General features: G+C 49.6%; 1 protein-coding gene across 1 annotated transcript; it reads left to right on the forward strand.

Annotated features, from left to right (window-relative positions):
* Positions 1–21,761: 21,761 nt before the first annotated feature.
* On the forward strand, positions 21,762–59,993 carry Castor2 (cytosolic arginine sensor for mTORC1 subunit 2). Its single transcript, XM_059249488.1, has 9 exons — positions 21,762–21,897; positions 48,031–48,101; positions 55,023–55,216; positions 55,421–55,553; positions 55,965–56,088; positions 57,388–57,498; positions 57,891–57,973; positions 58,594–58,688; positions 58,794–59,993. Exons 1-9 carry the CDS (start codon positions 21,785–21,787, stop codon positions 58,857–58,859), a joined length of 990 nt encoding a protein of 329 aa, XP_059105471.1. The 5' UTR covers positions 21,762–21,784; the 3' UTR covers positions 58,860–59,993.
* Positions 59,994–60,948: the final 955 nt, after the last annotated feature.

The raw sequence follows: 60,948 nt of genomic DNA on the forward strand, positions 1-60,948 counted from the left end.
ACTGTAAGTCAAAGATGGCTTTTCTATATCTAACCCACCAAAGATGGTTGCTTAGCAACACAATAGGATGTAAAGCATCAATTGTTTTCCCTTGTGATTGTGTGACTGGCTGGGAACGGGGGCTCCTTGACATCACAGGAACATCATTCTGCAAATTGCCAGTGCAGACAAACCATCAAAATTCAGAATCTGAAATGTGCTTCTGTTATGGTTTTTCTCCCCGTCCGGCTTATGTGTCTGAACACTTGGTCCCCAGCTGGTGGCACTCTTTGGGATGGTTGTGGAACCTTTGGATCAGGAGGTAGGGCTGGATGAAGTAGGTCACTAGGGGTGAGCATTTGAAGGCTATCACCTGGCTTAACTTCTGGCCTGATTGCTCTGCCACCTGATCTACTGAGATGTGAACAAGCCACATTGCAAATGCCAGACAACCTGGACCAAGCCTATGCAGGCATCATGCCTTCCCTGCTCCGGAGCTTTGAATGAGAAATGCACCCCACAGGCGCATGTATTTGAACACGTGGTCCCCAGTAGGTGGCGCTGTTTGAGGTTATGGAAATTTTAGGAGGTGGACCCTCACTGGAGGGTTTACAGCCTCGCCCCATTTCTTTTTCTCCCTCTCTTTTCTTGTGTGTAGATGAAAATGTCATCAGCCAATCTTCCTGTCCCCGCCCCCGCCCCCACCCCTCCCCTCTTGCCCTCCCATCCCCCGTCCCCCCCCCTCACCTTCCCCAACATGATGGACTCTATCCCTCAGGAACTGTAAGCCAAAATAAGCCCTCTCTTCCTTAAGTTGCTTTTGGTCATGGTATTTTATCACAGCAATTAAAAAAGTAACTAATACACTTTTCCTGGTGAACCAAATATGCTGAAGACATGAGCCAGCACAAGCCTCTCCTCTTTTATGCTCCTTCTGTCCAGAATGGGGCCACAGCAATATAAAAGTAACTGTGCAAGTGTCTACTGAATGCACATAAGTGTTTTACCATTGTAAGGTTAAAAAAAAAAATCTAAGTCAAACCATCATCAGAAAGGATCTATCTGTGTGTCTAAATATTTTATTGACATAGCCCAAAATATCACAGAGTGGGCACTTTATAAACAAGTTTTTACAATACTAGAGATTTTACCCAGAGCATTGCACATGCTAGGCAACCACTCTCCAGTGAGCCATACCTACAGGTCTCTAGCTCCTCACTGGGGGATTCTAGGCAGGGGCTCTCCCACTGAGCCACACTCCAGCCCCTCACTGGGAGATTCTAGGCAGGTGCTCTACCACTGAGCCACACCCCAGCCTCTCACTGGGGGATTCTAGGCAGGTGCTCTACCACAAAGTACTCTCTACTGAGCCATGCCTACAAGTCTCCAGTCCCTCACTGAAGGATTCTAAACAAAACTGTATGCATGTGCATGTGTTTCTCTCTCTCTCTCTCTCTCTCTCTCTCTCTCTCTCTCTCTCTCTCTCTCTGTGTGTGTGTGTGTGTGTGTGAGAGAGTGTGTGTGTGTGTGTGCATGCACACACACACCAGAGGACATCCTTAAGTGTCATCCTCACTTCTTATTAAGTACCCTCTCAGTCCTTCCAAATACTTATTGTTTATCTGGGGCCACTTTCAGTTCTGTAATCCAGGAAGACCTGGAATCCCATTCAACATAACACAAACCATCAGCGTTCAGCTGCAAGATATCAGGCATCGCACTGTGGCATGTGGCCCGGACCTCACTGTGGAGTCCAGTCCTCAAAGTCTCCATATAGCCTAGGCTAGTCTCAAACTTGCTATGTAGTCCAAGCTAGCCTGGAACTCAGGCTCCTCCTTCTACAGCCCCTCAAATGCTAGGTTTACAGACCTGTCCACTTTACCCAGCATTACCTGGACCGTTTTCAATCCTCATTTTTTTTAATTTTTTTTTATTGAAAAAAAAATCATACAATATATTTTGATGCGATTTTATCCCTTCCCCACCAGACCAACTACTTTTTAATTGAATGTAAGTCCCATTCCATGAGATAGAACCCATTCCTGACACTGTTCAAGACCCTGAGACTCGCCAGGTTATGGGTCTAGGGGGAACCTAATACTATGATTCTGCTAAAGGAATATAGCAATAAAATGACTCCTAATGACATTCTGCTATACCCATAGATCAATGCCTTGCTCAACCCACATCAGAGAAGCTGCTTCTTGCAGTAGATGGGAATTAACCCAGAGACCCAAAGCTACATAATGTGCAGGGTATGAGACTTTGAAGCACCCAGTCCTAAATGGGATGTCTTTTTTTTTTTAAGACAGGGTTTCTCTGTGTTGTTTTGGTACCCATCCTGGATCTCACTCTGTTGACCAGGCTGGCCTCGAACTCACAGAGATCTGCCTGGCTCTGCCTCCCGAGTGCTGGGATTAAAGGCTGCACCACCACTGCCCAGCTAAATGGGATGTCTTTATCAAACCCCTTCCCTCCAGGCTCAGGGATCTATGTGGAAGAGGAAGCAGAAAGATTGTAAGAGCCAGAGGTGAGAGATGACTCCAAGACAGGATGGATGCCTATATGAACTCAGGGACAGGTTTAGTACACACAGACCTGCACAGGTTCAAGTCAGATGGGGTCCCAGCACTGAGAGGGAAAAGTGGGCACGGGGTGCCACCCCTAACCAAGAAGTTATCTGCAATTGATACCCACTGGCAAAGGGAAAATAGGTTTTCTCTCTCATCCTAATTCACATTGCCTGAAGCCACACAGCCTACGGTCCCCCCTCACATCAGCAATAAGAAACGAATGCACCTACTAACCTAGCCAGCAAGCTCCCCTGCCCAGGAACAGAGTCCAAGATGTGACCATGGAGCTGGAGTCCATGTAGCCCTGACTGCTAAGGGCTGACCGAGCCAGCTCGGGCTTAGAAAGGACACTATTCCAGCTGGCCAGCTCCCAGCTCTTACCAGGAAGCCTGAGTCTGAGACCAAAGGAAACAAGAGAAGGAGAGGAAGCTTTATCCAGCAGGCAGGAGATGGTGGTAGACTGCAGCCTGCCAGTCTCTGTGCCTCTGAGTCCCTGCCCGCTCTCCCTTCCTCTCCATGGAGCCGGTTTCTTAGATACCTACTCCACTCTCTTCTTCCTTCTCTTCCCTTCTCCTCCCTCCCCTCTCTTCCCCTCCTTTTTCCTCTCCTCCTTTTCTCCCTCCCCTCCCTTCTTTTCCCCTATCCTCCACAGGGCTGGCTTCTTGAAGGCCTCATGAACTCCCTCGTCCCTAGGGTACCCTGCTCTGTGGACCAAGTGATAAATATGCCTTCTGTCAAGGCACAGCCATCAGGCCTATCCCATCCACCTTCCAATTAGGCCTGCCAGAGCCTGCCATTGACCTGACCCCTTTCCCAGCTGAAGGTTCAGATTATTCACACAGAGGTCAAAGACCTTGACCCTGCCGGTGCTCTCCCCCAAAGATGATGGAGTAAGACCACTGACCCAGCACCTGAGGCCCAGAAGCACGGTCTCCCCTCATCAAGACTGCGTCCTTCAGAAAGTGATGCACACAGACCACTGTGCATTCATCAGCCTTGTGTACCTCGTTTCAGAGCCACAGCTGACAGCCATGGTGAGCGGTGTGACCCTGCTCTGGTGTTTTTCTCTTCCTGAATCCAATCAAACAGGTTTTTCTTCCTCCAGTACATAATATCACGGGTCCATAAAGCTAAAATGAACTACCTGTCTGTCCATCTATATCTACCATCTATCTATTCATAGACTGTCATCTGTCAACTATCTATATACCCATCACCTATCAATCATCCATTATCTACCATCAAGTAATCACCTATTGTAATAAGTCTTTCTCTGTCTTGACAGCCAGCTCCCAAATAACGACACAGACACTTATCATTAATGATGAAAACTCAGCCTTAGTTTAGGCTTGTCCCACTAGCTCCTATAACTTAAGTTAACCCACTTATACTAATCTACATTCTATCACGTGACTCATTACCTCATCTCTCCATACCACTCATGCTGCTTCCTCCACATCTGGCTGGTGACCCCTCCTTCCTCTTCCCAGAGTTCTCTCTCTGCCCACAAGTCCCACCTGTACCTCCTGCCTAGCTACTGGCCATTTAGCTTTTTGTTACACCAATCATAACAATATATTTTCACACAGTGTACAAATATCCCACAACAACCATGCATCATTCATTAATCATCAATCTATTATCAATTATTTACCTACATAACATCTATCATCTATCTATCTCCTATCCATTATCAATTTACCCATCACCTACCACTTATCTATCATCTGCCTACAATCTAATAATAATCTATCTACCACCTATCAATCATCTATAAGTCAAGCAATCATCTATCTATAATCCACCTATCATCTATCATCTATTAATCCATATCAATCATCTATAATCCATCTATCATCTATTTATAATCCTTCATCTATATCAATTAGCTATCTATCATCTACATATCAATTATTTATAATATAGCAATCTTCTACCTATCTATATCATCTAAACATCTATATTTCTGAGAGAGAGAGAGAGAGAGAGAGAGAGAGAGAGAGAGAGAGACTCACTTTGCTACCCCATCCTATGCTGGATCTCACCATGTAGCCCAAGCTGGCCTCAATCTCATAGCAATCCTCCTGCCTCAGCTTCCCAGTGGTTGGGATTACAGGCAGGCACTACCATGCCAGGATTCTGATGCCTTCTTTCCCAGCAACAATGAGCCACAGAATATTAATGGCTTGTCCTATATGTTTGTTTCCTACAGCACCTCTTCCCAGACCCTGTTAGCTATAGAGCAAGAGACCAATACAGTAGATATAGATGTGAACTCTATGGTCTGGATATCTGTACATCAAGATTTATATTTTGATACTTAGTCACTGGTGCAATATATTAAGAAATAAGCCGGGCGGTGGTGGCGCACGCCTTTAATCCCAGCACTTGGGAGGCAGAGCCAGGCGGATCTCTGTGAGTTCGAGGCCAGCCTGGACTACCAAGTGAGTTCCAGGAAAGGCGCAAAGCTACACAGGGAAACCCTGTCTCAAAAACCAAAAAAAAAAAAAAAAAAAAAAAAGAAATAGGGCTTTGGGGAGATAATGAAGTGTCCTCATGCATGGAATTAGTGCTCTTATAAAAGAAGACTGGAACATTAAGATGGCTCAACAAATAAAGGACTCCATGACAGAGGAAGATAACCCTCCCCCACAAGCTGTCCCCTGACTTCCACATAGGCAGCCACACACCTACAAAATAAATCAATGAACGTAATGTCCCGGTTAGGGTTTCTATTGCTGTGAAAAGACTCCATGACCATGGCAACTCTCATAAAGGAAGGCATTTAGTTGGGGCTTGCCCACAGGTTCAGAGGTTTAGTCCATTATCATCATGGGGGGAAGCGTGGTAGCATGCTGGCAGAGATGGTGTTGGAGGTCTACATGTGGACCGGCAGGCAGCAGGAAGAGAGAATGACACTGGGCTTGGCTTGAGCACTTGAAATCTTGAATCCCTCCCCCAGTGACACACTTCCTCCAGCAAGGCCACACCTACTCCAAAAAGGCCACACCTCCTAATTGAGCCACTTCCTGTGAATCCATTGGGACCATTTTCATTCAAACCACCACACGTAATAAATAAATACATGAGACCGTGGGAAGCTTGGCCACCTCTTCCACTATTGGTGTTATCTATAAGGAATGAGCAGGCCCCGTCCAAACACTCACTCTGCTGAAGACTCAACCTTGGACCTTCAGTCCAGAACTGTGAGCAGTCAAGTTGCTTTAGCTGGGTACAGTGGCACACTCCTGTCCCTTCTCAGGGATCAAATTCAGGTCATCAGGCTTGATGACAAGCACCTTTTATTGTTTTATTTTAAGCTACATTTATTTATTTGTTTGTTTGTTTATTCATTTATCATGTGTGTGCGCCAGCATGCCATGGTATGTGTGTGGAGATCAGAGGACAACTTGTGGGAGTCATTCTTCTCCCTATACTATGTGGGTCCCAGGAATTAAACTCAGGCTTGGCAGCAAACACCTTTACCCACTAAGCCATTTCATTGGCTTATTTTATTTTATCTTATTTTGAGACAGAAACTCACTCCATAGTCTAGTCTGGCCTGGAACTCATGATTCTTCTGCCTCACCTAACCTGTGTTCTGGGATTCCAGGTGTCTGCCACAATGCCTGAATTATTGTTCCTGGTTTAGAGGTGGTCACATGGAAGCTGGAGAAGTAGGGCCTGGTCAACCTCCACACATGCATTATGGCAAGCGTGTGGCCACACATACACTAGATAGGTAGGTAGACAGATAGATGGATAGATAGGTAGACAGGCAGACAAACAGACAGACAGACAGACTGACTGACTGACTGACTGACTGACTGACTGATTGATTGGTTGAAATTAAACAAAGAAGAGGAGATCTGACCAACATTACATGCACCCTGTCCTGCCCCTGTGAGATCATAGAACTACATGTACAAAGGACATCTGACTCCTGGGGACAGCCATCCGGAAAGACAACACCTCTGCCTCCATCTGCTGCATCTCTTATTCTCTACCCAGATGCCTGCATCCCTCTACCAACACCTTCGAGCCAGTTACTCAGACGCTAGGCACAGGCCAGACCACTGGGGAACTCCCGAGGTTCAGGGACCCCGATATGCCTACGAGCTGAGAATTAGACACCATCTGCCTGGAAAGAAAACACTGTCGCCTGTCTCTACCTCCCCAAGCCAACTGGGAACAGACTGCAGTGACAGCTGATGGGATCTGAGCACAAGGACATTAAGAAGAATCAACAAACATCGCTTCACCCAGGCTTCAGGGTATTTTGCTTCTTAAAAGTCAATACTTGGGCTGGCAAGATGGCTCAGTGGGTAGAGACACTTGCCACCAAATCTGACAGCCTGAATTTGCTCTCTAAAACCCACATAGTGGACAGAGAGATCTGACTCTTGCAAGTTGTCCTCTGACATCCAATGTGTGCACTGTGACATGTGTACATGCACGTACGTACGTACGCGCATACGTGCACGCACACACACACACGTAATAGAAAATAAATATAATAAAATAAATAAAATAAATTTTAAAATAAAATTGACAGGAAGAAGAAGAATTACACACTGATTTGCAAATGTGTATGATGCGGTAGTTGGAACGAGGAATGTCCCATAGTTCAGCTGTAGGAACACTTGGTCCCCAGGTGGTGGCGCTATTTGATGAGGTACCGCAAAAGCCTCACTTGGGGATGTTCACTGCCACCTGGCGGTGACCTTGAGGCTTTACAGCCTCACCCCACTTGCAGTTTGCTCTCTCCGCGTCCGTCCCGTTTGCAGTTGAAGATGTGATCTCTCCGCTCCTGCTGTGGTGCCTGCCTCCGGCTGCCATGCCTTCCCACTAGGATGGGCTCTTGTCCCTCTGGAACGGTAAGCCAAAAAATAAATCTCTGCTTTAGATTGCCTTTGGCACATTCGAGCGGCCTACAAGACAAGAGCTGAGCATTCCAACGATGGCCATCTGCATGCTGGAGAGACTGAGGACCCGGTAGCTGCTTGCTCTCTTGATATCAGAGCATCCAACTACATAGGCGAAAGCTGATGGAAGTCCAGGGAGAAACAGCTTAAGTCGCATTACAGTTAAAATTCCTCAGCCTATCTCTGTCGGTAATTGATAGGTGAGGCGAGCAGAAATCAAGTGAGTTATAGTTAAAGATGTGTTATTTTGTTTTTAACTGTGATACACGCCTGTGTCTGTGCGAGAGTGGGAACCTGTTAGTTCAGGTGCCTGCAGTGGCCAGAAGAGGGCGCCAGATCCCCTGGAACTGGAGTGGTTGTGAACCTCTTGATGTGGGTGCTGGGAACTGAAGTCAATAGTGCATGCTCTTAACTCCTGAACTCTCTCTCCAGCCCCAGGCGCAACATAGTTAAGTTGAGCCAATGTGGTGTCTTTGGCATGTAATCCCAGCACTCAGGAGGCTGAGACAGCCATCCTGATGTAAGTTTGAGGCCAGTCTGAGTTCCATAGGGAGTTCAAGGCTAGCCTGGACCACAGTTTGAGACTTGTCTTTTTTTTTTTTTTTTAAAGGCTGGATATGTAGTGAATTGATCATTTGCCTAGGATACCCCAGTAAAAGACTGGGGGGTGGGGGTGGCTCCATTAGAAGAGCAAATGCTTGCCATATGTAAGGCTGAGTTCAATCCCCAACACCACTAAGAAAATGAAATAAATATAAAAGGGTACTATGCCCCACTCTACACCCGTAAATGTGATAGTTAAATGGAGCGAATCAGTTCCCTGAAACCCAGTCTACCCAAAACTCACAGAAGAAACAGAGACTCCTCATGCGTATCTGTCTATGAAAGGCATTGAATCAACAACTAATAATGTTCTAAAACAGAAAGCACCAGGCCCAGATGGGTTCACAAACATTTAAGAAGGAAACGATGCCAACTCACGACAATCTCTTCCAAAAACAGGAGCAGGGAGAATACTGTCTGAGTGGTTTTATGAGACCAGCGCTATCCTAACAGCAAAGCCCAAGAAAACACAAGAAAAGGAAAATACAGCCCAGCCTTCTTCATGAACATGAACACAGAGGTAAAACAACCCTCAACAAAGTGTCCGCGAATCGTGGGGCCAGTGAGAGGCTCAGCAGATAGAGGTGCTTGCCGGGCAAGCCGGGCAGCCTGAAGTCCCAACAAGCAAAGTTGGGAGGAGAATTGAGTCCACAAAGCTCTTCTTTGACCTCTTCACACATGCATGTGTGCAAACACACAACAACAAATATGTGTGTGTGTGTGTGTGTGCAAGTCAAATCCAGCAATCTATACAAATAATTAGACAGAGGCTGGAGAGATGGTTCAGCAGCTAAGATACAGGGACAGGAATTGAGATTCCAGTGTCCATTATAACAAGCCTAACAAGTCTCTCATACACACGCCTGTGACCCCAGCTCTGAGGGGGGCTGGAGACAGGAGAATTGATGGGGTTTGCAGGCCTCCAGTCCAGCTGAAAAAGATGTGAGCTTAGGGATTAGAAAGAAACCCTGCCTCAAGGGAATAGATGGAGAGTGACAGAGGGGAACATCTGACGCCCCCTACTGGACTCCATGCAAGTTCACATATATGTGTGTTGGGTTCTTTACAAAGTGTAACACTGGTCTCGTGGAAGGATTTAGTTCTCACGGGATGGGATTAGTTCTTACAAGGACAGGCTGTTCTAATAGAACTAGCCTGGACCCTCTGTGGTTTCTGTCTCTCTCAAGGGCTAGCTACCGTAGTAGCAGGGTTCCTTGCCAGAGGCCATGTTGCTTGAAATTTCTTTTTTTAAGCTTTATTTATCTATTATGTATACAATGTTCTGTCTGCATGTACACATGCACGCCAGAAGAGGGCACCAGATCTCATTACAAGTGGTTGTGAGCCTTCATGTGATTGCTGGGAATTGAACTTAGGACCTCTGGAAGAGCAGTCAATGTTCTTAACCTCTGAGCCATCTCTCCAGCCCCGTGTTGTTTGAACTTTCGAGCCACTAGAATCTTAAACCAAATAAACCCCTTGTCTTCATACATTTTCCAGCAATGGGTATTTTGTTAGAATAATAGGAAATGGATCAGCACTGGGGATCACGGAGTAGTCAAGGTAACAGGACAATCTTGAGATCCTAAAATGGCAAGTTCTGAGCCCAGCTTGGACCTCCTCAAAGCCTATCCATTTTTGGCTAATTTCCAAGCGTCTTGGTCTGTCTGTCTGACTGTCTATTTATTTGTTTTGAGACGGAGTCTCACATAGCCTCAAAATCACACGTAGACCAGAATAATCTTGAACTCCTTGCCTCTACCTCCTGAGTGCTGGGATTACAGATGTGCACCACCACGCCCAGGTTTATGGGGTGCTGGGGATGGAACCCAGGGCTTTATGTATGCAGGAAAGCACTCTACCAACCCCTAGACTATCTCTGAAGTCTTTTCTTGGATGGTTTTTTGAGAGCCTGGAGCCCTTGATGGCACAGCTGGAGAACAAACCGCTTATCTGGCTGCCGTGGGCTCCCATATCCCTGCTGGTGGGGACACCCTGCTCTGCCTAGAATAGCGACTCCAGCGGTGTGCGCCCTGTATTGCCCCCCACAACAGAGGAACGGCTGGTGGAGCCATGTGCAGAGTGGTTTGCTCGAGGAAGTGTTCATCAACCCTCGGAGATGTGAACCATGGGTTTGGTTATCAGACATCCAGGACACATCACTGTAACTTCAGGATAGCCAGCCCTTTAGTATGCCCTGCCCCGCCCCCAGTTGCTCCCCCAGGAGCCTGAGAAGCAATAGAGAATGGAAGCGGCCACTTAAGTGCCACACATAGCCACCCTCAAGGGCCTGCAAGTGTGCTCAAGGCGCTACGGTGTGTAGTTAGAACAAGAATGTCACATCAGCAAGACCTAGCGGCCAGAGCTGCGGGAGGAGGCTGTAGCCAAGCGGAGAGAGATCCAGGTGTGAACCGGACCTCCAGCTCCCATCCCGTGGATCTAGGGCCCCTTCACACATCTCCAAGAGCCCCCTCCCCCAGATGAATAGAGCTTTGCTCCCACCCAGGAGCACCCTCAGTTGTACGAGTAGCAGGAACCTGGGGGAAATGAAGTCAGTACTCGCCGCTGAAGGATTCAGGATTCTGGGCAGGTTGTTCAGGTTAAGTCAGACCCCTAGCCCCTCATTGGTCAGGTGCTAGGAGGCGGAGCCTGGCTGGAGGAAGCCGGTCATTGGTCATTTGAACAGTGTGTCTTAGCCACGACCCTGGGTCTCTCTGTCTGTCTCTGTTTCCCACCCACCGTGAGGTAAGCAGCCTTATGCCACCCTACCTCCCCACCACGACGATCTGCTCTATACAAGACCAAAGCTGCGGGGCAACCAAATTGGAGATGGGGGGGCTGAAAGGTCTAAGACTGTGAGTAAAATCAGTCTTTGTTCCTTGAAGTCCTTTTCCTTGGCTATTTTATCACAATGACAGGAAGTTGAGTAACCCAGCGCCCCGGGGCCCTGAGATGAATTTGGTGGGAACAGTGTATTAACAGAAACGCGGTAGCCTTTCTTCATAGGATATCCATTTAAGGTCTGCAGGATGATTCATGGTGGACCTCCTGATGGTTACAGATCTGTCATTCCAGCTACTCTGGAGACGAAGGGAAGAGGATTAAAAGCAGAAAGGCCGTTCTAGGCAATTTAGTGAAACTCTATGTCGAGAATAAAAGGTAAAAGGAGAGGTAGATAGAGCGTTTGGAAATAGAGTGCCTGAATAGAGTCCCCCAGTGAGGGGCTGGGGTTGTGGCGCAGTGGTAGAGCACCTGCCTAGAATCCCCCAGTGAGGGGCTGGGGTGTGGCTCAGTGGTAGAGCACCTGCCTAGAATCCCCCAGTGAGGGGCTGGGGTGTGGCTCAGTGGTAGAGCCCCTGCCTAGAATCCCCTAGAGAGGGGCTGGGATGTGGCTCAGTGGTAGAGCACCTGCCTAGAATCCCCCAGTGAGGGGCTGGGGTTGTGGCTCAGTGGTAGAGCACCTGCCTAGAATCCCCCAGTGAGGGGCTGGGGTGTGGCTCAGTGGTAGAGCACCTGCCTAGAATCCCCCAGTGAGGGGCTGGGGTGTGGCTCAGTGGTAGAGCACCTGCCTAGAATCCCCCAGTGAGGGGCTGGGGTGTGGCTCAGTGGTAGAGCACCTGCCTAGAATCCCCCAGTGAGGGGCTGGGGTGTGGCTCAGTGGTAGAGCCCCTGCCTAGAATCCCCCAGTGAGGGGCTGGGGGCATAGCTATCATATCCTAATAATGTCATTAAATTATGAATCTGTCACTGTGTTGATCTATTGTGAGGTCACAGTTCTCCAGAGTCAATCACTCCTCAATGGCTGAATCCATCAAGTGGGAAGCCAATGTGGGCAGGGGAGGAACACTTCAGAAATACATCACGGCCGGGCGGTGGTGGCGCACGCCTTTAATCCCAGCACTCGGGAGGCAGAGCCAGGTGGATCTCTGTGAGTTCGAGGCCAGCCTGGGCTACCAAGTGAGTTCCAGGAAAAGGCGCAAAGCTACATAGAGAAACCCTGTCTCGAAAAACCAAAAAAAAAAAAGAAAAGAAAAAAAAGAAAAAAGAAATACATCACAAGAGGCCTGTCTCTGAGATGGAGGTCTCAGCCATGATGGAAGAAGTAAACATGGCTGTCTTTGTTAGGTTTCTATGGCTGTGATAAAAAATCAAAGACCAAAAGCAACTTGGAGAAGAAAGGGTTAATTTCAGCTTACATCATGGAGGGAAGTAAGGACAGGAACTCAAGCAGGGCAGGAATGTGGAGACAGGAACTGAAGCAGAGGCCGCGGAGGAACATTGTTTACTACTGGCTTGCTCCTATTTTCTTATAGAACCCAGGACCACCAGCCTAGAGATGGCACCACCCACAGCGGTCTGGGCCCTCTCCCATCAATCATTAATTAAGAAAATGCCCCCACGGAATTGTCTTCAGGCCAGTCTGATGGAGGCAGTTGCTCGGTTGAGATCCCCTCTTCCCAGATATAATCTAGGTTTGTCTCAAACTGACAGAGACCTAGGCTGTTGATATTGATCCAATCCACAGTACTTGGGGAACTAGTGATCGCTGCCTGTGTGGTATCTCCAGATGGACGAGGTCAGAGGACAGGCGTGCCTCCAGCCAACCAGAGCCATATCGGCTTCCTGACACTTTGTCGAAAAGTATGAGAAAGGATGCCGACTGCAGTCAGGGTCCCCCCAGATTCCACGCTCCTCCCCTCCTCAGGAGCCCTGGGGGGTTGTGGGGGCTCCCCCATGGCCTTCAGCATTGTACGTCACACTAGCAAGGAGACTCAGAGCCAGAACTAAAGAAGGATCCAGAAAGAACCTGAGAACCATAAAAAGACTCACTGGCCGAACAGAGTGCTTCTGACCTTTCCCTTCCTTCTTTAAAGGGCTGGAGAGATGGCTCGGTGGTTAAGAGCACATACTGCTCTTGCAGAGGACCTGGGTTCCGTTCCCAACAATGACATTAGATGGCTCACAACCACCTGTAACTCCAGCTTCAGGGGATCTGATACTTTCTTCTGGCCACCTTGGGTACATGCACTGCACTGTATACACACGCACGCACACACACACACACACACACACACACACGCGCACACACACACGCACGCGCACACACACACACGCACACACACGCACGCATACACACACGCACACACACACGCACGCGCACACACACACACACACACACACACACACACACACACAGAAAACAGGCTTAAGGATATACCCAGCCAGCTTGGCTCTCAGAACCAGCTCCTCAACTCTGAACTCCCTTTGTAGATCCACTCCACATCCCGGCTATCATCCGCCTCTGTGCCATCCTCTTGGCTATGTGGCTCTCATTGCCTCAGAAGCCGAGCTGGTGCCCACTTCCACGTCACATGTTCTCCACTCTGACTACTTACACATTAAATAACGTGTGTGGGTCTGTGTCTGTGAGTCTTTTAAACTCTCAAAGCCCATCCCCAGTGACATACTTCCTGGAGCATGGTCACATTCCTAAACCTCCCCCAAACAGCGTCACCAGCAGGGGACCAAGTGTTCCAGTGCATGCGCCTCTGGGGGACGTTCTCACTCAAACCATAGTTTGTGTTACGGATAGTTTTGTGTTACTTTGGACTGTGGAAGTTGCCACCGTGCAAGACAAGTCTTGTAACCTAGGAAACCATCTACATACGTGTCAGGCGGCTGCCATGGACAGATGGCCACTAGGTGAAGACCAGTATGGACCGAGAATGGCCTGTAAAAGAAATGGCCTCACTTTCCCCATCCGGCTTCATCATAACCACATCTCCAGAAGTAGCCCTGTTAGATCATGTGCCAACATTGTTCTTGTCTCAGGTCATGGTTCTCCAGTGGGAGTGCGCGTCCTATTCACCTACCTACCTGGCAGGAAGCATCCCGGGGCTTCCTATTCAGTAGGTTGACAGTCGGACTTTCATAGAGTTCGTATTTCCAGCAAGGCTTTCAGGATGTTGGTGAGGAAGGGATGGCGAAGGGTGACGCTCTTTCAACCCTGCCTGCAATTTGCAATTATGTGGGGAACCAAAAAAAAAATTTTTTTTAAGGTGGCATATTTATTCAATGTAGCCACATTGGGAAGAGGTACATGGAGGTCCAGTAACCCATTCAGGTCCTGGCATGGGGTTTAGGTTTAAATAGAGGGCAAGAGTTTGCCTAGGGGCCGGTGAGAAGGCTCAAAGGTAATGGTGCCCGCTGTCAAACCTAACGGCCTGCATTCCATCCCCGGAATGCACTTGGTAAAAGGAGAGAACAGAGTCCTGAAACTTGACACACACGCCATGGCACCTGTGCACATGTGCATACACACACACAGAGTTAGTTCATTGATAACTCATTAATGATTGTAATAAAGAGGTGTTCATAACTAAACAACCCAGTGGAGGTAAGGTTTGCCCATCATTGACCCATCGTTGTCTGGGCGTGTTCCAGTCTCCCTGCAAAATGGCCTTGTAAGTTATTAGAACTTAGGGCTGGAAAGGTGGCTCCGCGTGGTTAAGAGCGTGGACTGCTCCTGCGGAGGACCCAAGTTCAGTTCCCAGCACCGACATCAGGCAGCTCTTAACTGTTTGTAACTCCAGATTCGGGAGTGGGGGGTGTGGGGGGTGGAGAATCCAACAGCCTCTTCCAACTTCATAGCACACTGCACTCACAGACACAAACTCATGTACAGACACAAACACACACACACACACACACACACACACACACACACATAGACAATTTTTTTAATCTTTCTTTTTTTTTTTTCCTTTAAAGAAAGTCAGAGCAAGGGACTAAGGGAGTCACTGAGGGGGGGAGAAAAAAAAAAACAACCCTACATTGACAATCCCTTCTGAGAAAACACCTCTGGCCAAGTGGTGGTGGCTCATGCCTTTAATCCCAGCACTCGGGAGGCAGAGGCAGATGGAACTCTTTGAGTTCGAGGCCAGCCTGGTCTCCAGAGTGAGTTTCACGACAGCCAAGGCTACACAGAGAAAGCTTGTCTCAGAAAAAAAAAAAGAAAGAAAGAAAGAAAGAAAAGAAAAGAAAAGAAAAGACCTCTGATACCCAAGGATTCCCACTAAACCCACCTTTGTAAAGATCTAGCCACCAATCAACATACCACAATGATCACATCCAACACAGGATGAACGCTGGGGTACAAACCACAACCAAGTCATTAGTGATGTCTTTACAGAGAGTCCTCAAGTGATGCCAGCATGAACCACAATTTGAAAACCCCCACGAGAAAGAGCTATCCAGCTTAAATTCTATTGCCAGCCATATATAATTCTGACTACAAAGACATAAAAAGAATCTGAGTATTGTAATGTTCTCCTATGCTTCTAGCTCTTGGGAAGTAGATGCAAGAGAATTGGGAGTCTGACATCATTCTCAGCTAGTGAATTTGAGGACAGCCTGGGCTACACAGGACCATGTCTAGGGAAGACAGTTCAGTGGTTAAGACACATTTCACACAAGCAGCAAGTATGAGGACCAGAGTTCAGATCTCCAGAATGCACATAAATTCCTTGTGGGGCATTTGAAGATATAATTTAGAGGCAGAGCATTTGCCTAGCATGAGCAAGACCCTGGGCTCAATCCTCATATCACCATAAAAAAAAAAAACTAAAAAAAAAAAACAAAAAAAACACCGGGCGGTGGTGGCACATGCCTTTAATCCCAGTACTCCAGAGGCAGGGGCAGGTGGATCTCTGTGAGTTCCAGGACATCCTGGTCTATACAGTGAGTTCCAGGACAGCCAGAGCTATATAACAAAGAGACTTTGTCTCCAAAAACCAAAACAAAATCCTTGTGGTCATGGCAGCCCACTTATAATTCCAGTGCTCACTCAAAAAGTAGAGATAGGGTGTTCCCAAGAGCATGCCGGCCAGCATGACCAGTCATATCATAGTGGTGAGTTCTGGGTTCAACTGAGAGATGTTGTTTCAATTAGTAAGAAGAAAAGTGATCAAGGGAGGTTCCTAATGGCAATCTCTGGCTTCCACATACTCACACAGAAGCACCTGTACACACGTATACACACTTACTTACATACCATATACACACAAACACATGAAAAAAAATCATAAAACATAAAAATGTTGAGGGGGCAGGGGAAATGGCTCAGTACTTAAGAGCCTTGTCAGGTGGCTCACAACTACCTGTAAATCCAGCTCCAGCAGATCTGATACCTTCCTCCTCCGGTCTCCACAGGCTCCTGCACGGACATGCACCTACAAACACACAGACTTACATACAGACTCGTAAATAAAAAATAAAATCTTAGCCGGGCGGTGGTGGCGCACGCCTTTAATCCCAGCACTCGGGAGGCAGAGCCAGGCGGATCTCTGTGAGTTTGAGGCCAGCCTGGGCTACCAAGTGAGTTCCAGGAGAGGCGCAAAGCTACACAGAGAAACCCTGTCTCGAAAAACCAAAAAAATAAATAAATAAATAAAATAAAATCTTTAAGAAAATTAAAACGGAAAGTAGGTGATCTTATTACTTTCAACAATGTAGTTTATTTAACCCAATATCTCAAATACCATTATTTCAATGGGAAATCAAAATTTAAAAAAAAAAAAATACCCCTGAAATACTTACATTATTTTCCCACATGGAGTCTCTGAATTCCCGGGTGCATTTTGTGCTCACAGAGCTGCTCACCTCCAATCCACTCTACCGGGGCTAAATGCAGGTTTTAATGACTTTGCATAACTAAATTGCTTCCAAGTGATGTGGCCACCTTCATCTTGGTTGCACAGAGAATGGCCTGTGCTTTTTAAACTGAAAGTCCCCCATCCTGAAGAAACCATCTTGCTCTCGGGGAAAACAGGACAATTGGCCAATTTCTTCCACGCGTGTTGGCATATTTTCCAGTGTCTCAGTGGCGTGTCAGCTTTTAAGTATAAAGGAAATAAAACAATGTGGAGTTGTAATGTCAGTTGGTCACGACAATAAGCTGTGAGAGAGATCCTGTCTCAAAAAGTCAGGGGTTGGGGGATGTAGCTCAGTGGCAGTGTGGATGCTGTAAATCTTCCAGTGTGAAGGGCCGAGGAGTATAGTTCCGTGTGTTCGAGAACTTACGTAGAATCTGCTCCTCCCCATGAGGGGCTGAGGTGTGGCTCAATAGTAGAGCACCTGCCTAAGATCCCCCAGTGAGGGGCTGGGGTGTGGCTCAGTGGTAGAGCACCTGCCTAGAATCCCCCAGTGAGAGGCTGGGGTGTGGCTCAGTGGTAGAGCACCTGCTTAGAATCCCCCAGTGAAAGCCGGGCAGTGGTGGCACATGCCTTTAATCTCAGCACTCGGGAGGCAGAGGCAGGCAGATTTCCTTGAGTTCAAGGCCAGCCTGGGCTACAGAGTGAGTTCCAGGAAGGGCTCCAAAGCTGTTACACAGAGAAACCCTGTCTCAAGAAGCCAAAAAAAAAAAAAAAAAAAAAAGAATCCCCTAGTGAGGGGAGCTGAATCGTGTCTTAACTATAGAGAGCTTGCCTAGAACCATGGCTCAGCAGTAGAACACCTGCCTAGAATCTTCCAGTGAGGGACTGGGATAAGGGGCATCACTCAGGAGGATGTCCTGCATTTAATCCCCAGCCTGCCCACGCCCCCATACACACGCAAACAGAAACCTTCATGTCAAGATCCAATCTACGGCTGTACACACGCCACACCCACGTGACTAAATCATATTTTCTGGTGGCAGAGTAACCTCTCCTTACCGTGGGCATTTTTCTGTGCCCTTCTGGATTCTCAGTGTTTATGCTAGTCGTGTCCTGAAACATTGATTTCCCCATCCCCTTGCAGGTCACGGCCTGCAGATTGGAAAATACTGATTTGGCCCACTGGGAACAGGAGTCAGAAAACCGGCCCGATCCTGATTGGAGCCTTGTTTGTCTTGCCTCGTCACCTGTTAGCTGTTTTGTGAGGCTGTGCCTACCGGCACAGTTCCTTTTTTTCATGTGCCCTTCTGATTGGCTGACACCCAACTGCCTTCACCCTAACCATAGCTTGCAGTTGCCTTTTAGGGCCCTGAATGCATTTGGGGGGAAGGGAAAGAGGTGGTTCATCATGTAGCCCAGGCTAGCCTTGAACTCTTTTTTTTTTTTTTTTTTTTTTGGTTTTTCGAGACAGGGTTTCTCCGTGTAGCTTTGCGCCTTTCCTGGAACTCACTTGGTAGCCCAGGCTGGCCTCGAACTCACAGAGATCCGCCTGGCTCTGCCTCCCGAGTGCTGGGATTAAAGGCGTGCGCCACCACCGCCCGGCTAGCCTTGAACTCTTTACGTTGCTGAGGATGACCTTGAACTCCTGATCCTCTCTGCCTCCCAAGTGTTAGGATGATGACTATGTACCACCAAGCTGGCCTCGTGAATACATTTCTGTCTGGGCCTTCTAGATCTGTCGAGTCCATTGGAAAGGCATAAGCTTCTGCGTGTATGTATTCCCTAGACACCGAATGAGTGGCCTTCCCTCGTATACCAGTTGCTGTTGCTAAAAGTGAGAGCCGAACAGAGAGCAGCCAAAAGTCATTGCCTTTATTTATTACATCTATTTAAAGAGAGTGTGTGTGCGTGTGTGTGCGTGCGTGTGTGTGCGTGTGTGTGTGTGTATACATATAAAAGCCAAAGGACAACTTAGGGAGATGGTTATCTCTTTCCAAGTGGGTCACGGGGATTGAACTCAGATCTTAAAGCTTGGCAGCAAGCACCTTTACCTGCTGAGCCATCTCACCAGCCCCCAAAAATCATCACCTTTATGGAACAGAGTTTCAGAGGAGGGAGACAGACTCTTATAGTTTAGTTATGGTTTTTCAAGACAGACCCTCACTATGTAGCCAAAGTCTGCTGTGAATTCACTACGTAGCCCAGGCTAGCCTCCAACTGGCAACAATCCTCCTGCCTCGCCCTCCAAGCACTGAAACACAGATGTGTGCCATCATGCCCAATAGTTCATTTTATTTATTTACAGTGCTGGGGATCAAACTCAGGGTCTTGTAAATGCTGGGCAAGCGCTCTACCACTGAGCTGCATGCCCAGCTTGAAACATAGTCTCTGGATGGTCTGTTACGTGTGGTAGAGGCACACCCTCAACCCAAGGACTTGAGAGGTAGGAGCCGGAAAATCAAGAGTTCCGGGCTAACCTGGGCTACAGGAAACCCAGTCTCCAAAAAATTCAGAAAACCAAAAGAAGGGATGGGGAGCTGCCTTGGTGACTAAGAGAGAACCTGAGTTCGAATCTCATCAACCATGTCAAGTGACTCATGAGATTCAAGACCCACTTCTGGTCTTCCAGGACACACATACCCCCAATAGAGACACAACATATACACACAGAGACGCTGAGACGTAAGTAAAAATAAAAACCAATCTCTTCTAAAGTAAATAAGGGGCTGGAGAGATGGCTCGGTAGTTAGCACTGGCTGCTCTTCCAGAGAACCCGGGGTTCAATTCCCGGCACCCACAGAGCAGCTCACAACCATCTGTAACTCCAGTTCCTGAGGGTCTGACACACTTTTGGATTCTCTGGGCACCGAGCATGCTTGTGATGCACACACATACATACAGGCAAATCACTTATAGACACAAAATATATACATTTTTAAGCTTTTAGTTAAAACTAAAGAAAAAGAAGACTGGGATTCCTCAGTTAAAAGTGTTTCCTAGTCAGGTGGTGGTGGCACACGCCTTTAATCCCAGATCCACAGAGCCAGGTGGATCTCTGTGAGTTCGAGGACAGCCTGGTCTACAGAGTGAGATCAAGAACAGGCACCAAAACTACACAGAGAAAGAAACCCTGTCTTGAAAAACCAAAGAGTGTTTCCCAGTATGTACGAAGTACGGGGTTCCATCCCTACCATGGCATAAACCAGATGTGGCACTGTACACCTGTAATCCCAGTACTCAGGAGATGGAGGTAAGATCTGAAATTCAGGGTCATCCTCAACTATATGAAGCGTTGAAGGACAACATGAGATAAACGAGACCCAGTCTCAAAAACTAAATAAAAATCGAACGATCAATTATTATTATTTTCAATTATTATTATATTTATTATTATTATTATTATTATTATTATTATTATTATTATTATTATTCCAGAGTTTCTCTTGGAAGAGTTCTCTCCTTCCAAGGTCTGGGTCAGGAGATCCACCTTGGGTCATCAGGCTTGGCAGCAAGTGTCTTTACCGGCTGAGCCATCTCGAAGGCCCAATCTTTAGTGAAATCAAAGCAACAGAGGGATGGACAGGCCATGAGACGTACTCCAGATTCTAGGGTTCACTCCCTGGTCGGTATGAGGAAGCAGAGCAAGTCCCTAATAGAAGGGGACTGCGAATGTGAGATTTTGACAGGCAGGATTTTCTCCCCTCCAAAAAAAAAAAAAAAAGTTTCCTATCCGCCTCAGCAGGTAGATTCGACCCACCACATCCCCCAAAGTACTCTGCCAGAGGGCAAAAACACTAGTCAGTAACTTTAACCTAAAGGATTTCAAAACCTAGTCAACCATGAAAGGCTCACCGGGTGGGGTGGGGGTGGGGGGGATATTTGCTGAACAGGTCTCCCGAACAGCATGCAAACCTGGGGTGAGAAACACGAAGGATGACTCTCATTCAGATTCAGGTCCGCTCCCCACCCCACCCCCGCACCCTCCCCCCTGCCCGAGATCAACAGTTACTTCAGCCACTGTGCACCCATGATCCCGGAGACCCGGGTCCTGGTTCCCGTGCCTGCCTTATCTCTCTCCTCCCTCACATTTTCCGCAGCAACAAAGCCAAACACAGTACCGTGGGGGCTTTCACGCTTCCTTGCGTTTGGACACGGTGTTCCTTCTGCCTGGAAGGCCGCGCAGCTCTCCCTCTGAGCAACCCCCTCCCCCTGCCTGCGTGCTCTCATTCAGCCCTCAGCACCTCTCCACAAGGACCCGGCACCCTTCTCTGTCTAACCCAAGCCTTGTCTTTTGCTTTGGCTTCGCTGCACGACAATCACCGATTCCTCTAAATCTCTCCCCTGGCAGGCTCAGGGCCTTCTCCAACGCTGGAGTTGTTTGTGGAGGAAAGGGGGTAGCTCGCTTGACACCCCAAAGAAAGCGCCTAATCCTGAGTTTGAGCGACGACAGGGCATGCACCTAGGCTTAGGTCGGCTCCGAATTCCCTATGTGTACCATAGGGTTCTTCTGTGTCCCTGGGGATCCCCGAAATCTTGCATTCCGGGTGCACCGTGGCTCAGCAGCCCAGCCCCCCTGGCTTGACATCAGCAAGCTGGAGTAGTCCAGGGGGAAGGGCCGCGTAAAAGCGCGAGCACGGACTACAAATCCCGACAGGCATCGCGTGGCCCCGCGGCCAGCGCCTGCGCAGCACGGGCCCGGCGTTTGAGTGGCAAGTTGTTTGTTACAGCGAACACCAGCTGCTGCTGCGCCGGGCGCCGCGCTCCGCCGGGCGCTGTTTGCTTGTCTACCCCGTAGCTCGCTGCACCCCGCAGGTCCTCCCCAGGCCTCCTTTTTTTGCAACTTGCCAAGCTTCCTTTTTCTGGATCGAGTACAAATCAGCCCAGCACCGAGCTCCGGGCCCCCTTCCCTGGGCCGGTTGCCCCACGGCTTGGGGCGCGCAGGGGGCGGGGGCCGCTGCTCGTCCCCGTCCCCCGTCCCCCGTCCCCCCCCCCCCCCCCAGCAACTCGGGCCACCGCGGATGATCCGCTGTGGAAGAGCCCTGGGCGGACGATGGAACTGCACATTCTGGAACACCGGCTGCAAGTTGCCAGCGTCGCCAAGGAGAGTATCCCGCTCTTCACCTACGGCCTCATCAAACTTGCCTTCCTGTCTTCCAAGACCAGGTGAGAGAAAGAGAGTATGGGGCGAGGGGATGGGGGGGCGCATGGTACCCGCCCCGGGACAGACAAAGAGGCGCACCCCGGGGGGACGCAGTGCAAAACAACTTCATTCCCCCCCCACCCCCCGGGATCTCTGCCATCCTCCCGCATCGGACAAAGCCACCCCTGTGCTCTCTAGTTGGGGGTCCCCTCCACCCAGATCCCCCCCACCCCACTGCGCCTCCAACTGCTGCCACCAACACCCAGCCCTCCCCCCCATCTCAGTCCCCTTCCCTGAGATCTCTAGTAACCTCCCCAAATGGCCTCTGTGATGCATCCGTGAGTGAATGAATGAATGAATGAACGAATGAATGAATGAATGAAAAACAGGTGTGGGGATCCGGAGGTGGAAATTAACAAACTAAACACGCCCCATCCCCCCATCCATCCACCACCACCACTCCCCTCCTCTTGGTTGGGCCGGCCCCCCTGTAGCCACCGGCAAGCGGGGAGGGATGGCGCTGAGCTCGTCTACCCCAGAACAGAAAAATCATAAAATCATTAGTAGATGTTTATCTCCAGGTGCCTGGAGAGAGAGGAGAGAGGAGGTGCAGGCAGCGGGGGAGGGGCTGAGGGGCCAGGGTCGCTGATTTCTTTTCTCTTTTGGGGGTCCAGCGAAGTGGGAGGGAGGGGGGATTTTGAACCATGGAAGGGGAGGAGCAGGCGTGTTTATGGATCTGCCTGGAGGCTGGGCTTGGATGTTGCAGGGGGAGGAAAAAAAAAATAGGGGAAGGCCTTGGGAGGTAAGAAGAAAAAGAAGAAAAAAAAAATTTTTTTTTTAATCTTGGATTTTTCCCATTGCTAGGTGTGCGTTTGACTTCATAAACTCCTGTTGGATTAGAGTCGGGTTGTCTTTTTTTTTTTTTTTTTTAATTGCCCTTTTCCCCCTGTGGAGTGGGAACTGGAGCAAGCTATGGTTAACTTAAACCTTGTTGGCTTACCATTATGATGGGTCTAGTTTGGGGAGGGGGGGGCGGTAAAGGCGAAGATGCTCCAACCTCCCTGCCAAAGAAATGATACATGACGGGTCAAGATGAAGTCAAATGCAAACACACCCCCTCCCTCCCTCCCTCCCCAGGCTGTCTTGTCTCCTGTGGGCTTGGGCTCAGGAGAAAGAGCCTGTTCAAAGTTCTTGCTCAGGGACCTGACTTCAACCTTTCAGAGCTCGGTCAGGACTATTGTTTGGAAGATGAAGCCCAGCTAGGTAGCTCTGCGTCTGTTTACTCTCTCCTCCGAGGGCTGCTCTATCTGTGGGGACGCAAGGTTTGAAATCTTTACCTCCCTTGCCTGAGTAGAGAGCCCCTTGCTCCTTGGATGGCCCCAGGTAAATCATTAAACAGGTCATTTGAAAACAAAGCTAACTGCTCAGATTCTGAACACGCTCCCCCCCCCACTCCACCCCCAAGTGCAAAAAGCCCCTCTCTGTCAACGCCTGCTAATCCTACACCACCTGCCCTCTGCCCACCCCTAGACAATCCCTAGGACCCCGAGACTGGAGGTAACAGACTCCCAACCTGTGACCTCAGCAGCCCCCGACAGCTCTCTGATTCTTCTTTTCTTTCTCAGGCTGGAGAAAAGAGGGCTTTTAGGGGGGCATTCGGTAGACAGACAGGAGAAAGGCTGCCTCTGACTGTGCGCCCTGTGCCTTGGTGAAGGGACTGGCCTTTTTACGGGCATCCCACATCTGCCGCTCCCAGGGTCCAAGTCGAAGGTCTCACATTAAGACTCAGAGAGACAAGCTCACAATGGCCCACCTGACCCCAGGGAAACCCTGTCCCCTTGTAAGGTTCCTTCCAGGATAGGCCCAAGTGACCAGTTGCAAGATGACTGAGAGGTCAAAGGTCACCTCCTTGTCTCCAGGCTCTGACTCTAGAAACCGCTGAGTCTAGCCGGTCTGAGGGCTGACAACCACTGCCCTTATGCACTCTGAGCCCAGGCGTGGCTTCATGTTGGAATCAGCCCCAGTGGCCCCGGGGCCAGGTCACTGTGCTTTTCTGTCTCTCTGTTTGTCCCTCTGTGAAATGGACATAGCACAGCCAGGCCCACTTCCTTTTCAAGGAGCTGCTTGCTGGGGGTGGGTCGTTCAATGCACGTAAAAACAATTGTGCCTGGAAAGGGACGGTGGTGTGTGGCTATTATTTACAGCAGTGAGCCATGCAGGTAGTAATTCTTGGTTCTTCTCCCTCCCCTACCATGCTGGTCCAGATCCCATTAGCACCCACCTCCCCGCAAACCAAGCATCTCCAGAATATCACACTTAAAAGAGACAGTCACTGTGTCTATAGGGCCAGGTCTTTGCTGTGGCATTCAAGGCCTTTTGAGGAACCTGGATCCAGAATCCTTGTCTTTAGCCATTCCCACCCCCAGCAGATATGCTAGTAACACCCACGGGTTGCCTGCCATCTCTTCCCTCTTCCTACCTGTACATCGTCATCATCGTTGTGTATCTCTTCCTGGAGTGTCCCCTCCACCCCTGTCAATTCCACTTTGGTCCTCAGGACCAGTGACATCACCACCCTGAACCTCCTCCCCAAGCACTCCCCTGCCTCTACCTCCTGGCAGACTTAGTCACTTCCTTCCCCCCTCGCCACCCCCCCCACCATGTCTCCTTGGAGTGGAGCAGGTAGAACTCGGGGGAAGAGACTGGAATGACATTGGAGGACACTCACTTGGTGCCTGGATGCCTCTGAGTCCAAGGGATGTAGAGATAGATTGCCCTTCCCTCTGCTGAGTTAAGTGCCCAGTCTAGGGAAGGAAAGGGATATAGTTGGAAAGCTGAAGTTAAGAAACATGGTCCAGCAGGGTAGAAGAAAGGAGGTCCAGGCCTGGAGAGATGGCTCAGCAGTTAAGACCAATGGCTGCTCTTGCAGAGGATCTAAGTTCCCTCTTCCCAGCACCCATGCCAGGTGGCTCACAACCTCCAGGAAGTCCCACTCCAAGGGATCTGGTGCCCTCTTCTGGCCTCTGCAGGTACCTGCACTCATGTGCACAGACCCACACATTGATATAAACGTATACATATGATTTTAAATAAAGAAAGCGGGGAGACTGTAGACTGGCTGGGGCAGCCTGGGAGCCTACCTGGATGAAGAGGCTTTAGATTATATGTGATATCTTAGTAGGAGTTAGGCAGGAAGGGGGATCTAGTCTCTCTTTCTATAGAAATACAGACATGTACATGACATATATCCTAGTGTATACAGGGATGGAGACAACTCGATGGTGTGGCTTTTACAAAGAAGGAACTTGGCGCTCAGGGATTAACTTGCTCAAGGTCATGAGATCAGTGATAGAGCCCGAGTCTACATCTCTGTGGATGAAGCTGTTTTTGCCAGCACAGGTTACAGAGGAGGCTCATATTCAACAGTGCCCCCAGCTCTTCTGTTCGCAGTATGCTGATCAGAAAGATTCAAGAGCACAGGATCAAACCACTGACCTTCATATGTTCCCTTGTGGCCTCTTTCCTTTTTTTTGCAGCACTGAGGATTGGACTCAGGGCCGCCTGTATACAAGGCAAGCACGCTGTACCACTGAGCCACACCCCAGCCCCTCACTGGGGGATTCTAGGCAGGTGCTCTACCACTGAGCCACACCCCAGCCCCTCACTGGGGGATTCTAGGCAGGTGCTCTACCACTGAGCCACGCCCCCAGCCTTTTTCAGTTTTTTATTTTGATACAGGGCCTTACCAAGTTGCCCAGGCTGACCTCGAGTCACTCTGTAGCCATGACAAGCCTGAACTCAGGAATTTTTCTCCCTCAGCCTCCTAAGTGGCTGGGAAGACAGGCCTGGGATACTACATCCAACTTCAGTGGGTTTTTTTTGACTCCTTAACCTAGCAGTACTCAGGTCTTTCTTTCCTGGGAGAAAGCTGGAGCAGGGTAGCCGGGCTCCACTTCTGCAAGGTGTGCCTCATATTGCCCAGCCCCAGGTTGCTCTTCAGAGATGCTGTCAAATCTCTAGCTCTGTGATTGGCTCTGAAATCTATCACACGGTCGCTGAGTACTTGCAAAACGGCATGTTGAAGGCAGTGGTGGGAAGCAACCTGGTGAAAGTCCCCCTTCTTTCTATCCAGCGCTGTTCATTCATTCATTCTCATTCATATTGGGTCTCTCTCCTCCTTGTCCCTCCTCCCTCCCACCCGCCTGATATCCTGGAACTCATTAGGATAACTGCCCTTCTCCGGCCTTTAAGTCCTGGGAGTGAGCTTCCACCCCTGGCTTAAGCTGTATGATGTACCCACGTTTATTTCATCTTACCCTTGGCAGCTCCGTTTCTTCACATCTTAGCAATATGTGGCTAAGTCAAGGGTAGCCTTCGGAGCTGGGGAGATGGCTGAGCTGGTAAAACACCCGTATGCAAGCGTGCGTTGCATGAGTTGGGATTCCCCAGCACTTACATTAAAAAAAAAAATGGCCGGGCAGTGGTGGTGCACGCCTTTAATCCCAGCATTCAGAAGACAGAGACAACTGGGTCTCTGTGAGTTCAAGGCCAGTCTGGTCTACAAAGAGAAGTCCTGTCTTGAAGAAGAGGGAAAAAAAAAAAAACGGACTGGAGGGTAGAGAGATAGCTCAGAGGTCAAGTACACACATGCTCCTCTGACAGAGGACCCGAGTTCGGTTCCCAGCACCCATATCAAGCAGTTCACAACCACCTGTAACTCCTGCTCCAGCGGATCTAGTTCCCTCTTCTGACCCACAATCATGTATACACACACACACACACACACATAATTAAAAATAAAGCCTTAAAATAAGGAGGCAATGAACTTCAGGGTTGGAAGAGACTGTCTCAGAAAGGGGGGGGCAGAGAAGAAAAGGGGGACAGAGAACAACGGAGGAAAGATAACCTGATGTCAACCTTAGGTCTCCGTGTGAACATACACGCGTGTGCTTGCGCACACCCATGCACCCTCGTGTACACATTAAAGAATAACTTTGATTGTATACAGTATGGTGTGGGAAGGGGACCTGTGTCAGCTAACTTTTCTCAGAGCTTGAAGGAGGAGCTGTTTGCTCTGGCTCACACTCTGACAGGACAGTCTCTTAATGGCGGGGAAGGCACGGTGGAATTCATAACCGAGGGACCATCGCTAATACTTCTCGCATCATGGCAGACCAGGAAGTGGATGACAAACAGGAAGTAGGAGCCCAGCCATAAAAGCTTCAAGGCCTGCCCACAGTGACTCACTTCTTCCAGGGAGACGCCGTACCCTAAAGATTCTCTGACCTCCCAAACCAGTAACCTGAGCTCTGTTCAAGGGCCAAGTGTTTAAGCCTACGGAGGTCATCTTACAACCAACCCTTAACAGATAGGGATGGTATGAGAATGTTCTGGGGTGGGGGGCTAGAGAGAAGGTTCAGTCGTTAAAAGCACATTCTGCTCTTCTAGAGGACCCAGGTTCAACTCCCAGCACCCACATTGAGTGGCTCACAACCACCTGCAATTCCAGATCTGACACCCTCTTCTGGCCTCTATAGGCACCCACACTCATGTGCATATCCACACCTGTACATATAATTTAAAAATATGATAAACCCGGCGGTGGTGGCACACGCCTTTAATCCCAGCACTTGGGAGGCAGAGCCAGGTGGATCTCTGTGAGTTCGAGGCCAGCCTGGGCTACCAAGTGAGTTTCAGGAAAGGCACAAAGCTACACAGAGAAACCCTGTCTCGAAAAAAAAACAACAAAAAAAAAAAATACGATAAACCTTTTAAAAAGTGATCTTAGCAAGGCGATGGTATTGGTGCATGCTTTTAATCCCAGCACTTGGAAGGCAGAAGCAAGTGGGTATCTGTGAGTTCGAGGCCACCCTGGTCTACAGAGCGAGTTCTAGGACAGCCAAGGCTATATAAAGAAACCCTGTCTTGAAGAACTAAAAAAAAAGTGTTCATGGCATGGTGGTTTATAACCTAGAAGACAGAGTATGGCAAGTTGTTATTGAGCAGAATTGAGGATCAATGAACCAGTGATTCTCAACCTTCCTAACGCTGCGACTCCTTAGTATAGTTCCTCGTGTTGTGGTGACCCCAACCATAAGATTATTCCATTGCTACTTCATAACTGTGATTTGCCTCTGCTATGAATTGTAATGTAAATGTCTGATATGCAATCTCCCAAGGGTTTGCAACCCATGGGTTGAGAACTACGGCAGTGAAGGAGGGAGCATTTGATACGGGCCCTGAGGAAGTAGGGAAGTGAGGGGAGTTGATGCGGGACAGGGTGTCTGTGAAAAGAAAAAGGCTCAGTGTGAGGGAGAGGGTAAGAGAGAGTAATGTGGGTTGGAAATGACAGCAGTGCATTAAATGCATGCATGAACTTGTCAGAAGAATAAACTGAAGAGAAGAGGTTCATGCTGGGACTGATGGTATAGGCCCGTCATTCAAATACACAGGAGCCTGAGGCATGAGGATCACAAGTTCAAGGCCTGCTTGAGCTACAGAATGACTCAAAAGGCAGCCTGGCCAACTTACTATGATCCTGGCTGGGAAAATAAAATAAAATAAAATAAAATAAAAAGGTTTTGGGGTGTAGCTCAGCAGTAGAGCACATGCCTAAAATCTAACAGCAACAGGTATGAGCATGGCTCAGTGGTAGAGCTCTTGCCTAGAATTCCCCAGTGAGGGGCTGGGGGTGTGGCTCAGTGGTAGAGCTCTTGCCTAGAATCCCCAGTGAGGGGCTGGGGACATGGCTTAGCAGGTAGAACATTCACTCTGGAAGAGTTACACCCCTCAGAACCACCAAAAGTGCTAGGAGCTGGGCTGTTCGATATCAGTTAATCTGAAGATGTGATGATGTCATCAAGATTTATTTATTTTTTTTATCTGACTGGCCATCCTTAGCTGTGTCCTCCTGTGAAGCAGCTGGGAGAGCATCATTGTCGACAGCGAGAAACCCAGCTTGAGCAGGTGCTGTGGCTTCCAACAGTGTCCTCCAACGAAGTATTCAGACCCTATTCTCTCCCTGCCCCCCCAAGCCTTGCACAGACCTTCTCACCTTATTGGTTGGAGCTGTGTCACATGACCATGCACAAGACCACCATGGACCAATCAGGATTCACCCCTTTAAGGAGGGACTACATGAAAGTTTCTAGCCTAGAGACGGGGCAGATTCTTTGGGCTATACATCCAGGTGACAGAGGGTAACCACAGTGTGGGGAGGTTTGGGGACACGTGACGTGAGCTCCCTGATCAAGGTGGGTCTTACTACAGCCCCTCACTACAGCACTTGCCTCTGTTCTCCAGAGAGCTTGTGGCTGGCCTCTGTCACAGCCTCACAACCCAGGACCTGGTTAGAGGGACCGGAGATTGTCACCCTGGAAAAGCAGACCCCTCCCTCTCTTCCTTAGAGCCAGGCCCTTCCGGAAATGGAGTCTGTGACAACGTAGTACATTCTGGGCTCTTCTGTGACCCTCCCGTCAGTTAGGTCATGCCAACTATACAGCAGACCCGTGGAGTGGAAGCCTGATTTTACCAATAAAGAACAAAATAGAAAGGACCCAGAATATCCAGAAAGGGGTAGGAGTGACTATGGTTTGCACTCAAGAATTCAGATCGGGAGAACCTGTTACTCAGAGCATCCAGCCAGATGCCCAAGCTAACCTGGACTCCTGTCTCTAGGAGCCTCTTGATAGCCAAGGCCACCACTGGAAGGCAAGGGACATGCTGCTATCTTTGTGTCTGTCTGTCTGTCTGTGTCTGTTGTATGCTTATGTATGCATGTATATGTGAAGATGCTTTACCAGAGCCATACTCTAGCCCTTCATGGGGTTGGGGGATTCTGGACAAGCCTGCTAGCACTGAGTAATACCCTCAGCCCCTTACTGGGGGAATATAGGCAGACATGATACCCCTAAGGTAGTTCCTCAGCCCTCACGAGAGAATCCTAGACAGGTGCCTTACCATGGTGACATGTGCCTGCTGTCTGTCCCAGCAGTTAGAAGCCAGAGGTTGACCCCTGGTGCCTTCCTCTATTTCTCCCCACCTTGTTTTTGAGGCATGGTCTCTCACTGAACCTGGAGCTCCCCAATTCTACTAGTCTGGCTGGCCAGTGAGCCCAAGGATCCTAATTCCACCTCCCCAGATCTGAGATCGCAGGCATGCACTGACACATTTGCTTTTTTACCTCTATGCTGGGAATCTGAACACAGTTCCTCGTGGTTGCCTGGCAAGCACGTTACTAGCCGAGCCAAACCCCCAGCCCCTGTTACGACCTTTGAAAAGTGCCACCATAGAAAGCACATGTTTTACCGGGCACATGGTGGCATGGGCCTAGGATTCCAGGGGTTGACAGACTGAAGCAGGAGAAGCACAAACTTGAGTCTAACCTGTGCACAAAACAACGAACAAAAAAAAAAAAAAAAAAAAAAAAAAAAGCATTTTGTGGATTGGCCCATGGCTATAGGAAACCCCATAACTGCCACCTGGGTTGGGCTTCCATTTAAGGTCTCTGGTTCATACTGCCCTGTGCTGGGTCCCTGCATTACTGCTTTATTAAGGTCTTGCCAACAAACTGCTGGATACCGGCATTGATGGAAGAAAAGCTTAAATCTACACAAAGCGTGTCTAGATCTTTTTATCACTTGCCCGGGTACACTGGGCTGAGGCCACTGTCTGAGGACATTTAGGGAAAGACAGACTAGCCCCAGGGGGCCTCCAGGGGAAACTTAAGACAGCCACACCCTGGCAAGTATGGCCATGGACCGTTTGGCCTGTCCTGTTGGTACCGTTACCTTCTTTTTTTTTTTTTTTTTTTTTTTTTTGGTTTTTCAAGACAGGGTTTCTCTGTGTAGCTTTGCGCCTTTCCTGGGACTCACTTGGTAGCCCAGGCTGGCCTCGAACTCACAGAGATCCGCCTGGCTCTGCCTCCCGAGTACTGGGATTAAAGGCGTGCGCCACCACCGCCCGGCTGGTACCGTTACCTTCTTAACTGGAAATTGGGGACCTGCCATAGCTGAAGTTGTAGTCAGAGTTTAATGACTTGAAACAAGGGGCTGGGGAGATGGCTTCGTGGGTGAAGTGCTTGCCCAGCCAGCGTAAGGACCTGAGTCCAATCCCCAGGTCCCACACAAAAAAAGCCAGGAGTGGTGGCGTGCGTGTGTCATCCCAGCACGAGGGAGGCAGAGACAGGTGGATCCCTGGAGTTCTTTGACCAGTTGCTCTAGCCTAATGGAAGAGCCCCAGATCCCCAGTGAGAGACTTTATCTTTAAAACATGACGATAAGGGGCTGGAGAGATGACGTAGAGCATACCAGCTCTTGCTGTGTAAGCTTGGGGACCTGAGTTCAAATCCCCAGCACCCATGTCAAAAGTCAAGCGTGACTCCGCACAACCTATTGCACACATAGAAAGAAAGCGGGGCTAAGGAGTTGACTCGGCAGCTTAAGAGCAATTACTGCTCTCCTAGAGGACCTGGGTTTGGTTCCTGGCACCCACCTGGCGACTCACAACAGCCTGTAACTTCAGTTCTAGGACCGAAGTTCAGGTCCCCAGAACCCATATAAATATATGCTGGGTGAGTGTGATAGCCCACCTGCAATTCCAGCTTTGGAGGCAGAAACAGGATCCCCAGAATAAGCCAGTAGCCAAGGTAGCCATATTAACAAGCTTTGGGTTTGATTGACAGACCCTGCTTCAGTGAGTAAGTTGGAAGAGCGAGACAACACATAAGGCAGCAAGCTCGGGCCCCCACGTGCACATTTACACACATACACACGTGCATACACCATACACACATGACCACATGCGTAATACCTTGTACACACCGTGTCCACACCGTGCACCGTGCACATGGGCACACATCCACACACTGTCCATGGGAACAAACAAACGAACAGATGGTCTCTGCCAGTGGTAGAAGGTGACACCCCTCAGGCTTGACAGGGGCCCCCTGAGAAGGGAAGTCCTGGTGGGGGCCCAAACTCCTACCTAGAGGTGACTGCTAGAGACCGATTTCAGATGTTTATTGCAAATCCCTGGCCATATCTCTACTGTGCTAGGATCCTTAAATGGGTATGTAGAGGTAGCTCGGTTGGTAAAGGACATGAGGGCCTGAGTTTGATCCCTAGAATCCTAATTTTACAAAAAACAGGCATGGTGGGGCACGTGAAATCCCGTTGCTAGGGAGGCAGAGGCAGATGGGCCCCTAGGACTGGCTGGCCAGCCACCCTAGCCTGTTCAGTGAGAGGCCAGGCAAATGAGGGACCCGGGATCAAAACAACAAGGTAGGCAACTCCTAAAGAATGACAGCCTCAGGGGCTGGAGAGGTGGCTCAGTGGTTAAGAGCACTGGCTGCTCTTCCAGAGGTCCTGAGTTCAATTCTCAGCAACCACATGGTGGCTCACAGCCATCCATAGTGAGATCTGGTGCCTTCTTCTAGTGCGCAGCATACATGCGGGCAGAACACTGTATACATAATAAATAAATCTTTAAAAAAAATAAAAAGAATGACAGCCTCTGTGCTACACAGGAACATACGTGTGTGCATACTCGTGCATGTCTTGCTCAGTGTTCTGTTACTATGAAGAGACAGCCATGACCATGCAGCTCTCATAAAGGAAAGCATTTCATTGGGGCTGGCTTACATTTTCAGAGGTTTAGTCCATTGTCAACATGGCTTGAAGCATGGCGGCACACAGGCAGACACGGTGCTGGAGAGGTAGCTGAGAGTTCTACATCCGGATCAGCAGGCAGCAGGAAGAGAAAGACACTGGGCCTGGCTTGAGCATTTGAAACCTCAAAGCCCACTCCCAGTGACACACTTCCTCTAACAAGGCCACACCTCCTAATCCCGGTAAAGTAGTGCCACTCCCTAATGACCAAGCATTCAAATCTATGAGCCTATTCTTATGCAAACCACCACACACATGCACCTGCACCACACGCAAACATACATGAATTGAGAAGACTCATCCTCCTCCTCAGGCTCTCAGCCTGGCCTTCTGCTTCAGGCTCACATTCCTTACCTGGCATGGTAGTGTACTCAGATTTGTGTCAAAAGCCCTGACATAAACAGCCTACAAAAGGAAGCCTTTATTTTGCTTATGGTTTCAGAGGTTTGGGTCCATCCTGGGAGGGCATGGCAAAACAGCTCATTTCATGGCTACAGGAGTGTGTGGAGAGGCTGTTCACATCACGGTGGACCAGGAAAAGTGGAGCTATAACAGGAAAAGTGTATTCGGAAGTTTTCCTGAGTCCTACCCAGTCCTACAGCTGCTCAGACCCAAGTAAACACACAAAGGCTTATATTACTTACAAATTGTATAACCTGATGGCTCAGGCTTCTCGCTAGCCAGCTCTTATAACTTAACTCAACCCATTTCTATTAATCTGTGTATTGCCACGTGGCTTCGTGGCTTACCAAGACTTTCACATCTTCTCCTGGCGGTGGTTCACAGTGTCTCCCCATTCTCCGTTCTTCTCCTCTCTCTCCAGTTCAAATGTCCCACCTAACCTTATTGTGCCTCACCATTGGCCAAACAGCTTTATTTAATCAACCAATCAGAACAACACATATTCACAGTGTAGAAAAAGACATCCCACAGCAGAAGGAACTAAAACAAGATACAGCTCCCAAGGACACAGCCCCCCATCTACTTCCTCCATCCAGGTCCCACCTTCTGTAGCTCCATCGCTTCCCTATCATCTATTCAAATTCCTTTATTATATATATGTATGTATATATGTATTAGTATGTATGTATGATGCCCACACCACAGCATGCATATGGAAATCAGAGGGCAGCTTATGGGAGTCAGTTCTTTCCTTCCACCATGTGGGTCCCAGGGTCAAATTCAGATCATCGGGCTTGGTAGCAAATGCCTTTATCTGCTGAACTTCACTGGTCCCTCTGTTCAGATTTTCAATCCAGCAACAGACTAAGTCATCGATCCAGTTAGAGCCCTTGTGATCTACTTGTCTCCAATCTGACCACACAGATGCACCTTGCGTGCCCTTTACCGGTCTCCTGAGTGCCTCTTGGTCCAGTCATTTTTGTGTTAAGATTAACCATCACACCTGGCATTTTAACTGTCCCTCTGCCCCGCCTGCCTCCCACATACCCTATTTTAAAACATCTCAGATAGGTTTGTTTTGCTCTGAGACAGGGTCTCTTGTAACCCAGGCTGGCCTCAAACTAGCTATGTAGCTGAGGATAGACTTGAATTTATAATCCTCCTGGCTCCACCTTCCAGGTGCTGAAATTACACACACTCAGCACCGTACCCAGGTTCTGAAATGGTTTTAAAATGACTGATGACTCCAACATGCTTCATGCGGAAGCTCCTGTGCCCCTTTCTCTCTCCCCTTTCAATGGGTGCCTTTGGGACTCGGTGTTTGGTAGCACCCGAGGCTAGGTCATAAAGAATACGCTCTGCCTAGTGCTCACCACCTCTTGGAGCCTTTGCTCGGTAGAAAGCCAGCCGCCATATTGTAAGGACACTGAGTCCTCAGGAGGTTGAGGCGGGAGGCTCACAAGTTCAAGACCAGCCTGGGTCACACGGCAAGACCATGCCTCCAAAAAGAAGAGAGAAAGAGATCAAATAATTTGGTTTTAAACTCAGGGTCTCTGATGAACACCATTTGTTCTGACATGTCCCAGCTCTTTGAAGACGGTTGCCTCCTTTGTCACTTTGCTGAAAGGCCCCGGCTGACAAGGGTGTGACCTCCACACATGCACCATAGCACTCATGTCTACATATACATACACAAATATAAAGAAATAAACTTGCTCCCTGACAGAGAATAGCATTTTCTTTTGCTGCTTGGTGGAGCATCCTGTGATTTGCTGCTATCGATAGATATGAGACCCACATGGGGACTGGAGATGTAGCTCAGTTGCTAGCATGCGTGAAGCCCCGAGTTCCATCCCCAACACCGCACATCTCAGCCTTGAGGAAAATAGAGGCAGGACGATCAGGAGTTCAAGGTCATTGGTAACACAGAGTAGGAAACCAGCCTGGACTCCATAATACCTTTTCTTTTTTTTTTTTTTAAGATTAATTTATTTATTACGTATACAGTGTTCTGCCTACACACCAGAAGAGGGCACCAGATCGAATCACAGATGGTTGTGAGCCGCCATGTGGATGCTGGGAATCGAACCCAGGTCCTCAGGAAGAGCAGCCAGTGCTCTTAACCTCTGAGCCATCTCTCCAGCTCCATAATATTGTTTCTTAAACAAAACCAAAGACACGGGACCAGAGAAGAAAGCTGCCTAAGTAGAGTTGGGGCCTCACTCACCCCCATCAAATGGCAACTGTTGAGAATATGAAACAAGCTGGAGAGAGTGTCCCGGGGTTAAAGCGTTGGCTGCTCTTTCAGAGAATCCAAGTTCAACGCTCAGCGCCCACACTGGACAGCTCACTGCCTGGGACAGCTCCAGCTCCAGGGAATCCACCACCCTCTTCTGGCTTCCTCTGGTTCTCACAGACACACAGGTACACATCCTTTAAATTTAAAAAAAAAAACAGAAAACAAAAAAAAACGCTCAAAACAGTAAACTTTAAATGGATAAAGTACTGGCAAAGAGGTAAAAAGATTGGAACCCTCGAAAGTTGTTGGTGGGTATGTGAAATACTTGTTAGTAGTGGGACACTTTCTCCAAACCTGTAAAAGTCGAGGTGGCAAGATGGCCTAGCAATTGCTGTCAAGCCTGGTGATTTGGGTTCAATCCCTAGTGTCCATGTGGTGAAAGTGGAAAATTAGCCCCCACAGGGTGTCTCTGGCCTCCACACTATGCACCATAGCACTCATGTCTACATACACACACACACACACACACACATACACACACACACAAATATAAAGAAATAAACTTTTAATTTTTTTAATAGATAAGTGTAGTAGAACATAACTGTCATCCCAACACTCAAACTAAAGCAGGAATTGAAGGCCAGCCTGGTCTACAGAGTGAGTTGGAGCCAGCTTGAGCTACATAAAGGGACCTTGTCTCAAAAAAAAAAAAAATCTAGGCGAGGAGGCTGGAGAGATGGCTCAGGAGTTAAGAACACTTGCTGCTCTTGAAGAGGACCTGAATTCTGTTGCCAGCTCCCACATGGTGGCTCACAGCCGCAGCTTCAGGGGATCTGAAGCCACCTTCCGGCCTCCACACATATGTACATATGTGCATGTACACATACATATACATAAATAAACCTGTCTGTGTATGTGTGTATATATATATATATATTTAATCTGAGAGGGGAAAATAATTAAAAGAATTACTTTTCCACTTCTGGATATGCATCCTGAAGAGTTGGAAGGAGAACCATGTGGGGCTTGGACATTCATGGTCCTGGCAACATGATTCACAAAAGCCAAAATAGGGATAATGCCCAAGTATCCATCAACAGGCGAATGCGTAAACTTGTGACACACGGGTATGATGAAACCCACTCCACCTTCAGGAAGGACGTGCTGACAGTTGCTGCAGCCTGGATACACTTTTAGAACATTATGCTGAGATGGAAGCCAGTGAGGGAGAGAAAAAGAAGGCAGGGCTGTGTTACTTTTTGAAGTCCTCAGTAGTTCACTTTGTAGAGACAAATTAGGCAGGTGTGTTAGAAGGATCGGGAGTTATATGAAGGTCATCCTTAGCTACACAGTAAGTTTGAGGCCAGCCTGGGCTACATCAGACCCTGTCTCAAAAATAATCGTAGAAGGGCTGGAGAGATGGCTCAGCAGTTAAGAATACTTAGTGTAGCTGGGCGGTGGTGGCTCACACTTTTGATTCCAGCACTAGGGAGGCAAAGACAGGCAGATCTCTGTGAGTTCAAGGCCAGCCTGGTCTACAAAGAGAGTTCCAGGACGACCAGGGCTGTTATACAGAGAAACCCTGTCTCGGGGGGAAAAAAAAAATTGATGCTCCTAAGAGAGGACCTGAATTCACTCACAACTACCTGTAACCCCAGCTTGGGGGATCTGATGCCCTCTTCTGGTCCCCATGGGCACATACACTCACAAGCATATGTATATACACATAAAAGTAAAAATAAATCTTTACAAAAGAAATGCTAAAAATAGTAATAAAGACAGTGTGTCTGTGTGATTGCCAGGGGCTGGGGGAGGGCCTCAGAGTTACTGCTTAAGGGTGTTAGGTTTCAATTCTGCAAGATGGAGGAGTTCTGGAGCTTGGTGGCCTTCATGGTGACACAGGAGTGATGGTCCCTTCTGCCACAGGACTGTGCAGAGAGTTAAGATGGTAAGGTATATATTCTAGGTGCTTTACCACAGTTTTTTTGTTTTTTGTTTTTTGTTTGTTTTTTTTTTGTTTTGTTTTTTGTTTTTTTGTTTTTCTTTTTTGGTTTTTCGAGACAGGGTTTCTCTGTGTAGCTTTGCACCTTTCCTGGAACTCACTTGGTAGTCCAGGCTGGCCTCGAACTCACAGAGATCCGCCTGCCTCTGCCTCCCGAGTGCTGGGATTAAAGGCGTGCGCCACCACCGCCCGGCTTGTTTTTTGTTTTTTTTTAAAGACCTGTCATCCCAACTACACATGCGACTGAGACAGGAGGATGGTAGATTCAAGGCCAGCCTGGGTAACTCAGTAAGACCCCCTATCAAAATAGAAGAACTGAGGGCATGAATCAGTATATAGCCTCTGCCTAGCCTCTGCCTAGAATCCCCCAGTGAGGGGCTGGGGTGTGACTCAGTGGTAGAGCCCCTGCCTAGAATCCCCCAGTGAGGGGCTGGGATGTGGCTCAGTGGTAGAGCCCCTGCCTAGAATCCCCCAGTGAGGGGGCTGGGGTGTGGCTCAGTGGTAGAGCACCTGCCTAGAACCCCCCAGTGAGGGGCTGGGGTGTGGCTCAGTGGTAGAGCACCTGCCTAGAACCCCCCAGTGAGGGGCTGGGGTGTGGCTCAGTGGTAGAGCACCTGCCTAGAACCCCCCAGTGAGGGGCTGGGGTGTGGCTCAGTGGTAGAGCACCTGCCTAGAACCCCCCAGTGAGGGGCTGGGGTGTGGCTCAGTATAGAAAACTTGCCTAGAATCCCCCAATGAGGAGCTGGGTTGTAGCTGGGTGTTGAAAATTTGCCTATAACCTCCCCGCCTTTGGGGGGCACGCGTCTTGGTAAGGGAGAGCTTACCTAGAAAAAAAGCAAGGGAGGGGGAATTTGCAGTCTGGAGCTGGGATGCTTTTCTCCTGTCCCCTAGACATCAGGACTCTAGGGTGTCCGGACTCCAGGTCCCAACACCCGAAACAATGGCCCCTCAGGTTTTCAAGCCTTCAGCTCAGACTGAGAGTTAAACCATCAGCCCCCCCAGGGTCTGAGGTCCTCACACTAGACTGAAGGTAGGACTTCTCAGTACCGTGGTCACTAATAACATAGTGTTAGTACAGTAATTTCTAACAAATCTCATCTGGATGGATGGATGGATGGATGGATGGATGGATGGATGATTAAAAGGCAGTTTATCAATCCATGGATGAATGATAGGTAAATAGGTAAGTGGATAAATAATTGATAAATAAGGTGGATGGGCAGATGGCACATAGAGCCATAGGCACATAGATTCATGGATGGGCCACAAATTAAGTCTGTACCTGTGGAGTACAGCTATGGTTTGTTTTTTTTTTTAAATGTAGGCCAAGCTGGTCTCAACTCAGAATGTAGCTGTGGTTGACCATGAACTTCCTGTCTCGACCTTCCAAGTGCTGGGATTACTGGGGTACACCACCACGTTTAGTTGATGGGTAGCCAGAGGTAGAACTCAAGGCTTTGTCGTGCTAAGCAAGCACTCTGCCGACTGAGCCATGTCTCCAGCCAGAGGACATTTTTCTCTAGTGAATACGGAACTGTACTTATCTGAATCCGAAATGTTCCCTGGAAGCTCACGTGTTAAAAGTTGATTCCCAGCCGCCAGGGCTTTGGGGTAGTGATTGGATCATGAAGGTTCTGACGTTACCAGTGCATTGGTCCATGGATAGATTCAGAATTTATTTTTTTTATGAAGCAGAGTTGGGGGTTAATAAAGACTTTTGAGGATTTCGTACATGTATACAGTATCGTAATCAGAACCACCTCCATTCACATCTATCCCCACTTGCCCTCCCATATCCCCCTTCTCCAGACCAGCTCCCCCCTCCCAACTTCATGTCCTCTTTTATTATTTTTTTTTTATCCTACTTAAAATAACAAAACAAGAATAATTACAAAAGCTAGGTGTGGTGACTCATACCGGGAAAGAAGGAAGGGAGAGAGGGAAAGAAAGAAAAGAAAAGAGAAAATAACTTCTTGCCTGAGCAAAGAGAACCGTCTTGGACTGGTGCTAAGTGCTGGAGGGTGGCCTCTCAAATGCCCCATTTATCCACCTTTCCCCTCACCTTCGGGGTGGGGGGGGTTTATGAATGTCAGTGCCAGAGGCTGAACTATGTGGCTCGTCCCTGAGGACCACAAGCCACCCAGAGAAGGTCCAAAAGAAAGAGCTGAGAACCACAGGGAGCTGGAGAGATGGCTCAGCAGTTAAGAGCAGTGGCTGCTCTTCCAGAGAACCCCAGTGTGGTTCCCAACACCCATGTCAGATGACTCACAACCTCCTGTAACTCCAGCTCTGGGGGATCTGACGCCCTCTTCTGGCCTCTGTGTATACTTGCACACAAGTGCGCATACATAGAGACAAGCACACATATACACATTTTAAAATAATACAAAAAAATGACAGAAAAAGAACTTAGAACCCCAGCTTCCTCCTGGGGAGCATCCCACGTTCCCTAGTGAAGTGTAACTGTCACATGGGGTGACTCAGTGAACCATCAAGACACTGAGATTATAGACATGCACCCTCTCACACCCAGCCTCAGGCTCCTTAAATTAACGCAGTTCTCTGAAACTAGGCACACTCTCTCAGGAATGTGGGGAACACTGGACATGACCATAGATTCCCTAAAGTTTCTCACTGGACAACTTACTAGGAACCTGCAGTGACCAGGAGGGCCCGGACTTCAGGAAGGGGCACCATCCCGCACTCCAGCCTGCCTCCACCCATGTGTTTTATTGTTTGGTATAGGGCTTAGTCAGACAGCAGCCTAGGCTTTGCTTTGAACTCACAGTGATCCTCCTGCCTCAGCTCCCAGCTGCTGGTCCTCAGGCAATGTCAACCTTGTTTTTTGACATGGGGATCTCTCAGCATTTTGAAATTCACCAAATAGCCTAGGCTGGCTGGCCAGTAAGCCCTAGGCTTCCCTATCTCTGCTAGCCCCCTGCTGGGATTACAAGTCAGAAAGACCACAACAGACCTTTTCATACAAGTTCTGGGATCATGCTAGGCCCTTGCCCTTATCCCCAGCCTTCCATCAGGTGGGTTTAGATCTCACTAGGTACAGTCAAGTGGTGAGCTGGTGCTTTACAAGCTTGAAGCAGCATTTAAATGTTTAGGAAAAAAAAAAAAAAAAGGACTGACCACATAGGATTTCTAAAAGCCAGGAGAGGATGTGTTGCCCTGAAAAGTAGTGAGCCTCCCATCCCTAGGTGCATGCAAATGGAGGCTGCCCAGAATATCCTTGCAGTCCTGCCCCTTTCCTCTGTCTCCTACTGCCTTCTGTCAGGATGACGGCAGGAAGTCCCTCCTCTTTTCTGTGACAGGGTCTTGCCGTGTAGCTCAGATTGACATTCAACTCAAGACTCTCCTGCCTCAGCCTCCTGAGTGCTGGGGTTCTAGGCTTATATCGCCACATCCAGCCTTCTGCGGTGTGCGTATGTGTGTAAGTGTGGTGTGTGGTGCACGCACATGAGTGTGCAGGTGCTGTGCCTTGCACTTGCGCAGAAGGCATCTCAGGACGTTGAGTGCCTTCCTCTATCGGTCTCCATCTTGTTGCCTTGAGATGGGGTCTCCTGCTGAACAGCCAGCTCCTGGGATCTGTCAGCTGGCTTTTTACGTGGGTGCAGGGCATCAGGTTCTTGAGCATGCAGAACAAGTTCTCTTAACCCACGATGCCATCTCCTTAGTCTTCTGTGGTTTCAACAGGGACCTGGTGATAAATTATGCCACTAATTAAATGAGTACTTATACATCTTTCCCTTCTGCTGTGTTTATCTGGTCTATACATCTCAAGAGAAGGCTCTCCGGCACATATTGCGTCCCATTCACCCTTCCTGTCTGTATTCTGGCTGCTGGTGTGTTTCTCAACCAAGGCTTGGCCTAGCCCAGGCTTGGGGACTTGTGGCCCAGGATGCCCTGGGGAGAGGCCCTGGTGAGGGCCTCTCTCTGCTGGGTGAAAGACGCCGAGAGTAAACAGATCGAATTTCCAGAGGCAGCCAGGCCTTCCACCCAGGCATCCGCAGTGATTGAAGACAGGAATGTGCTCAGAGGTGACTCAGCTCCTGGGCCCCTGATCTCTAAGCAGCCCTGGGCTTTGGCTTGGCTTGGGTGGTTGACTCCAATCAGGTCCAAAGGGAACAGCAGTAGAATTTTGAAGACCAACTGACTTGTGCGACTACGTGTCAATCCCCTAAGGGCGAGGGAATGCATAGCCATCTTTGGGGAGGCCTGCTGCAGGTTCGGTGATCTTCCAGGTTCATTGAGAAACAGGCAACAGTGGTACTTACTCGCGCGAGAGGGTGGCTATGAAACATTTGGGTAAGAGCCTGGCCTAGAGGCTGAGGCAGGAGGATCTTGAGTTGCAGGCCAGCCTGGGCTACATAGGAAGAAAGGGAAAAGAAGGAAAAAGGGGAAAGAAAGGGGTATGGAGGGAGGTGGAAGTCAAAGGAAGATGGAGGAAAGAAGGAGAGAGGGAGGGAGAGGAGGTAAATGCGTTTCAGAAAGTTCACAGCCGCCATCAGGCACGGAGAGGCAAGTAGCAAGAAAGCAGCTAGGCCTGGAGGGACCTGGGATGGAAGAGGGAGCGTGGATGGTCCAAGGCTAGCAAGGCCCCAGGAGGATGCTCCAGAGCTGTCACCCACTGGAGAGGAGTCCCTTCAGATGACAGTGACCATCCCTGAGAAGGTGGAGACTGTGTGGGGAACTCAGGGTTTCTGGAAAGGCTCTGGTCGGCTAGATAAGGGACCCAATCAGAGGTCAAGGGCAGGATGGTAGGATGTCACAGTCATCGGATGTGGATTGTGGAGGTCATTGGTGAGATGAATGGGGTGGAGAAGAGCTAACTGCCATCCAGCTGTCGGCGGCTGTCAGCTTGTGACCTGAGGAAGAGATGTGGAGGAAGGACACCCTTTTTTAGCATGGAGGAAACCTGAGCCTGGAAAAGTGCCTAAGGGTGCTTGCTGCAGAAGACCCCAATTCAGTTCCTAGCACCCATGTTGGGCAGCGCACAGCTGCCCGTAACTTTAGTTTTAGGGGATCCAACACCCCCTTCTGATCTCTGTGGTCATTCATATACCCTGCATTCACATGCACAGACCCACACACATACACATACATTAAAAATAAAATAAATCTTTTTTGTTGTTGTTGTTTTGGTTCTTTTGAGACAGGGTTTCTCTGTGTAGTTTTGGTGCCTGTCCTGGATCTCACTCTGTAGACTAGGTTGGCCTCGAACTCACAGAGATCCACCTGCCTCTGCCTCCCGAGTGCTGGGATTAAAGGTGTGCACCACCACTGCCTGGCGTTGTTGTTTTAAAGGAAGAGGCTGGAGAGATAGCTCAGAGGTTAAGAGTACTTGCTCTTCTTTGAGAGGACTCAGGTTCTGTTCCCAGCAGGGGCAGTGATTTGCAACCAACCATAACTCCAGCTCCAGGAGATCCAATGCCCTCTTCTGACTTCCTTGGTCACAGGGCGCACATATACATGCAAACAAAACACTCAAACACGCTGGGCGGTGGTGGCACACGCCTTTAATCCCAGCACTCAGGCAACAGAGGCAAGTAGATCTCTGTGAGTTCGAGGCCAGCCTGGTCTACAGAGAGAGTTCCGGGACAGCCAGGGCTACACAGAGAAACCCTGCCTCAGAAAGCCAAGCTGTGCACAGTTACAGGGTTTTGAGAGGGACCCTCGGTAGATACCTGTATCATAGAAATTAAGAGTGCTCAATGAGCCAGCTAGGGAGAATTAGGAGAGGCCTGGAGGGAAGGAAGTGGAGCCACGTGTGAGGGAAGGGATGTCTAGGCTGGAGGAACAGTTGAAGGTTATCTGAAGATGGCATTGGACAGAGAGAGGCCACAGACGACAGACCGATAAAAGAACACAGCCATCGACAGGGAGTTTGAGTGGCATTGACCCAGAGAATAGGGCACTTGAGTTACTAGGCAACTGGTCAACAGCCTCAAGCAACACCCGAGCTGGGCCCTCCAGGGAATGTCATTTGCAGTTAATAATGTCTGGGATGTGGGGAGATGGCCACAGGACCACAGATTGCTTAACGGGCAAGGGTTGACTTGCTGTGTGCTTCTCTTCCTGTGTTGACAGAAAGTTGGGCATCCTTGGGAGGATGAATGGGCTGCTGTGCAGAGCAGGGAACATGGGAAATTCATTGGGTCTGCCATCCCATCAGGAGAGGAAAGAAGAACGTGAGAACTTTTGTCCAGACTCAGAGTACAAGGCAAAGAAAGGAACAGATGCCAGCCAGGGGTGTGGCTCACGCAGCATTAGAGCTCTTACCTAGATTCCCCCAGTAAGGGGCTGGGGCGTGGCTCAGTGGTAGAGCACCTGCCTAGAATCCCCCAGTGAGGGACTGAGGGTGTGGCTCAGTGGTAGAGCACCTGCCTAGAATCCCCCAGTGAGGGACTGAGGGTGTGGCTTAGTGGTAGAGCACCTGCCTAGAATCCCCCAGTGAGGGACTGAGGGTGTGGCTCAGTGGTAGAGCACCTGCCTAGAATTCCCCCAGTGAGGGACTGAGGGTGTGGCTTAGTGGTAGAGCACCTGCCTAGAATCCCCCAGTGAGGGGCTGGAGTGTGGCTCAGTGGTAGAGCACCCACCTAGACTCCTAGTGAAGAGCTAAGTGCATGTCTCAGCCATAGAGTGCTGGCTTCACCTGCAAGGCCCTGGGTTTCATCCTTGGCACTTGAAAAAAAAAGAAAACCAGGTGTCGTCAACTATACCTGTTATCCCGTCACCGAGGAGGCTGATGCAGAAGGGTCAAAAGTTGAAGAAGACTGGAAAGGGCCTGGCTCTTGCTGATTTCAGGCCGCCTAGAACTCACGGTGTCACCCAAGTCTAGTCTCAAACGTCCAGCAGTCCTCCGTGGTGCCCGGATGTCAGGTGTGCTCTGCCAGATAGATACCAGGCTGGCACTGCCTAACCATTAAGGGAGGTCTTCACATACACAGTATGAGCAGACTCCCCCATCACATTGTGATGCATGGTCGTCCCAAACCCCGCCCCCAGTGTCCTCCAGTCCCATTGCAGACAGCTTCACACTGTGGAATACCATCAGTGAGGACCTTCTCTGAGCTGAGGAAAAGGAGAGAGCTGCTGGCTGGTACCCTGCCCTGCCGCCACTCCCTCCACCTCCAACCCCCCCTCCTTCCAAACCCCGGTGCTTGACTGAGGTAATAAAGATGAGCAGGAAGTCTCTGAAGAGGAGAGGAGGGTTCACTCAGCAGTGGGAAGAACAGCATCAGAAGACCTGAGGCCGAGAAGTTAGGCAGGTGGGCAGTAAAGGAGTGTGACCAAGGAAGAGGCTGGTGACATTCTCCACCAGAGCTCACATCGTGGGGAGGCGTGAAGAAAGAGGAAGACAGGGCCAGGAGGTCGGCTCAGTCAGTAACGGGCTTGCTGTGTAAGCGTAAGGATTTATGTTTAGTCCCTAGAACTCCCGTTTAAAAAGCTGAGTGTGAGCCAGGTGATGATGGTGCACACCTTTAATCCCAGCACTCAGGAGGCAGAGCCAGGTGGATCTCTGTGAGTTCAAGGCCAGCCTGGGCTACAAAGCAAGATCCAGGACACCCAAGGCTACACAGGAACCCTTTCTCAAAAAAAACAAAATAATAATAATAATAATAGTAGTAGGGCTGGTGAGATGGCTCAATGGAGAAAGGGACTAGCCACCAAGCCTGATGACCTGAGTTCAGTCCCGCATAATGCAGAGAAAGAACGAACTCCCACAAATTGTCCTGAGAACTCTACACACAAAGTATGGCACACCCACATACTCAATACATAAGTAAATAAATTAATGTTTAAAAAGTATATTAAGGGCCATGTGGCGGTGGTGCACACCTTTAATCCCAGCACTTGGGAGGCAGAGCCAGGCGGATCTCTGTGAGTTCGAGGCCAGTCTGGTCTAAAGTGCGAGATCCAGGACAGGTTCCAAAACTACACGGAAAAACCCTGTCTTGAAAAAAAAACAAAAAACAAAAAACAAAAAAAAACAAAAAAACAAAAAAAAAAAAGTATGAATAGTATCACCCACCTTGATAACAGCTAAGGTTGTCCTGGAATACATGTGTGCGTGTGCACATATTTACTGCGCGTACGCGTGCGTGCGCGCACACACCAAAAAAAAAAAAAAGGAAGATACGGTGATTCACACATGTAATCCTACCATTCAAGAAGCTGAAGCAGGGGAATTGCTGCAAGTTACAGGCTATCCTGGATCTGTGTGCAACCATGAGGACCTAGCACCCAGGTATAGTGAGTGTGGCCTTTGCCTGACAAAGCCCTGTAGTGGGGGATGGGGATAGAGAGACAGGATCAGTGGGCCTTGCTGGCAGCCAGATACCCAAAACAACGCGCAAGAGCTCCAAGTTCCAGAGAGACCCTGCCAGAAAGGAACAAGAGGGAGAGGAACAGAGAAGGACACCTAGCACCCTCCCCTGGCCTCTGAGATATATATATACACATACATGCATTAACACGTGAATGTGTATATATCACACATACAATAAAGGGAAGGAAAATACAAATGTCCTTGAGCAGTGGTTCTCAACCTTCCTAATGCTGTGACCCTTTAATACAGTTCCTCATGTGGTGGTGACCCCCACCACCATAGATTGTTTTATTGGCTACTTCATAACTGTAAATTTGCTACCGTTATGAATCATGATGTAAATGTCTAGTATGCAGGATATCTAATATCTCACGACCCACAGGTTGAGCACTGCTGTCCTAGAGGGTCAGGTGGGGTGAAGCTCACAGACACAGGCCACTTGGTGACCAGCGGGAGCAACAGGTCCCTCTGTCTCCTCTGTCCTAAAGGTCCTCTCTGAGGCAGTATTCACATTGAATTGAGATGGACATCCAACAGCTGGCTGGCCCCCTGGGACATGTCACTTCAACAACTTATTTATTTATACCTCATGTCCGCAGAGGCCCAGGTTGCTGTCTGCTGGTGTTTATGCCCTCCAGACCAATGTGTCCGGTCTATTTCTGGAGTGTCCCTACAGCCTTGGGGGGTGGCTGGAATAAGTGTCTTGCCCATTCCTGTATACCAGACTCTCTCAGGCAGCTGGGAGGCCCCATCTCTCCCAACATGCACCTGTTTCAGCCATCTGGAAGCTGAGAGCGTCAAGGCTCTCTCTGAGAATGTGGGGCCCCTACGAAGGAACCCCACAAGAGTACCGATTGCCACTTACAAGGTGATGGTCTAGTGTTATCCTTTGAGGCAGTTATATATTGTGTTTGTCCAGATAATAGCCACGAGTTGGCCGGGTGGTGGTGGCACACATCTTTAATTCCAGCACTCAGGAGGCAGAGGCAGGTGGATCTCTGAGTTCAAGGCCAGCCTGATCTACAAAGTGAGTTCCAGGACAGCCAGGGCTACCCAGAGAAGCCCTGTCTCATAAAGAGTTACAAGTTGGGGTTGGGGATTTAGCTCAGTGGTAGAGCGCTTGCCTAGCAAGCACAAAGCCCTGGGTTCTATACTCAGCTTTAAAAAAAAAAAAATGTTCAACATCAAGCGTTACAAGTTGGCTATGGGACAGACATGGATAGAGATGTCCCCAGGAAACCAACGAGGGCTGGCGAGATGGCGCAGCGGGTGAAAGGAACTGTGGCCAAGTCGGCCGAGCCGAGTTCAGTCCACAGAGCCGACGACGTGTTGGGAGGAGAGAACCTGCCCCCTGCAAGATGTCCTCTGACCTCCACATGTGTACCACAGCCTGCTCCCGTTTGCACAGACGCAAATTAGTGACAAGGGAGGGAGCTGGAGGGGAGTTGAGTGTGTGCTGGAGTGACCAAGTCAGAATATCAGTGAGACAAGGAATGCATGTCACCTGGCCCCAAGCAGGCATCTTCCGCTTCAGAATCTCTTTATGCGTTAAGTACGTGCGTGAATGTGCCTGAGTGAGTCTGTGTGCACCACACGGAGGTCGGAGGGCGTTGGCTCTGCTGGAGCTGGAGTTACGGGCAGTTGTAAGCCACTTGATAGGGATGCTTGGCTCCCAACCCAAGCCCTCTACAAGAGCGCTAAGTGCTGTTTCGCCACAGAGCCGTCTCTTCGGCCCCTTGAAAATCAGGTTTGCGGCGTGTGAGTTACACATAGCAAATGTTGCTCTTTTAGCCAGCTGTGGTGGTGCACATCTGTAATCCCAGCCTTTAGTGGGTTGGAGGACTGGGAGCTGCAGGGCAGCATTGCTCACATGAGTGATGAATGAGTTGAAGGCCAGCCTGGACTGTCTCCAAAAAGGAAAAGGGGGGAAAAAAAAGTCACTCTGTTTAGTGGATAGTTCTTTGGGTTTGATAGAGATGTAAGATTTTGCAGCCGCCACCACCACATACCAGAGAGTACACAAGGGACCTGATGATGTAGCTTAGTGGTAGAGCACCTGCCTAGAATCCCCCAGTGAGGGGCTGGGGTGTGGCTCAGTGGTAGAGCACCTGCCTAGAGTCCCCCAGTGAGGGGCTGGGGTGTGGCTCAGTGGTAGAGCACCTGCCTAGAGTCCCCCAGTGAGGGGCTGGGGTGTGGCTCAGTGGTAGAGCACCTGCCTAGAATCCCCCAGTGAGGGGCTGGGGTGTGGCTCAGTGGTAGAGCACCTGCCTAGAATCCCCCAGTGAGGGGCTGGGGTGTGGCTCAGTGGTAGAGCACCTGCCTAGAATCCCCCAGTGAGGGGCTGGGGTGTGGCTCAGTGGTAGAGCACCTGCCTAGAATCCCCCAGTGAGGGGCTGGGGTGTGGCTCAGTGGTAGAGCACCTGCCTAGAATCCCCCAGCAAGGGGCTCATCTGTGACTCAGCAGGGGACCTTCCTAGACTAACCAGATATCCTTGTCTTTCTGCTCAGGTGCAAGTTTTTCAGTCTGACAGAAACCCCCGAGGACTACACCATCATCGTAGATGAGGAGGGCTTCCTTGGTAAGTGTCTGCCCTCACAAATCAGGCCACCTGCCCACCTCCTTATTTCCTTTTCTATTTTCTTTGTTGTTGTTGTTTAATGCGGGAAGGAAGCTGTTTGGGGTGTTTCATTTTGTTTGGTTGGAGATTCGGAGTTTGGTGGTGATGGCTTTTTTTACATTTTACAATTATGGGTTTTTTTTGTGTGTCTGTACACACACATGCCAGAGCATGGGTGTGGAGGTCAGAGGGCAACCTGTGGAAGTCAGTTCTACCCCTCTACTCTGTGGGTTCCTGGGGTTACACTAAGTCATCGGGCTTGGTGCCAGCACGTTTACCTGCCCAGCCGTCTCTCTGGCCCTTGTCTGGTTTTTTGTTTGTTTGTTCTTTGTTTTTGAGATAGGGTCTCCCTATGTAGCCCAGGCTACCTCAAACTTAGGATCCTCCTCTTTTTCAGCCTCCCAAATGCTGGGATTATAGGAATGTGACATAATGCCTGACTAATTGTTTTTCTTTTTTTTAATGTGTTTCATATAAAATCGCTTTGTTACTTATTTAGGTAATGTGCGTGTGTGTGTGTGTGTGTGTGTGTGTGTGTGTGTGTGTGTGTCCCCGAATATATGTATGTGTGCCATGTGCATGCAGAAGCCTTTGGAGGTCAGAGGAAGGCATCAGATCCTCTGAAACTAGACGTACAGGCCATCGTGAGCTACGATGTGGTGCTGGGAACCAAAACCAGATCCTTTGCAAGAGCAGTGAGTGCCCTTAACCACGGAGCCGTCTCTGTATCCTTATTTTTCCATTTTTTTAATTTAAATATTATTTGGTTATCATAAAATTTTGGGGGCTGAAAAGATGGCTTGGTGGTTAAGAGCACAAGCTGAAATTCCAGAGGACCTGGGTTTGATTCCTTACGTGATGGCTCCCAACCATCTGTAACTCCAGTCCCAGAAGATCTGACGCCCTGTTCTGCTGTCCGTGGGCACCAGGCACACACGTGGTGCACAGACAAATGTGCAGGAAAACATCTATACATATAAAATAATAAAATAATAATTTTTCAAAAATTAACCACTGTTTTTGAAGTAGAAGTAGAGCAAGTTGTTCATTTGGTTTTTGAGACAGTCTCAAGTACCCGAGCCTGGCCTTGGACTCTCTACGTAGCTGAAGACGACCTTGAATCTGCAATCCTCCTTGTTTCTACTCAAGTGCTGACATTACAGGTGTGCACTAGCACACTTGGTTTATGCCACACTTGAGGCAAAACCCTGGTTTTTGTGCGGGCTAGCCCAGTACTCTACAGTATCCGTTGCCCCTTAGTGATTCCGGGGAGTGGGAGGTTTAATCACCTCAAAATAAAGCTTTATACCTAGTAGCAGCTACCACCTGTCCTCTGCAAAAATCTGATGTCTACTTCTTTATTAGAGCAGTTTATTGACAAACCAGGTGTGGTGGCACATACCTGTAATCTCAGTACTTGGGGAGAAGAGGCAGGAACGTCTTTGTGAGTTCTGTCTCAGGACCAGCCTGGTCTACATAGTTCTAGGATAGCCGAGGCCACACAGTGAGACCCTGTCTCAAAAACAACAACAGCAAAAGTTAATGGCATGCGTTAGGCTTTGCTTAATTATTTAGTTGTTTATTTTTGCAATTCTGGAGATGATTCTCAGTGCTTTGCCTGTGGTAGGCATGCGCTGTACTGTTAAGGCACACCCCCAAAAACCCAGTGTCCAGCTTTACATTGATTTTTTTTTTTTCCCAGAAGCTCTCTGCAAATAGAAATACATTCATTTTGTTCTTCCATGCACCGTATTGATGACAAGGCAGAGGGGAGCCATTGAGCTTTCTCACAGGTGTTGGAGTTTGGGGAAAACTAGGTCTTCAAAAGTCTATGGAGAGAGACGGGAGGCCCAGGTCTGTAACCCCAGAATCTAAGAGACTGAAATAGGAGGATCAGTACTTCAGAGCGAGCCTGAGTTACGTTGGAAAGCCTTGTGTTCAAGCCTTGTCTTAGTTAGTAGGGTTTCTATGGCTATGAAGAGAAATCATGACCGTGGTAACTCTTAGAAAGGAGAACACTTCATTGGGCTGGCTTGCACTTCAGAGGCTTAGTCCATTATCATGGCAGGAAGCATGGCAGCATGCAGGCAGACATGGTGCTGGAGAAGGAGCTGAGAGTCCTACATGTTGATTCTCAGGCAACTGTGAGTCACACTGAGCATAGCTTGAGCATAGGAGATCTCAAAGCCCACCGCTAACTATGATGTATGTCCTCCAACAAAGCCACAACCTCCTAAGTGCCACTCCCTATGGGCCCATTTTTCTTTCAAACCACTATAAGCACAAAGGGCTGGGGATCTGATTCAGTGGTGGAGTTTCTGCCTAGAATCCCCCAGTCAGGGACTGGGGGTGTGATTCAGTGGTGGAGCCCCTGCCTAGAATCCCCCAGTGAGGGGCTGGGGTGTGGCTCAGTGGTAGAGCACCTGCCTAGAATCCCCCAGTGAGGGGCTGGGGTGTGGCTCAGTGGTAGAACTTTTGCCTAGAATCCCCCAGTGAGGGGATGGGGTGTGGTTCAGTGGTAGAGCACCTGCCTAGAATCCTCCAGTGAGGAGCTGGGGTGTGGCTCAGTGGTAGAGCACCTGCCTAGAATCCCCCAGTGAGGGGCTTGGGGTGTGGCTCAGTAGTAGAATACCTGCCTAGAATCCCCCAGTAAGGGGCTTGGGTGTGGCTCAGTGGTAGAGCGGATGCCTTCCATATTCAAAGCTCCAAATTCCATCCCCAACAAGAGTATAAAATCATGTCTTGGGACTTAGAATTACCTCACCTGCTAGTCCCTTAGCCTCCCCCATGCAAAAGCATACTCCAGGGATATCTGTCCTTGGGGGAAAAAAAATCAAACCAACTTGTATGTCTTGAGATGGTCTCTGCCACTGAGGCAGGAGGGTCTCATCACCAGCCAAAGAGCCTTGCATTGAGCAGGAACCTTGGGATCCTTCCAGCGGCCCCCAGGGTAAAATTAAATTCCCGTTTTACAGATGAAGAGCCAGCTGTCCATTAACAAAGAAAATCAAGGCTAGCCTGGGCTACATGAGACCTTGTCTTTAGACTGGGGAAACAGCTCAGGAGCTAAGAGCACTTTCTCTTGCAGAGGACCTGAGTTCAGTTCCCAGCACCCACATCAGGCAACTCACAGCCACCTGTAACTCCAGCTCCTGGGGATCTGACGCCCTCTTCTGGACTCCGTGGACACCTGCACACACATGAACATACACACACACACATACATGAAATTTTCAAAATAAAAGTATGTAGATAGGTTTGTCTGATGTCACTGTCACTCTCATACCTAGAACATTCATCATTGAACATGGCATGCTCTACAACCATTCCAGACTCTTCCCCCAAAATGGCTTATGGTTGTGCTCCAGAGACGTGAGGCATTGTCTGTTTGGTTCTGAAATACATGGCGGTGTGACGGCCAAGTCACTTGCTGTTGTCTGGGCCCTCCTGACTTGCCACCAGCAGGAGATGTGGTTGGCATCAGGGGTGAAGGATGACCACCTCACAAAGCTGCGTTTCGGGATACCCAGGCTCACAGAAATTCCCAGGAAACAGTAGGGGCTTCAAATGCCACCCCTCAAGAAGCCCTTTGTTACTAAGTTTGGGCTCCTTAGAAGTCTAAAAACAAGAGGCTGAGGAGATGGACCAGTTGGTAACATACTGGCCAAGCAAGTATGCAGACCTGAGTTCAGATCCCCTGAACCCTTATAAGAAAAGAAAGAATGGACAGAAGGCAGGTAGGCATGGTTTGTGCCTGTAACACCAAAGCGAGAGTTACAGAGGCAGGAGAATTCCTGGTGCTCACTGTCCAACCAGTCTGGTTCAGTGGAAGACCCGGTCTCAAAAAAAAAAAAGAAAAAGAAAAAGAAAAGACTGGCAAGATGGCTCAGTGGTTAAGGGTGCCCACAACCAAGCCCGACAGCCTGAGTGCCATCCCTGCAACCTACCTGGTGGAAGGAGAGGGCTGACTCCCACGGGTTGTTCTCTGACCTCCACATGTGTGCCATGGCACACGGGCCTGCATATAGACGGACATATACACACAATAATAATCACTTTTTTAAAGATGTGAGCGATTAAGAAAGATGCCAGCTAGACCTCTCACCTCCACGTGGATGTACACATGTACCCATAGAAAAGAATTCCAGAACTGAGCCAAGGCAAGGTCTGGGCAGGGCCAGGGCTTGGGAATCTTGTTCCTGGAGAGACAGGTATAAAACACAGAGCCCACCTCCTAGGCAACAGGTAGTCAGAGAAACCCAAGACCCAGGGGTCACCCCTCCCCGGCTCCTCTTCTGTCGTCTCTCTCTTCTGTGAAGCTGCCTGCCTCTTCATTACTAGCTGGCTGACCACGGGCCCTTCTGAGTCAGCAGGACCAATGGGCTTCCCCGAGGCTGTGGTCACCATGGCGACTGAGCTAGGCAGATAGGATTCTGATAGACCTCACTCAGCATTCCCTCCTCCCAAGCCATCTTTTCTGAAAGCTGGCCCGGCCCCTCCCCCTCTTATTCACTGCTCCCAGCCCCATCTCTTTGGGGACACATTGCTGCTTCTTCCTGTTGGTCCTTAAGACAGGGCCTGGATTTATTTTTTTTATTACTTTTATTTTTTATTTGTTTGTTTGTTTTGGCTTTTTGAGACATGGTTTCTCCGTGTGTAGCCTGGCTGTCCTGGATCTTACTCTGTAGACCAGGCTGGCCTTGAACTCACAGAGATCCGCCTGCCTCTTCCTCCCGAATGCTGGGATTAAAAGCGTGTACCACCACCGCCCAGCTGACCTGAATTTTTAAGTCCATTAAGTTTGAATCTTCTTTTTTGTTTATTTGGTTGCTTGGTTTATTTTATTTTATTTATCTTTTTTTTTTTTTTTTTTTTTTTTTTTGAGGCACCATCTGATATATCTCAGACTGGTAGGTAGCATCAAGGATGACCTTGAACTCCTGATCCTCCTGCCTCCACTTTCCAAGTGCTAGACCACAGGCAGGCACCAGCACTTCTGATTTTATGCAGTGCTGGGGCTGGAACCCGGGGCTTTCTGGATGCTAGAGAGGCACTCTGCAAGGCACTCTTATGTCTCCAGCCCTTCTTTTGTCTGTTTGGTTTTTTGTTTTTTTAATTCAAGCTCATTATGTAGCCCAGGCTAGCCTGGAATTCAGGCTGCTGCTGCTTCAGCCTCCCAAGAAGCTGGGGTTACAGGTGTTCAGTTTACAGGTGTGCACTCCACCCGACTTTGTCTGTGAATCTTGGCCTGGTTGCTCCCGGTCTAGAGATAACTGGGCAAATTGCTGGTCCCGTTTAAGCATTTGTGTGGAGGGGACAGGCATGCTTCCTCTGCAGGGTCCTTGTAGTGTGCATAGCATCCCAGTTCCACTTCTTACCATATCTCTGTCCCATTCTGTGCCAGGAATGGAGTTCAGGTAGCCTCAGCAGGAGCCTGGCATTTTATGAAGAATCCTATAGTTGAGTCTCTGGGCTCCTATCCACGGAGATACTGTGTACATGGTGTTGTATGATGTTTCCTGGGGCGATAGGGACAGAAATCTCTTCACCCCAGATAGGCCACCCACAGCAGACCCAAGTCTAAGTCTAGCTTATTGGGTCTGTTGGGGTTACCTACAGGAACATGAATGAGTCAAAGGCAACCACATCACCAGAAGCCCTCACCAGCATGGGTGGTGACTCAGGAAAACTGTATCCCTGGAGCTCCCTGCACAACTTAAAGGCAGCTCCACCAGAGTCCCCATTCCCCAGCAACTATTTCAGGGGTTTTCTGAGTCTTGTACATTTCAGGGTCTTCCTGAGCGCTCTGAGATTTAGAATTTGGGTAGTTTTTAATTTGTTTTGTTTTGGTGAGAGATATCTCATTGTGTTGTCTTGGCTGTCCTGGAACTCACTCTGTAGACCAGGCTGGCCTTGAACTCACAGAGATCTGCCTGCCTCTGCCTCCTCCTGAAGGCTGGGATTAAAGGTCGGTAACACTATGCCCAGAGCCTCAAGAGTTTTGTTGTTGACTTTCTGGATTTTCCAAAGCCTTCCTCCAGAAGGGAATGTTTCTGTTTAAAAACAGCTACACTGGAGAGATGGCTCAGAGGTTAAGAGCACTGGCTGCTCTTCCAGAGGTCCTGAGTTCAATTCCCAGCAACCACATGGTGGGTCACACCCATCTGTAACTAACTCCCGCCCCGTGAGATCCCCTCTTCTGGGGAATCTCCCCTCCAAAGGCAACAGGTACAAAGGTGGTCTATAGGCATACATGCAGGCAAAACATCCATATACATTAAAAAATAAAAGGTTTTTTATTTTATAAAGACAAAAAATAGGTCTTTAAAATCAAAATTTTAATTGAAGTAGAAATTTGGGGCTGGAGTGTTGGCTTAGTAGTTAAGAGGACCAGGTATCAATTCACAACACCCACATGGTGATTTAACATCTCTAACCTTCAGCTCCAATGAATCTGACGCCCTCTTCTGGCCTCCTCAGCAATTGCACTCATGTGCACATACCCACCCAGGACACGTACATGCACATAAATAAATAAAAATATTTTTTATTTTATTTTTATTTTATGTGCATTGGTGTTTTTGCCATGGGTGTCGGGTCCCCTGGAACTGGAATCACAGACAGCCTTGAGCTGCCATGTGGGTGCTAGGAGTTGAACCCGGGTCCTCTAGAAGAGCAGCCAGTGCTCCCAACCACTGAGCCATCCCTCTAGCCCAATAAAAATATTTTTAAATGAGGAAACTGAGGCCCTAGAGACAGGCAAGACAGTCTCTAGGGCCTCAGCCAATCCACACACCTCTGCCTACGTCTCCAGCCAGGCCTGGCAACACCCAGGCCCCAGGCAGTCACCAACAACATCATCTGTGCCCCACCCCCCTGCAGAGCTGCCCTCCTCTGAACACCTGAGTGTGGCTGATGCCACCTGGCTAGCCCTGAACGTGGTGTCCGGTGGCGGCAGTTTCTCCAGCTCCCAGCCCATCGGTGTGACAAAGATCGCCAAGTCTGTCATCGCTCCCCTGGCTGACCAGAACATCTCCGTGTTTATGTTGTCCACCTATCAGACTGACTTCATCCTGGTGAGTCAAAGCTATGGTGCGCACACTCCCATCCGGTCAAAGACTGGCTGTGCACACTCCCTGCCTTCTCCGTGTGACACACACATGTACTGCTTCTAGCATGCTCGTTATTCTGTCCCAACACCGCTCCTCACCTCAGCCCTGTGCACTACCGCAGGAATTAGGATGAGCTGGGACTCAGGGACTCTTGCTTCCCCTCCTCAGGTGCGTGAGCGTGACCTGCCCTTTGTCACTCACACCTTGTCCTCGGAGTTCACCATCCTTCGGGTTGTCAATGGAGAAACGGTAGCGGCCGAGAATCTCAGTATCACCAATGGCTTTGTGAAGCCCAAGATGGGTGAGTTGGGATGGAGGGGAGTGCCCCCAGCCGAAAGCCTGGCTCTCAGAATCTGCTTGGTGTTCTCTGGATTCCGTGTGGAGCAGCCCGCAAGGGCCAGCCAGAGATGGCTCCCGTCTCAGCCCAGCTCATGGTATCAGGGTGGCTCCCTGTAGTAGGGACCATGGAGTAGAAGCTGGGAGGATTGGGAGCTAAGCCAGATGGTGGCTGCTGGGAAGGACTCTCTCAGCAGCCAGAGCAGCTTAGATAAAGGCTCAGGGTCCCGAAGGGACATTTAAGAATGAGTGCAGTGTGTGTGCTGGGGGTGAGAAAGCCACATGGGCCACGTTGAACAAAGTCTGAGGCTTGGCCCAACTCCTGTACACAGAAGCACCACTCTGGCCTTAATACTTCTGTCCTATGCTCTTTCAGTCCAGAGGCCAGTCATCCACCCCTTATCCAGCCCAAGCAACAGGTTCTGTGTCACCAGCCTGGACCCTGACACACTGCCCGCCGTCGCCACACTTCTCATGGATGTGATGTTCTATTCCAATGGGTAGGTGCTGGGGATGGGTGGCGGGGGGGGGGGGGGGGGACGAGGACGGGACATGGAGATACCACTCCACCCAGGAGCCCTGACCTTATTCTACCCGTAAGTCCAATCTGCAAGAGGGAGCACAGTCTGCCCAGCAGCCTAATCTGAAGGGGAGATACAGACCCGCCCTAGAAATAAGTCCAAGGGAAGAGATTTGGTTCCACCTGGGAGACTGTCTTCCTGAGGGTTTCTATTGCTGTGTTAAAAACACCATGACCGAAAAGCAGGTTGGAGAGGAAAGGATTTATTTGGCTTACACTTTCATATTGCTGTTCATTATAAAAGGAAGTCAGGACAGGAACTCAAACAGGGCTGGAACCTGGAGGCAGGAGCTGATGCAGAAGCTGTGGAGGATGCTGCTTACTGACTTGCTCCCTATGGCTTGCTCAGCCTGCTTTCTTATAGTACCCAGGACCACCAGCCCAGGGATGGCACCACCCACCAAGGGCTGGATGGACTGGGCCCTACCCCGTTGATCACTAAGTGAGAAAATGCCTTACGGCTGGATCTCATGGAGGCATTTCCTCAACTGAGGCTCCTTCCTTCAAGTTGACCCAAAACCAGCCAGGACAGAGCCCAGTCTAACGAGAGAGGCACTGGTCTACCCAAGAACCCAGACTGACGGGGGAGACGTGTGTGCCTATCATCTAGTCCTTAAGTTCTTCCCACCCTCCCTCTCATGATTTTTCTTGAACCTTGGTGGTAGGGTTGAGGTCTCATTTAGAGCTGAGCACTCCACAGTCACTCAGCACTTTGACCAGGTAAGTCTGTACATTAACTACCACCTCCTGGAGAAAGAATGTTTCTCTGGCTGTGGTCAAGAGCAGCCCTAATCCACAAGTCTGACTATAAATATCTAGAAGGCAAAATAACAATAGGGTTTTTTTTCCCCCTGAGGCCTGTGACCTCCAAAGCCTTAGGCTTTTGACCAGGCTTACGGTACATGTAAACATGGTCGTGTAATCATGAATTTTACGTGTAAACTTATACACATGAATTTCCTCCTGGGCAGCAGCAGGTCCTAGATTCAAGCAGAGAGTGGTTGGTTATCCTGATAACCACCATGCCACTATGGCACCGGAGGTCACGTCTTACTTGGCAGGTCAATAATGTAACATTCAGGGTCTGTGACTTCCTGAGTCATGAGCTTTTTGGTGAAGGCAAGACAACCCTTTCCTGTCAGACCGGTGGGTGACAGATAGCATGGAGGCAGTGGCAGAAGCCCCACCCACCCTCACAGCTCCCTCTTGATCCCCCCAGAGTGAAAGACCCCATGGCTGCCAGTGACGATTGTGGCCACATCCGCTTCTTCTCCTTCTCGCTCATTGAGGGCTACATCTCACTGGTGATGGATGTCCAGACCCAGCAGAGGTGGGCAGGGCCCTGTGTGGATACTAAGGGGGCCTGGGTGGGAGCATGTGTTTTCTTCCTAGTCTGAGGCTCCCTTCATCAGAGATGTTCCTATAGGTGCAGGGGTCATCCAGGGTCCACAGCATGATGGTGCCAATGTAGAGATTCGAACCGTGGTCCCAGTGCTGGCTGTCCCCAGGGTCTTACCCCAGCATTGCCTTCCCTCTCTGGCCCCAGTGGGACTGACATGTCCTTGGATCCAATCCTGTGCTCTGTCCCATCTGAGGGACAGCCACTCTGTCACTATGGCCCTACAGTGTCCCCCCATAAAGCAGAGAAGGTCCCCCAGAGCTGGGGGAGCAGCCATTAGCGCCAGCCTCTGATTCCTCTGACTCCTTTGATTTCCACTGAAGGTTCCCGAGCCATTTGCTATTCACGAGTGCATCCGGAGAGCTCTGGAAGATGGTGCGGATAGGAGGACAACCCCTGGGATTCGGTGAGCCGCGACGGGGCCTGAGGGGCGGGGGACACCTGTGTGCAGGCATTCCTAGGGTACCCGGGCAGCTCCACGCAATGTGGTGATCTCAACAGGGAGACTAAGGCTAAAAGAGGCGGAAGCCCCCATTCTGACAGATCCCTTGCCCGTGGTATAAGAAGTATATGAAGGCCTCGGGAAACCAATGAGAGGACTTTACCAGAGGGTTCTTATTTACCCCTCGGTTGAAAAATTAAGACACTGGGGCTGGGAGTGAGTCTTTAGCAGTAGAGTGCTTGCCTAGAATCCCTCGGTGGGGGCTGAGAGTATGGCTCAGTGGTAGAGCACCTGCCTAGAATCCCCCCGTGAGGGGCTAGTGTGTGGCTCAGTGGTAGAGCACCTGCCTAGAGTCCCCCAGTGAGGAGCTGGGGTGTGGCTCAGTGGTAGAACACCTGCCTAGAATCCCCCAGTGAGGGGCTGGGGTGTGGCTCAGTGGTAGAGCACCTGCCTAGAATCCCCCAGTGAGGGGCTGGGGTGTGGCTCAGTGGTAGAGCACCTGCCTAGAATCCCCCAGTGAGGGGCTGGGGTGTGGCTCAGTGGTAGAGCACTTGCCTGGGCTCTAAGCACCTGTGTCTCCCTAGACGAGTGTGGAATTGTAGCCCAGATCTCTGAGCCCTTGGCAGCTGCCGACATCCCGGCATATTACATCAGTACTTTCAAGTTCGACCATGCATTGGTGAGTAGCCCCTGGGAACAGGCACGGACTACGCAGGTAGGGAACAGGTTCCTGGGCTAACACACATTTTTTTTTTCCTTTCTTTTGTTGCTTCCTGCCCTGTAGGTTCCAGAGGAGAATATCAGTGGTGTTATCCACGCCCTGAAGGTCAGTCAAGGAGGGAAGCATTAGAAGAGGCGAAGCTCATCTCCGGGCTCCTCTCCACCACAGCCTACCTGGGCCTTTTCCCCAACGAAGGTTATTCTTGCAGTATTTCCCTATGGACTGAAAGATCGGCCCCAGGACCCTAAGGACGGGGCCTCTGGGACACTCCCCTGATTCCTGACTCCCTCCAGGCCTGAGTCCAAGCCAAGGCCATCCCCACATCCACCTCCAGCCTTCCAGCGTCCCCAGCCTTTTCAATAATGACTCAGTTTCCCCCCAGTGGGGACGGGCCCATCTTCCTCCCCCAAATTCCACCCCAGAAAGTGGTCTCTGAGGCCCGGGGGGCTTGGGAACAGCCCAGGGCCTCACCTACAGCCCACAGCAAACACCAAAGGAAGTTGGCGCCTCCCACAAGACATTGGGGTCCTGATGCACCTAGGGACATCTTAGGAGGTTGGTGGAGCAAGATTGGGTGTGCAGAGCTGGGGAAGCCTCCGTGAGGAGCCCGCCGCCCCAGGGTGAATGGTACTAATATCAGAGGAACAGGGCCTGGTTCCCTCAGGATGGTGGCCAGCAGGCCACCCTCAGGTCATAAAGGCCATTGAGCCTCAGACAGTAACAGTGGGCCCCCTACGACCAAGCTGGGGAAACCAACCCAAGACCCCATAACCCCACCTGCTGACCACACAGGGCCTGTGTCGATTCCCGTGACAACTGCCAAGAGGGGTCCTGGGCCAACCTCCCAACCAAGAGCCCTTGTCCCTGGAGGAGGACGGGATCCCAGGACACCTCCTTTCCTACCAGCCTAGAGCACCAGCTTCTATCCGTCCTCTGTTCGCTCTCCCTGGACCCAACATGGGCAAGCAAAGACTCAGTTTCCTCCTCTCAGCAATGGACATCCCCACCAGCCCAGGCCTAGAGTGCCTTGGGCCATGTCCACCTCCCCAGCTGTCACTTAGACCAGCCTAGAGTTTCCCCCTTCATCCTCTCTACCCCACTTTTAGGGGACAAAGAGGCCTCAAGCCCCCAGTTCACATACCTGCCCAAAATACACCCAGCAGTCTGTGGCCGTGGTGATACCTGGGAGGCAGCTATCTTGAGCATTTGTAGAGAGGGGGGGGGGAAAAATCACATTTGCAGTTTTTTTATTCAGGTTTTTTTTTTTTTTTTTTTTTGCATACAGGTGGCTGGGGAAGGAATAGTCTTGTTTGGAGGAGATGGGGCCTGTTTGAGTCTTATTAGGGTGCCCAGAGTTCAGTGGCACTTAGCAGCACCGTGTGTCTCTGGGGACAGACACAAGTGCAAAGATGTATCCTAAGAATCTTGGCCTTTTCTGAGGAGGGTTATTGGGAGCGGAGCTCTGGCACAAGACACCAGGGCCCCCATAGCACCCCCTGTGGGGCGTCCCAGCATATCAGGTGGTAAGAGTGCCTGAGGGTGGTATCATGAGCTGGGACTATGGGATCCACCAGACTTAGGCTTTGGGGGTGTTTCCTTGGGCCTGTATTACGCTGTCTCCAACAAGGTCAGAGGAGGGAATATTTACTCCTGCAAAGGTCTCTGTACGAACTGTGTTCCTCCCTTCCCTGGGCCACAGGAGCATACCCAGATGGAGGATGTATTCTAGAACCCTGTAGAAGCTCAGTCCAGCATGCTAATCAAAATTACCTCTGGTGGGGTTTGGTTTTTGTTGTTGTTGTTTTGTTTTGTTTTTGAATTCCTTTTGCACAAAACAACCAAATCTTATCAATTGTTTTCTGGTCCCAAAAGGGAAATGGCCAAGTAGGCAGGGCCATAGTGAGGGCCCTGAGTCCCCTTCTTCTCACCCTGGAAGGCCTTGATTGTCCAGGATGCACCTCTCTGTAACCCCTTCTGTCCTGCCTTCCAGCTATCCCTTCCCATCGTGTAAGTGTGATGGCCCCCTGCCCTCTGCCCCAGAGTTGTGTGGCCCCCTAGACTTGCTAGGATGAAACTGTGTATTGTACACACCTATAAATACGTGTTTTATGTTAATAGAGATATATTCTGTAAATAGCATATATACTTGAGCAATATATATGTTAATATATTCTGTGTGCGCAGGACACAGGCAAGGGCCCCACCTCATGTGCGCACA

The sequence above is a fragment of the Peromyscus eremicus genome, chromosome 23 (genome assembly GCF_949786415.1).
Source record: "Peromyscus eremicus chromosome 23, PerEre_H2_v1, whole genome shotgun sequence".
Classification (NCBI taxonomy): domain Eukaryota; kingdom Metazoa; phylum Chordata; class Mammalia; order Rodentia; family Cricetidae; genus Peromyscus; species Peromyscus eremicus.

Bases quoted from the DNA above. Each gene is read 5' to 3' on its own strand.
- Castor2 (XM_059249488.1), top strand. From the start codon at position 21,785: ATGGAACTGCACATTCTGGAACACCGGCTGCAAGTTGCCAGCGTCGCC. The intron at 55,554-55,964 runs GTGAGTTGGGAT...ATGCTCTTTCAG, and splicing joins CTTTGTGAAGCCCAAGATGG to TCCAGAGGCCAGTCATCCAC. The intron at 57,974-58,593 runs GTGAGCCGCGAC...GTGTCTCCCTAG, and splicing joins AGGACAACCCCTGGGATTCG to ACGAGTGTGGAATTGTAGCC.